This window comes from Cryptomeria japonica, chromosome 10, assembly GCF_030272615.1.
Source record: "Cryptomeria japonica chromosome 10, Sugi_1.0, whole genome shotgun sequence".
In the NCBI taxonomy this organism is placed as follows: Eukaryota; Viridiplantae; Streptophyta; class Pinopsida; order Cupressales; family Cupressaceae; genus Cryptomeria; species Cryptomeria japonica.
The window spans coordinates 710,417,559-710,489,647 of NC_081414.1; positions in this window are offsets into that span (position 1 = coordinate 710,417,559).

Below are 72,089 nucleotides of genomic sequence, written 5' to 3' on the forward strand. Positions count from 1 at the left end.
TGTGTGAAAATGGTTACAATGTTGTCTTTCAAGATGATGGTTGTAAGATCCAGAAAGGATCTAGAATTGTTATTATAGTAGAAAAAAGGACTGGTGGAAACATATATCTACTAGAAGGAGCTACAAAGCATTGTTTGTTATCTCTAATCAATGATAGTTGGCTCTAGCATCAGAGGATGGTCATATCAATTTTTACAACTTAGTACAGATTAGTTCATCAAGTGCAGTGGGAGATTTACCGAGGCTGACCAAACCAAATTTAACAACATTTGCAAAGAATATCAAGTTGGGAAGAAAATGAAAGGAAATATATACAGGAAAGGAGCGTTCATCCACTGGATTCTTGGATTTAAATAGTGTATACTGACCTATGTAGTTTGACTAGAACAAGGAGTATACAAGGTGAGAAGTATTTCAAGTTGTTGATTGATAATTATTCTATAATGTCATGGGTTGCATTTTTGAGAGAGAGTCAGAAGCATTAGAGAAATTCAAAATATTCAAAGATAAAATTGAAAATGAAGTTGACAAAAAGATTAAGTGTTTGAGGTTTGATAGAGGAGGAGAATTTATTTCTGATGAGTTTAACAACTTTTGTGAGAAACATGGTATTAGGAGGTAGTTGTCTGCTCTGAGAACAGCTCAGCAGAATGGTGTACTGGAAAGGCTGAACCAAACAATTCAAGAGGCAACGAAAACAATGATCAAAGGAGTAGAACTCCCAAAAGTCTATTAGAGAGAAGCATATCATACTACAGTCTACAGTCTTAACAAAATTTTATATTGAAAAAGACATGGAAAGATAACTTATGAGCTATGGCATGGTAGAACTCTAACATTAAAATATTTCAAGGTATTTGGAAGCAAGTGCCACATATGGAGAGATGAGGATAATCTTGGAAATTTTGATAGTAGAGATGATGAAGGCATATTCCTAGGATATTCTACAAGGAGCAAGGCATATTGATGTTACAAAAAAATGCTAAACAAGATTGTTGAAAGTGCAAATGTGAAGGTTGACAAAGATACTTCTAAAGAGTCTAATAAATTGGAAGGTTATGAATTTGATGAAGCAGATGATAGAAAAAGGGATAAGAAGATCAGAGAAAGAGAATAAAAAAAGGAAGCTTAGGAAGCTCCGACATCCACATCTAAGACCCCAAGATATGTTCAGAAGAATCATTCAATGGATTGGATTATTGTAGATACAAACAAAGGTATCATCACAAGAAGGAAAGTAGCTCAAGAACAAGTCTTGTTATGTTTACTTTTAGAGATTGAACCAAAAATAGTAGAAGAATCTTGCAATGATTAGAATTGGATGAAGGAAATGAAAGAAGAGGTGGATCTGATTGGGAAGAATCAGACATGGGAATTAGTTAACAGACTAATAGATAAGAATGTGATTGAAACAAAGTGGGTATTTCAAAACAAGCTAGATGAAGATGGAAAGGTTGTGAGAAATAAAGAAAGGCTGGTTTGCAAAGGTTATACTTAGATTGAAGGCATTGATTTTGAGGAGACACATGCTCTAGTTGCTTAGATGGAGGCAATCAGTATGTTTTTTTCCTTTGGAAATTTTAAGGATTTCAAAGTTTATTAGATGGATGTGAAATCAACATTTCTAAATGGACAATTGAAAGAAGAAGTTTCAATTGAACAACTAGAAGGATTTAACTTGAATGATGATCTGAAGATTGTTTATAGATTGAAGAAGGCTCTATATGGATTGAAACAAGCCCCTAGAGTTTGGTATGGAAGGTTAGATAAATACTTGATTGATCAAGGTTTTTAGAAGGGTTTAGCTGACAACAATTTATATTTCAAAACTAATTCAGGTAAGATCTTAATTGTTGTAGTGTATGTTGATGACATATTTTTTTAAGAAAATGAAAGTATGTGCATAAAATTTGCTAATGAGATATAAAAGGAATTTGAGATGTCCATGATTGGTGAGTTAAATTTATTTCTTGGTTTGCAAGTAAATCAAAATGATAACAAAATTTTCATTTCTTAGTCTAAGTACATTAAGGAATTGTTGAAGAAGTTTGGGTTAGAGAACTCCAAACTGGTGTGTACACCTATCACCATCAGATACAAATTGACAAAAGATGATAAGTCCCATAAAGTAGATACAAGTTAGTATAGATCAATGATTGGAGGAGTGTTATATTTGACTGCTACTAGACTAGATATCATGTATGTAGTCTGCTTGGCACCTAGATTTCAGCAAGAATCGAAAGAATTATATGTTGTCCAGGTAGTAAAAATATTTTTTAGATATCTAAAGGGAACATTGGAGTTTGGTTTGTGGTACCCTAGTAATTCAGATTTATCCTTGACAACTTATATTAATGCAGATTGGGCTAAAAGTGTTGATGATAGGAAAAGTGCAAGTGGTGGAGCACACTTTCTTGGCTCCTGGTTATTTTCTTGGTCAAGTAAGAAGTAGGATTCCATCTCTTTATCTACAACTAAAGTAGAATACATTGCAACATCTTCATGTTGCACACAGATTTTATGGATGAAGCAAACTTTGAAGGATATTCGTGTAACTCTCAATGAACCTAACCCTATTATATGTGATAACACTAGTGAAATAAACATTTCTAAGAATTTGGTACAACATTCCAAAACAAAGAACATATCCATTTGATATCACTTCTTGAGAAAAAAAGGTGTTGGGTAATGAAGTAAAGCTTGAGTATGTACCTACCATAGAGAAGATCGCAAATATCTTCACGAAGTCATTATGTAAAGATAATTTTGAGTATCTCTGATATTAGTTAGGGGTATTTCCCCTTCTTAGTGTGAACTAATGTACATTTGGTTGTGCATTGGTCCAATGAATAACAAGTGCATATTTTTAATCTAGACCGATGCTTAGGTGCTTCCTCATAGGGGGAGTAGTAATAAGTTTCTTAGGGGGAGTTATGCCCACCTTTGTCATTAATGTCAAAGGGGGAGAGATTATGATATGAAATATTACGAGAGATTCAAATAGTTTTTGAGTTATTGTAGAGTTGTGCAAGGAGTGTCATGCATTTTTTGTTGATGGACCTTGCAATCAATGATAAAGGGGGAAATTGTTGCAGATATGTTGATGATGATTATGTTTGACCTTGTCATTGATGCCATATAATGGTTGTCATTTATATTATTGGTGTTGGTGATCCAAAATCTTTGATGCTTCAGAAGATGTGTTGATAGATCAGATGTGTCGTTGATGATCTAACTATTTATGGTTATTAGATATGGTGTTGATTGATGGTATTCATGTTTATCTTGGTTTCATTCTTATTTTTGGTGCTTTGGGCAATGATGTTTGGGTCTAGATTAAGTTTGGAATTTGAGGATGTGTAGTGGCTTTGATGTAGTGTACAAGTCATGGTGTGGGTCCAAAATTTGCAATGGTTGCAACGTGTTGATCTGACCATTGATGTGCATTGTGGTCTACTTATCATTCTTTCCCACTACCAAAATGTTTAGTGTTGGCCTATTTTAAATCCCCTATCTTGGTCGACTTGGGATATTATGCTTCTTGGAAGACAATATATATATGAGGATGATCTGATTGTGTTAGCAAGGAAAACTATGACATTATTATTGAAGATATGCAAAACTGTAAAGGAAAGATCTGACTGTTGGTGATATTTGAGAGTGTGTTGGTATTGAGGCACTGGAAGTAGTTTGGTTTTGTAGATTGTGTTTAAGTGGCAGATTCTTTCTTTGGTAGTGAGCCCTCCCATAGTGAGGATTCTGGCATTGAGCCACCCTTTGTAAAAATCACCTTAACTGGTGTTAACTTAACCAATGTTTTATATTGGGCACTAACATTCTTTGTGGTTTTTCCCTTCTTGGGTTTTCCACATCATATTTGGTGTACATTGTGTGATCTCCTGTATGTTTATGTTTTCATGCTATATTTGTCTCAATCAATTCTGTTAGTTGGTTCAGATATGAAAAGAATAAAAGAAATTGATTTAAGTTATCAACTAATTCACCCCCATCTTAGTTGCTTGAATATTCAATACCATGTTCCTATTACAACAACAAACCCTATTGGGCACTCAGTATCCTCTCCATCAATGATGTGGTTGTCAATTTTTTTCCTCAATACAATGACACAAAAAGGAATCAGTGCTTTCTTCATTGTTTTCATCAACAATAACCGCATACACATGACCTGCATTTTATTGAATGATAAATTAGTACAAAAAATGGTGTAAGATGAATATGAGTTAAAATTTTCAAATAACCAATGAAATTTTTAGTGGCTAACATTTGCCAATTGGCAATTTTTTGAAATTTTGAAATCAAAATCTGGCTAATAAGTTCAACTTTAAGGTGATCTAAATCAACACATTTATACAAATTTTTTATTTTATTGTTATTTAAATCGCTAGAGAATTTATTTTGTTAATTTTTTTAACTAAAAGATTTGCCACAATATTCAATACATGATTGGATCAAATTCGTCAACATTCTATATTTTATTGTACAAATCTAAATTAATTTGCAAATAATATATCATAACTACTAGTTAATTTAGGGTTATATCAACAATCTTTAGTTGCCACCATTGATTTAAAATATAATCTAATGACCTTCATTTTATTCCATGAGGTAAATTGTACATACAAGTTGTAATGCTCGTGGGGTTTGAAATTGCATTTGAATTGTTGACCTCAATGAAAATCAATGGTCTAAAAGACAATGTTTGTACATTTTAACTCACAAAATAGAAAGAGGGCTATTAGATTATTTTAAGTTAATGAAAACTAAATAAAGTAGAGTCTACCCCTTTAACTCATTAATGATTTCCACCTTCATTCCTTTCCTTTTCTATTATTTTTTTTTTTAAATGAAAAGATTTGGAATAGTAATTAATGTATAATCTTTTTATTTTCCAAGACTTGCCAATATTTTCTACCAATAAAAATTGATATAAAAAAATTTGCTAATAAAATTAATATTTATATTTAAAAAAAGGAAAGATTCGCCAATAATTTTTTTTTTTTAAAAATTAAATATTCACCAAGATTTTATACAATTTTTTGAGAGGGGGTTTCTTAAAGTTATCACTGCTAATAACTAAGTAACAATTAACAATACCTGGTTGCACCAAGTCAAATACATGGTAGAATCTATAAACACTTCCATCTGGTTCAACTATAGTGGTTTGGGAAGTTGATATCCATCAATGAGAACAAAAGGTCTACAAGATCATCCATCAACCCACCCATATGATTCACACTCATCCCACAAAAAATCCATATATGATGATAAAAAATACACAATCTATCTAGTATAAATAATAGGTGAGCTTGCATCTGAGCTTCTAAATGAGTGCAAGTCACTTGATCTTATAAGTGTACAACAATATACATAGCTTGGAACATTAGATTCACGTATCAACCAAAAATATGTAGAAACAATAGAATTACCTTGATTACCTAGTCCCATTGTTGAGTTACACCATTACAAAATGGTTGTTACATCTATTCAATTAGCACCACCTTCATACAAGTTAGTTCTTCTCTAGAAAGGTCTCTTTTTACACATGCACCCACACCATCATGCTCTTCCTTTCCATGTCCAGAATCACTAAAATTCCAAAAATTTTGTACACTCGTCCTCATATGCATCCTACTCAACCAATAGAACATCCATGCATTGTTGAATTGTGATGTGTAGTTATCCGACCATATGATGTGTTGTTTGTATCTGATATTCCTTTCCCTTAAATTCTCATAGCAGAGTTGAAATCATCCTTGCACAAAATCTATCGAATGACTATGATCATCTCTTATGTAGAACTAATATTCTCTTACTATCTTTCTATCACACTCAGTGCTATCATGTGTATGCATGAATGTTATATGTACAAAAATTTAGTTACCTGTTGAGAGTAGTAGTATTGGGATTGTAATTCATTTTGAGGTTGTAGTGTATAATTCTTTACAAAATATACAATAGTACTAAGAGGAAATATATCCTTTCATATCTTAAATTGCTCATCCAACCACAACGCTCTGTGTCTATGCATTATGTAGTCATAAACTAGTTTCTCATGAAAAATACTCATAAAATATGCTACAATTATATCTTGACTCACCAACTCACATCTCTTTAAATTTTTCCATCTTTAACCCCATATGTGATTGACTTGTATTTTCCATACTTAGACTAGTGTCTTTCCAATTTCATGTGTAATCTCTAAATGTATACATCTTTGTGACTTTTGCAAACCACCACATGTAGCACATGGACCTTTCAAACACATAATCTTATAAAAGGTGTAACCACCATCTCTTTGAAATAATACACTTGAAATAAAATCTCTTTATGACTTTGGAGGTGCTCGTATACCACATTCTTAGAAAACATCATTAGTGCACAAAGGAAAACATATATAGTGATATATATCATAATGGATGGAAAATTCAATATGCATTATACAACATGTAGTGTGCATGATTTAGCTTAAGTAATATAAAAGGGTTTTGTCATTTAAAAAACCTTTGGCTAATTCTTATTTTCAGATATGTTTAATGAATTTGACATAAAATTGTGTTTTAGTCATATCCAAAAAGTGTTTCACATGTGGCTCATGATTTCTTGATCCAATTCTCCTTCTAACAACATCTCTTTGATTAGGTGAAATTCTTATGTTTTCACGCCAAAATTATTCAATTAATTGTCTTAATGCATCAACAACAACCTTGTCTTTACATAGAAGTCAACTTGAAAATGCCCAAAGAGAATTATTGTTAGGATCCTCAAGGTTGTCATGCCTTCCTAAGGCATGGTGTAGCATTGTTCTACTTATCTTTAATGACTTACTTGTTTTTCTTATTAAATGAGACCTTTTAGTTTGGTTGCTCATTATGGTTGACGTAAGAACATGTTGAGTAACATTTTCATCTTTAGAGCATGATGTAGAGCTAATTGCTTGATACACATCAAATAGATTTCTTACTATAATTTTTTCACTATTATTTTTTAGATGATCTTAAGCCAATAATTTTCATTGTCTCTCTAAATTTCACATTTATTATCATTTCAACAATTAATTGGCATCTTGCAGTTTCATTTAAGCTCTCAAAATAATTTTCCACATTTTATTAGCCATTCTTTTACAAGTTTGTTGGGAAATTTTATGGGGCATTGGCTTCAAAATATTTTCATCAATGTCAATTATATACTTTGGTTTTCTACGAATAATTCTAGGAGGTGTTAATATTGTTGCATGCTCTTGGCTTGCATTAATTACATTTGTTTGATTATTGATTAACACTTGTTCATGGTTTGCATTCAATTCATTCGATTGATGTAATTGAGTTGGTGTAGATGGTGTACCTTCTCCCAATTTTCTCATTTCATGTAGTCTTTTCATGCACTCCTGCCTTTCCTTTGCTACCTCTTGTGATTCAATGGTTCCTTGCTTGTTCCTTCCCATCGTGAATATGACTTATTATAAATAACATCATATAAGCAAATATTATACAAATTAAACAAACAAAACATTTCATAAAAGTATGAAAAATCATTGAATTTGACAATCAAAAGCATAAAAGAAACCAAAAAACATATAAAAATCATACTAATAATGCATTTCAATCATATAAAACAAAAGTTATCATACATTGTGTGACAATGTCGAGGGTGAAGACACCGTTATAGTGTGTCCATCACAAAAAATTATGTTTTTTTGGCTGTTATGAAACCACATATAGTGACAAAAACCTGTTCATGTTTTTTATTATTGAAAAACCATATGCGGTATTGACAATATAGACAAGAGAGGGGGAATATTGCAAAGTCTATAGTGGAAATAACCCGATCACCATTGTTATACTATAGATATGAGTCTATAGTGAAAAAAACTAATATGGGGTATTGACATTATTAACGAAGGGAGAGAATTGTAACATCTATAGTCACAAAAACCCATATGAAGTATTGACGCTATAGAAAAAGAGAGAAAAGGATAGTCTATAATGACCAAAAATTGATTGTGGTTTTCACTATAGGAGAAAGATAGAGGGGGAAGGGAGGTTACGAGCGAGAGAGAGAGAGAGAGAGAGAGAGAGAGAGAGAGAGAGAGAGAGAGAGAGAGAGAGAGAGAGAGAGAGAGAGAGAGAGAGAGAGATGGAGAGAGATATAGAAAGGGGGAGAGAGGGAGAGAAAGGGGGAGAGAGGCATATATATATATATATATATAGAGAGAGAGAGAGAGAGAGAGAGAGAGAGAGAGAGAGAGGAATGGGGAGATAGAGTGAGAGTGTGTGCATGAGAGATAGAGAGAGGGAGAGTGAGAGAGAGAAAGAAAATGCATGAGAGAGAAGGAACGGAGAGGAGAGACACATAGACAGATATAGGTATATAAATATATGTATGTTTATATATATGAATATATGTACGTCTACATATATGAATAAATATACGTCTACTTATATCAAAATATATATGAATATATCCATGTTAACATATATGAATATTGAAGAACATAACCCGTACATGTTATTATAAAAATAAAATCGCATACAAGTTATGATAATGAATAAAACCCTATGCGCGTTATTATAGAGAATAAACACCTATACATGTTATTTAAAAAATAGAACCTCGTACACATTTTTTCGTTGTACTTAGCCTTGAATAGAAAGACTGAGGATTGGGAGCCTTATTTCCCTCCTTTTTATGCGTTTTCTTCTTCCAATCTAGTTTCTCAACTTCATCGTTATCAAGTTTACATATTATCCAGTGGGTATTTTTAAAATTGCTACCATAATTTCAACCATCTTCTGAGCTTTCTAACCATGTAATTTTTTATAATTTGAACAACATTAACATATTAATATTGAATTTATTTTACGAATGTCTCTAGAGTTCTCAGATATAGATGAGTATGTGTAGGATCATGGTAGGCCAAATAGGCCATTATGTGGCAATGAAAATTAGAAAAATAGAGTTAGGCAACTTGACATAAAAATTTGATTAAGTTATGAACATTATTTCAAAAATATTAAAGAATGTAATCTGTCGCAAATTGAATCTAGTTTATAAGCTAGTAGTTTTTTTTTGAAAAAAAAAATACATTTGATGAAAATTTGAAATTTCAGTGCAGTAGTACTAAAATTTTAGGAAAAAGATAAGAAGCAGGTGTTTGTCTGACCACCCTAACCACAATCAAATCATTATATTTTTTTTATAAGATTTTAGATATAAGTAAAAGACTAATGTCTCGATGTGACATATATTTTTTGTATTTTTTTAAATAAATAATTAATTATGATTATTTTTACTAAAACTTTTTAAAATTATTAAAATACATACGTCTGACCACGATAACTTGGTCAAAACTTTATGAAATTCAATTTTTTTTTTTAATCCTATAGTTTACAAAGCATAGAATGCGACACATGTTTTGAATTCAAAAAATGTGATATTGTTTCAAATTTATAGATATTTTTCAATCAGCCTATCAATTAGGACTTTAGTCAAAATATCATCACCTTTTGGCCCATCATGATTCTGCACATACCCAAACATGTACCATTTTTTTACTAACTTTTGAACTACTTTTCCAAATTTGAAATAAATTATATATTATTTTTCTACACTTCATTCTTTACATTATTTTTCTATACTTCATTATATATTAATTATTTTATTATTATTTAAAATAAATAAATGAATTATATCTTTTTTTTCTACACTTCATTATAAATTAAATTTTTAATTATTTTGGTGCAAGTTATGTGACGTGCATGAATGGGTACTTGATTTTTCAGGATGCGTCCACTTTGAAAAATCATTAAAAAAAATACTCAACAAAAAATTTCAAAAAATTACACGACTTCTAGTGCTCACTCTTAGCTATCTTTCTACCAAAGGGTTTTTCAAAATACTAAATGCAACTATAACTTTTTTTGATGCACACATCAGACACTATGTTATGTTTTGATGAAAAAAATAGGAACACTTTTGTATGCATGAAATATTTGATCCCCTTAATCTTATCCAATTTTGAAAAACTTTACTAGTTCGGAAACTAGATTTAGAGTACTACAATCTTTGTTGTTTTGGTATCTTTAAATTTTTAGTGGACGAGTCTCAAATTTCTCCTCCAAGTTTAGGTTTAGCTGATTTCAGAAAAAAAAAAAAAAAAAAGGTGTCCACTTTTACCCCCTTTTTTGTTCACCATCTTGGTGCACTTACTCCCCTGTGAAAAATTGACCATATATCGGATGCAACACTCAACTACATAAACTATGCCCATATGTTTGAAGGTATATATCATATGAACTAAATAGGGGAGAACATCTCAACCTTGACATTTCTAAGAATGTACATTATAAATAGAAGTAGACCAACATCTAGTGACATACAAACTTTCCATAGAAAAACACAACACACAACAAGAAACAACAACTATACATAGAGAAGAATAGAGGATCCCAAAATATAAATGAAACCAAAATGAGAATGAAGCAATGATACAAAAGTATCATAAGAGACTTAAATTACTCTTCTAGGTCTTTGATGTTTGAACTTTTGAATGGGTCTACTTTCCTTGGGCATGAAATGAATGAAATGAGCACACGACCATACAAGTTGAATTTAATTTCATTGCAAAGGAATAGATTAATAGCACATGCTAGAATTAGGCAGCAATGAAAGATGATCACTGAGGGGATAAGAAGATGAAAGCTTAAATGATTTTGCACAAGAAGAAAGGTGCATGGCTTAAACAACACACACTAACCTGGTGTGACCACTTAGGTGGCAGCTTGTGGACCCGTTCCTATCGTTAACATCCATTACTATTTGTGTTTGTTCATGTTCAAACCATAGTCATTGTTAATTTTGAATTCAGTCAATTCCCATGCGATGTCAAATGGATGCATGTGATCCCATAGAACATCGCCGCTTCATATTCTGACCCATAATTATTTTATAAGTAGGGACAATGGGAGATTCAAATTAGACATGGCTATCTATCAAACTATAATAGAAATGCTCAAGTTTTTGTATGCAAAATTTGGAAACATAGACCAAGCATGTGAACTCTTTGAGTGATGCCTTAGAGATATGTGGTTTTGTGGAATGATTTGATTGCAGGATATGCACAAAATAGGGTTGTCAAAGAGGACTTAAAAACTTTTAAAACTGCTTAAGGAAAATGATTAGTATAACTAGAGCTATCACATTTCCACAATCCATAGTAACATTCAATAATTGTTTCTAGATTCGATTGTGTAAGCTAATTTTTATCATCAATGTTTCGAATCACACTCTTAGATTCATCATCAGGATGAACAAGAATACCTTGTCTTGTATTCATGTTCATCCTGATGATGTTTGGTATTCTTGTTCATCCTGATGATGAATCATGGAGTGTGATTCGAAACGTTGATGATAGAAACTGGCTTACACAATCGAATCTAGAAACAATTATTGAATGACTGGTATAACACTAAACTCCATGTAAACTTTTTCAGCATCCTTCCATCTTGTGTGAAAACGGGAGCTTTGAAATAGGGTATGGATAAATGATAAACAAAATTTATCAGATGTTGTAGCCACAATTGCCTTGCTTGACATGCATGCAGAAATTGTAAGCATAAACAAGACACACAAATTGTTTGACAAAATGCCTCCAAATTTTTTTTGACTGAATGTCAGGATTGTAGGATATGCATGATGTGGAATCATTGATGGAATGCATCAAATAATTATGTTGTCATGGAATGCCTTGACTAGGAGATATTAACATAATGGATTTGTTGAATAAGATTTAGAGACTTCACAATAAAATGCAATTGGTCGGTTTTAATTCTAGACTTTATAACCTTTCCCAGCATCTTCCTTGCCTGTCCCAAATGGAAGGTTTGGACCAGGGTATGGGAAACCATCAAAGCATCAAATATGGGGGAATTTTCTCATGGTATGGACAATCATCGAAGTACAAATGATGGAAGAACTTTGGCCTTGTATTAATAGTAATTTTCTTGAGCATGTCACTTTCCCTTTTATTCTTGTTTGATTCTTTTTTAGTCATTTTACATTGCTTCCCTTCAAGTTCTCTTATGCTCGACAACTTCTTTCCTTGCTCCCTTGCAATTTGAGCTCATGGTGAAAAAACTATAACTAAGTTGTGTTTGTCAATTTTCTTCTCCTCAACTCCTTGTCATTTTAACAAGTAGGGTTTCTTCTTTATGCATTAAGGTTTTATTAGATTTATTATGTGTATTTTATGATTTTTTATTTTATTTTATTTTTTTCGTTGACATTTTATTTGTGTAATCAAGGATTTATAGGTTTTTCCTTGTTGCTTATTTTTGTTTGTATTTTGATTCATCAATTTTCTTGTTTTTTAAGTTATAAAAACCTATCTTCTCTTTGATCGATTTATTTTTTAGGGTTACAACTTCTTCTTTTTTGGTATGTCATTATATATCATCCTTTAGTGAGCTTTGATGCTTGATATGAGACTTGTGGGATTTGTCATGACATTCCTTTGGGATGAGTTATTTAAATATCTAGAGTCCATCTCCAATGCTTAAATTTCTATACCTTTTTTAGTAAGTATTTTGAGAATCCTCTTATATGGGTACATGTTATATATTCTTCCTAAAGTATAACAAATACACTTTTAAAGCTTCATCATCTTTCATACTATGGGTTTCAAGTGTCATCTTGTTTTTATACCCATCCCAAATTGTCCTTGATGCTCAGCTCCTTGATTTAATTTTATATTTTTTTAAGAGTTGGGTCTCTTGTCATACACTTAGTTTTGTATTATTTTGTTGTCCCTCTAGTGTTTTATCATGAACATCTTGCACTAGGTTATCATTTTTGGAACTTTCTTTTTTGTCATTCTTATATGCATGTTATTTTTGCTTCTTTCAAAGTTTGATCACCAATAACTCCAAGTGTTTCACTCCTCTATCATGACTTCAAGATAACCTTCATTGTCGTATTTGTTATGAAGTACCTTTAGTTACCAAACCCTAATAATTTTCAAAGAATTATTCTATTGGGTTCAAGGATTCGTTTTTCTTTGAGTTTAACACCTTCTACAAGAAATTGAACACTTTATTATGACTTAATATTATGCTTCTCAATATGTTCTTAGGCATGAAAACTATTAGATACTTGGTTCCTATAGTATGGATAGTGATGAGAACTTGAACATGAAGACAATGATGGATTCAAATTGCTAAGACCTACCACTAAAAGTACCTCAGAGTTGATTATTTTTTGGATTGATCATGATTTTTAGGATAAATAGATTGTTGTTCATTCTACATGCGTTTCTTGTATTGAAAGACCCACCAACACCACCAACACCACCCAATTGTATCAAGGTGTCATCTACCAACATTAATCCTCCTTTATATGACCATGTATATGTAATCAACACCTGGATTATGTTAATCAAATATTGTAATTTATTATTCAAAAAAATGATTAAAATTGATATTAATAAGGATTATGTGATTAATGATAATGTTAATTGTTTAATATAATTAAGGATTGTATTATTATTCATGTCACCAAAAACAAAAACAAGTGAATGATTATATAATTACATCTCTAATATAAACATTAGTTATGACTATCGCTTGGCTTGGGAGGACGTGGCCCCAAGAATAAGTCACGTCTCTCCCAACCAATGTGGCTTTCACCCCACAATTTAAGAAAGACAAGTCATGGAAGTAAGGGGAGGCATCAAAGGAATAATAATAGAAAATGTAAGTAAAATTGGGCTGACTGGAGATTGTTACAGCATTCCACAGGCAAGCAGAACATCAAGGGTAACTTCAAGATCTGGTACATGTAACCTATCTTTATTACGATATGGTTCTAAGAATGCATATCCAATCTTCCATAGAATCGGGCAGTAATACAAGCATATCCTGGTAAAAGGAAATAATGAATATAAATAATAGATTTACAATATCACAAATAGACTATTAAATTCAATATTCAAACTGAGATTCCATACTACCAGTCTGAATCACAGATAGAATTGTAATAAGAACAATAGATACTGATTTCTTATACTTTAGTTTACTATACGCATTATGCATATTGTTCCATAAGGATAGAGATCAGTAATCATTTCTGGTGCAATGTTATCCTCCCTTCATGGAAGAGAGGTTGAGGAATTTGGGAAGAGGATTAAGGCTGCCAACTAAGTAGGCCACCTTGCTGGATGCCTAAGTTCTGCCATCAGGGCCAAGAGGGTCAACGTTCCACTTTGGGGAGCTTAGTTTGGTTAATTTGGACATTCCTTTGCATTTTCCTTATCAGTAACTTAGAGGATAAGACCCAAATAGGTCAATAATCTTAGCAACCTGCCACCTTGGTTGGGGCCTAAGATCTACCACCAAGGCCAAAATGGTCAATGTTCTACTTTTGGGCTTAGTAAGGTTGACTGAATTGCTTTTCTGGGTGTCCTATCGCAAACCCTAGAATCAGTCTCATATTAATATAGTTACATGTCCTAACACTCTCATCTTCTGAATCTTATGCAGTAGGGTCTAATTCGAGGCACTTAGAATAAGGGACATTACAATTATAAATTAAATGAAGAATAATTGATTAAATATTATAGCAGTTTTGTTTCAGAATTCAGTGTGTTAGGTTTAAACTAAGTTGTCTCTTAAATTGAATGAATAGTTTGAGTATGACAAGCATATTGAATTAGACTATTATTGTTAATCAGGTTAATTACTAGTAGGAGACATTACACAAGGCACTGATCTTCTTATAGGTGGATACTCTAGCATATCATACTTAATTTTAAAAATACATTATCCATAATATTTGATTTCCTTTTTATTTTTGCAACGAATTTGCATAAGCTTGTATTCCTTAAATGTTGATGTCTTTTAAGAGCCTTTCGTAGAAGAATTTGTATAAGGTTATCCCATGTTGTTTGTTTAATATATCATGTATGAAGTATTCTCTCTAATTAAAACACTTTTGGGGGCTGTGAAATTGATTTATAATTAGTTCATCACATGATCTATCATATAGTTAAACCATTTTTAAGTCTTGGATAAGGAAAATTACACAATAAAATTTTGTAAATTTTTTACATGGATTTCATTTTCATAAGGTGGATTTTCTTTGGAGGATTCTTGTTATTATTTTATTGTGTGTGACTTGTGATGTTATTGAATTCTGATGACCTATGTCCAAGCTAGGGTTCTTAATTTAAACTTGGATAGTGTTTACTAGTACCCATATCAACACTACCACTATTCCTTGTACTATTCCTCGTCATGTTCTGACAATTCTACATTTATAGAATAATTTTTCTTTCCACTACCATTTCATTCCCTCTTACCTCACTCTTTTTAGACATCCTTCATTCTACCAATTCTTCTCATACTATTGCTACCTGCACTTCTGAACTCTCAATACACTAGTCAAATAGTTTGATCAACTTAAGAAGAAATTGTAACTCTAACTCTATTACGTTTAATCCTCCACATTGAACATCTTTTACATGTGTGGTTGTTACACACCCATTGCACATCGACTTTATTGTAGCTATATTTGACTTATAAAAAAGGTGGTCACAATATTCACCTACGATCTTTTAATGATATAGGTCTAGATGTTATATATGAAGATAAAGTCTTACCTGAATTATTTTTATGAAACCTAAGAACTAGGCATATGCCCTTGAATAATTTTAATCCCTAGCTCCTATTTGTATCCACTATTTTGACAAGCTTTCCACCTCTTTCTTGCAACAATTATGTACATCAATATGGTCTTAGAGATGACTAACTAATTTAACTAGATATTCTCAAATACATAATGAGTGTATTATTGACTATGTATTTAGCTTCCAATATTTATAGCTCATAAGTACATAGGGTGCTAACCATTGAAACTAATACTAATAGGTCCTATAGACTCTGATGTGGACAATTGATGGAGATTTGAAAGATGGATGATCTTTATAGTCTTGTATAAAATTTGATACTATTGACTTGCATGCTAACAATATTAAATTTAGTAGCTAGATAATGTGGACCTTGAGTTGATTTTGGATCCTTAGTCCTTACATGTGATTAAATCGTATTTTAAACCTTCAATGAAATTCTAAGTATTTTAACATTGATATGAATGGATTTAATAAGCATCCCACTCCATTTACAAAAAAATAAAATTTGATTAAAGTTGCATCATCCCTTAGAGAGATTAAAAACTTTTTAAATTATTTAATTAGGATTTTATAATGCTAGTTATACATTCAAGGGAATACTTATCATTAGTGTCTTAAGACTCTAATGTAATGTCATTATGTTTGAGTGTGTGTTTTGCAATGTCACATAGTCGAAGAATTGACTTGGGTCAGTGCAAGAAATTGAGTCCACTTTTTGGCCAAAAAGTGGAAGTGTTTTCCCTGATTTTCAGATTTTGTCTCATTTGAGCTTAAATTTTGAAACACTTAGAGATTGAATCTTGGAAAAAGTCAGCAATATAAAAGATAGCCCTCTGAGTGTAATTTCCAAATATGTAATTTATTTTAATACCCACATAATAAAAAACAACTTTTTGAATGGAGTTTTAAAAACTATGTTTTAAAAATGCCTGTTTCAGGACCATACCATGCATGTGTACGACCCACACTTTTTGACACAATTAAAATTATTTTCTCAAACCGTTTTGGGAAATGGTTTGTAACACATTAAAGATTGATGAGCATATTTTTCTGTATTTTTTTTCTAATATTTTTTTTTTAATTGATTTTTTAATGGCCGTAATTATTTTTTTAAAAATTTGACGTGTACGACCCACATAATTTGATGTAAACTTAAAATTTTTTTATTTTTTTATTTTTTTAAAATACAAAAGAGTTTTGTGTAGATTGATGACGTATAATTTTTTTTCCAAAATTCTTTAAAATAAAAAAGTTATTAAATTAAGAAAATTAGTTAATATTTCAAATTTATGGACCCAATTTAGTATAAATTAAATAAAAAATAGTTAAAATAATCAATTTTTAAATAAATTTACATATTTAGAATCTAGATAGTATAATCTGAAATGGGTTTTAATTTCGTATAAAAATTCTTTGATTAGAGGCACGTAAACTATTTCAGAAGTTCATATTTGTGCTTTCATTCATGGAGATTTGAATTTGCAGGTCCATGTCTCAGGTGTGGCCATCCCAGGCCTATCCCGGGCCTAATCCCAAGCCAAGTGGCAGGTTGTAGAATCAACTTCCACAAAACGGGCCCTCGTTTTCAAACAAGGGCAGCTTGTGGAAAAAAAAGGAAAAATGCGATTTAGAAACGGGCCCCCGTTTTTAAAAAATGGGCCCCCGTTTCTAAAAAAATGAGCCCCCGTTTTGTTTAAAAGTGGGCCCTCATTTTAGAACAAAACGGGGGCCCATTTATTTTTGCTTCGGACCCCCATTACCTTTCGGCTCGGTAGCCCGAAGCATAAACGAGCCCCCATTTTTTGAAAACGGGCCCCCGTTTATAAGAGCACGTTTTCCAATGCGTAGACTTCCATGAATTTGTGACTCATTACCTTGCACTTGCCCACTTAGATCCTTCATATTTTTTTTTCTAATTTAGGACTAAGATAAGATATCAATAACTAATGTTTAAATTAAAAGTTTAGGAAACAAAGCATAAGTTATGTCTAGGTTTGAAGATACTTTTGATGAGCTTATTTCTTCATATATGTTTTTTTATATTTTAGGTGCTTAGTTCCTTCCTCATCTATTTACAATAATTCTTCTATTTTTAATTCTCTCCTTCCTTGACACTCTTCCTATAACAAAAGCATCTTCTACACAATTACTGACACATTGAAAGATATCTACACTACCTTCTACCAATCCTCAAATTTTATAGAGGATAGAGATATTTTAGTTGTAAACTTTAGTCAATTTCATGTGATATTTTCATCTCTCCACAAACCAAACCTTAGGATATGAGACCATTTGAAGTTGATCTACAACTATAATGCTAGGTCTCAAGTGACAATATGTTTAATCCACGGGGCCTTCACTTAGTGTACTTGGTTTATAGCATGTGCGTTCATGGCATACTAAAGAATACCCCTATTTTTTTAAAATATTGCCCTAAACTCCTTTTTTGTCACCCCCTCCCATTACACAGATAAAATTAAAAGCCCCCCTACTTTTGCCAAATATTGCATTTTTCGTAGCTTGAATTAAAAAACCTCATATTATCACTAATAGGCAATATATTGTACCCTCATTTTTAGTATATTAAACCCCCCAATATGAATGCATGTGATATAATATTGCCTAGCCAGTGAACCCCCCATCATTTAATCATATAGCAAAGAGACTCACAATAGAAAATATACTTGTGATAAGAAATAAGATTATCATTTAATAAAATAATACATTCAAAACTTTAGCCCAAAATAATATAAAACTATAATAAGTATCAATCTACATCTATATGTTCTAAACATGAAAAACAAGAATATAGATGAAAACAAGAACATAATGAAGAATGACATGATGAAAAATAATTTTGAATGAACTCTCAACATCTTTGTCAATAAAACAATAAAGATTCAATGTAAATATTAAGTTGACACTCAAAAAACACTAACCTATATTGAAATATCTTTATCTGAATGAGAGTTAAATATTGATTTAGATTAAGGTTTATTTTATTTCCATTTAAATGTTTGATTTTACTTCTTTGCATACACGCCTAGCAGGCCAATTGCAGCTACAACATCTGGAAAAAATCCTTTATCGTTTATCCTTTAATTATTGGATGGAGTTTGGCTTTATACCAGCCAATCGCCTTAGTTTTGAAAGGTTTTTTTTTTTTTTTTTTTTTGCCAAATGCATTGTGTGCGTAGTCTCGAATAAAATCATTCCACAAAACCACATATCTCTAAGACATTGCTCAAATAGTTCACTTGCTTGGTCTATGGTTCCATATTTTGGATACAAAAAATCGTACATTTCTATTATAGTTTGATGGATGCCCGTGTCCTATTTTGAAGCTCTCATTGTCGTTGCCTATAAAATAATCATGAGTCAGAACAAGAACGAATGCTGATGATAGGAACTGGGCTCACAAGTTGCCACCTAAGTAGTCAAACCATTTTAGTGTGTTGTTTAAGGCTGGCCAAAGCTAGGGCAAGCTAGAACATTAAACAAGGCATGATTCACTCAAAGAATAAAGAGGATTCAATTTATCCAATAGGTTTGCCTTTGGCCACTAGTAGTTCTTAACTATAAATGGAAGGTATATCTATGGACATCATCAATAGACTGCCTAAGGTATATGATGGATATTATGTTTACATTGTTGATAAGTTTTTGTATTAGATATAGTTTATCAAAACATTGAAACTAGACTGCATATTTCTTAAGCTTTTATGTAACTTACTGTCTTAAAGGAGACCACGTAAGGTAACAAAATAAAAGAAATTTTGTAGACTAAATAGGATCACTACCATAGTGTTATCATAAATTTGTTTATGTATTGTTAACTTAACATCATAGGCCTTTCGAAGGAATATAAAATAAATGTATGTGATTGTTAAAACTATCTACTATATGTGGCCATGCAAAGCCTATACACTAGGAAACCAAACCATACAATTTTAATAAATCAATGACTCGTACACAACATTCATTACACATATATTCTAGGCAAGGAGGACTATGAAAAATTATTATTATAACTGTACTCATCCAAGTCTTTCCACCCAATTGGTGGATTGATTCTAGATAGGTTCTCATTGGATCTCACTCCCTCTATTGATAAATCTTTTCCTTTGTTGATATGAAACTTTGGTCCTTCCTGAAGTCCCAAGTATTTTTGTGATGTCTCAATTGATACTATATGCAATCACTGTATTCATGTACTATCCAAATATATGCAAAAATTAAGCCATTTTTAAAAAAAAAATTATCCTTTCATTGTTCTTTGACACACCCATTGCACATCAAGATGTGATTGCTAGTTATACAACCTCAAGATAATTTAAGAATACTATCTATAATAATAGTTCAGTAAACATCTCCAATAATAAAGAAGTATACCAAATATTTCACCTATATTAAAATAATACTAACTATAATGATAGCTATCTCCAATAATAAAAAAGTTTACACAATATTAAAATATATTTTTATTACCAATAGAGACCCAAAGAATTTATTTTATGGATTCATTCACATTAATGACTTCCTAACATATATATTATCACCCAAAAAATTTATTCCAATGAAGGAAAACTAAGCTAAGGTAATGGGCCTCCATCACGTTCTCAATTTCTATTCTAAATTTAAGAAAGAAAAAAAAAACTAAAAAAAAATTAATTTTATTTTTTTATACCTATCTGATATCTATCTCTTAAGATTCTTTCTTTTTATAGTATTAAAGATCCGGTGGTAGAGAAATAAATTTACTTTAAACAAAATTGAGCACAACAACTAACATGCCAAATTATTTTTTGTTGTTCCACTGCGCATACAATTAACTTATAACATAAATGAAATAATATATTTCATCGATGTCTTAATCAAAATGAAAATTTTGGTGTTCAATATATAATACTCAGTGTTTCTCAAATTTTATTTTCGATAATGCTATGAGCTTTGCTAGGGTTTGAAGTTGCATATTGCTTTTTTCAGACCGCATTTAGTGCTGGACTTTTGCGTTCATTATGGCTCCGGCCAACTTTAGCCCAACAATTGATGCTGGTGCTGGAGTTGCTGCGACAGACCCTCATGGCGCCTCAGAACAAGAACCCTCGTAAATTTGTTCTGAAAGTGTTTCACGAGGTATGTCCTTGTCTAATGTTGTACTTCCTATTCAAGATTTTGATAATGCTTATGAGTGGCTTGAAAAATGCACTTTGATAGGCTATTTTGTGGGTAGGATCCCTCTTGAAAGAATGCTTTGTGGCTAGGTTGCCAAAGCCTCGTCTCCTCATGGAGTCCGGCTTGATGGTGTCCAAAGCCTCACCAAGGGCTTCTTTTTGTTTCACTTTTCAAACCCTTCTCATGTTGAGGCTATCTTCTCCAATGGGCCTTGGACCATTCGGTCTTCCCTTCTGGTTTTCCAGTGCTGGTTTCAAGAATTTTCTGTCTCAGATGACAAAAAGTTGCGAGTCTCGGTCTAGGTTGAGTTCCCTTGTCTTCCTTTGCCTTGTTGGCCTTTCATGCAAACTATTTCTTAGTTTGTTGGCAAAGTTATTTGTCTTGAACCAAACCATTTTTTTAATGCTCGCCCTCAAAAGAGAGTCTGTGTTGAGGTCGACTTTTCATGCAACCTGAAAAAAAAAATTGATATTCAAGTGGGAGGCAATACCTTCACTCAGAAGGTGCTTTATTTGAACCTTCCCAACACTTGCTATCGACATCAGTCGGCGGAACAGAAAATCAGGGATTGTTCCTTGGCTATTCCAAAAATAAAACCCCCTATTAAGGAGACCAGCTCTCAACCTATGGAGGGAGCTAAGAAGGATGAATGGACCACTGGTGTTCACAAAAGCAAAAACTTTGTGGCTTCAGCCCAAAAGTCACCTGTCAGTTCAAGTTTTGAGCCAACAGAAGAGCCTCCTACGCAGACACCGTCTGCTAAGGTAGTCTCTATGTCATCTGCTTCAGTTTCAAACCCTATCCAATAGGGGAAGGATTCTTTTGAGGGTACCATTCGACCCCCTTGGGTTCACAATCCTCAGGGTGCATCTACGATTTCTACTCCACACTCTCTGTGCTGCTCTTGCAGCCCTTCTGGGCATGTTGAGATTGCAAATGGTGGTTTAGAAAAATGACGAGTTATTTCCGGTGGGGTCTCTCTTCCCTATCTCAGTTCAGATTATTTGCACAATAGTTTCTCTTCTCTTGGGGACGAGGATGATATGCAAGATTTTTCATGAATTACATCTCATGGAATGTTCGAGGTCCTCACCAGAAAGTATTCTATTTGAGATGTTCATCAATGTGTTGTAGGCATGGATGTTCTCTACCTTCAGGAAGTTAAAATTGTTGGTTTCATGCTCACTGCTGCATGGCGTGTTATTTAGCCAGATAGCCTTATTTTTGCTACCAGCATCAAACTGGTCGAGGTGGAGTTGCTACTCTCATTTCACCTCGTTGGCTTTCTACAATTATTTCTCATGGTTTTGATCCCATGTAGCGCACTGTATGGGTTTTGCTATCAATTGATAATCATTACCCTGGAATTGCTAATGTTTATGCTCTCAATGATGCAGTTGATAGATCACAACTATGGCACTAGATTGCTGACAATCTTCCACCTAAAACTTGGGTCATGTGTGGGGTCTTCAATATGGTTGAGGTGGCAACTGATAAGGACAAAATTTTTCCTTTTTGATGGACAGTTGGAGAGAGGGAAGCCTAGTACTATATGTGTAATAAGTTGGGTCTTTTCGACCCCAATACTAACCACCGCCGTCTTGGTGGGGCTTGGCACACTTGGTCTAATTTCAGAGCTGACACTGATAGAATATTTAAAAGGCTTGATCGTGCAATGATAACTGTGCAATCTTGTTTTTCTTTTTTTGAAGATCAAGATCTGTCCATCACTCCTCTTGTTGATGTGACATTGTTCGATCACTTCCCCATAAAGTTTAGCATTGAATGGCAGCTAGCTAGGCAACGTCCTTCCAAGATACAGTTTTACCTCAACATGTCTCTCATGCATCATCAAGCCATGATGGACCACATTCAAAGGGTTTATAATTTGGAACCAAGGCCTCATCATTACATTGGTTGGATTGCATGGTGGAATGATGCCATTACCCGCTTTGTGAGATTTTTGCACATTTATGTAGACAACTTGTCATGTACTGTAGGCACTCATATGACGCAACCACCAAAGATCTCTGTGCTACCACAAAAGCTTTGGCCTTGAATCCTTTTGGTTCTAACCTACAACTTTGATTAGCCCAGCTTCGTCATCAGAAACAAGTTTCAGATAACTATTATGCCAAAGGAGCTCAAATCAAATCTTGGTTACATTGGCTCAAGGTGGGTGATAGGGCCCCCAAAGAATTTTTCCTATCTTTGCATTCCCATCATACCTCTGTAGGGATTAAGAAAATTAAAGAAGGGCATGCTGCTCTCACCAAGCTTCTTGATATTCTACAAGATTTTGTCCATCATTATGAGTTGTTCACAGTGTAGGGAAACTCTCTAGCTAGAGCTCAAGCTTTGCAAGATTGCTTAGCTCTTGTTCCCTAAAGGATTTCTGAGTCTCAGTAGACCTTTTGTGATCTCTTACTGAACATTGATAATCTCAAGGAAGCTATTTTTTCTATAGCAGATGATAAAGCCCCTAGGTGTGATAGTTTCTCTTGTGAGTTTTACAAAGCCCTTTGGCCTTGTGTTGGTCCTGACCTACATAAGGTCTACCTTGAAGATTTTCACTCCCAGTCCCTGGGAATGATTCTTAACCAGGGTAACATCAAATTTATCGCTAAGGCTAGGGATCTAGAGGATATTTGCAATTGGAGTCCTATAACCTTGCTCAATGTCTTGTATAATATCATTACCAAAGCCTTGGCTCTCAAGATTCATCATCTCTTGCTTTTAATTGTTCGTCTGGAACATACTAGATTTATCAAGTCTAGGTTTATTGTGTATAATATTATTTCTATTTGGGAAGGGATGGACTGGGCGAGACACTCCAAACAATGGGTAATCTTCCTTAAGATTGACTTTGCTAACGTTTAGGATCACATTGAGTGGCCATTTATTTTGGCTATGCTCAAATCTATTGGTTTCGACCCTAGATTCATTCAGTTTGTCTAGATGTTTTTTGAGGATGCCTCTGCCTATATCACCATTAATGGTCGTCTGTTTGAGGCTTTTGGTATTTTGAAATCCATTCGCTAGGGTTGCCCTCTGGCTCTTGCTTTATATGTTCTTGCGGCGGAGGGTTTTGGGTACTTACTTGCTAATGCTATCTCCCTGCCTAAGTCACCTTCTCAACTTGTCAATGGCGATTTTGCAGATGACTCCTTCCTCACTCTCATTGAGGAAGAAGATAATGTCCAAGCCACTCTTCAATGTCTGAATACCTTTTTCTTGGCTTTTGGCTTGTCCATTCAATGGCACAAGATGCAATGGTATAGGCAATCTTTTCTTCCCTCCTCACCTTGGATTCTTCAATATGACTAGAAATGGCTTCATCATGGCAAAATTTTTCTCTTTTTGGGCATTCCTTTTACCTTTCAAGCTTCACTTGTGGATCTTTGGAATGTTGTTTTAGCCAGGATTGAGAAAAAGTTGGCCTATTGGATTACCAACCCTCTCTCTCCGGCTAGTAAATTTCAAATTTGTTCAAAGGTTTTGGTTGCCACTCATGTCTATTGATCTTCATGTGGGTCTCCTTCTAAAGCATCTTACATGAAGTTGGAAAGACTTATGCAGGATTTTCTTTGGCCTCTAGTTCTGACCATCAAGGTTTTCATAGAATCGCTTGGGAGTATTGTTGTCTTCCCAAGGAGTCTGGAGGGCTCAACCTTATTTTTACCCATAAACAAGGGCTTGCCTTATGTGCTAAATGGATAATAAAAGCTTTATCTAGTGACGAGGCTTGGAAAATCCTTCTTCGGCATTGCATTTCTTCGGGATTTCCTACCAATAAGCTGACTTGGAAGGGGATTGGTTTTTAAACCCTGCTCATTATGAAAGACCCTATTCAGATCCAGGGTACTTTTGTTGTTAAATTCATTTGGCATTCTTGGGAAGCTATTAAGCCTTGGCTTCGATGGTCGGGTGATGGTTTTTGTGATGGGATCTCCATGAATCAAGACAACCTCTAGTGGTCACCTCTTTTTCAAGTGCAAGGGTTACCGCTGGCCAAAATTCGGGGTGTTAGTGCTCTACATTTTCACAAACATGACATTTGAACACCTAGGGATCTATTTTCTAGAGCTTCTATGAGTCTCTAGTCATGGGATGACCTCCAGGTCTAGTTTCATCTGTCTCGACCTGATCGAAAAAACTTATGACCTTCTGGTTTTAGCCTTACCCTCACATTTGTTACATAAGCTTAACATTCAGTATGTCAGATCTTGGTGGAAGGACTAGAAGTGGTATCCTTGGACTCCTTTCATGAGCTACAAACCCAAAATGGATTATCTCTAGTTGGTTCTTCATTTTCCTATGGTCCATATTCTCAACCAGCGATGGCACTTGTAGTCTTCTCAGAAATTCTGGAGACTCAGGTTTCTTGCTATTTGGTTCACCACCACCCCAAAATTGCACACTTTGCTTGGTGTGTTCTTTTTCAAGGGCTTTTTTTGGGTTCTAGACTTAAGCATTTGGGGGTTCCTGGTCCTTGGTGCCCTTTTTGTGGTCACCCATAAACTTTTAAGCACATTTTTTGGTTTTGTAGAAGAGCTCAACAGTACTGGATTTGGATCCATGATTTCTTTTGGCCTTTTCGGCTTGAGCCCTTTTATTGGCATATGGCTCTTCTAGGTGATTCGTTCACAATCCCCTTCAAGTTTTCCCAGATATGGTATGCTTTCAGAATGGAGATCCTATTTACTCTTTGGAAAGATAGAAATATAGTTCTTTTTACTCACAACACTTTGGATATTAATGTCTCACTTTATGCTAAAGCTTGCATTTCTAATAATGTATTAATGCAAATTCAGGTACAAGCTGACAAAGTGGCTCTTAAGGTGGGCCACTTATAGGAGCTCCTTCAACATTGGGGAAATGCCCCTTGTGTGGTTGCCAGAGTGCCACCGGATTTTATTTCTGTCGTCCACACTCTGCCCCGTGGCTACTGTCGTGGTCACAGTTCCATCGTCCAACGCTCTCAGACCTCGCAGTCCCAGGCTCCTCACTGCTCTTCTACTGGGATAGGCAATGTGTGGAGATGCTACTTAGCTTCTCCTCCGCATCATGGCTCTGCCTTGGGGCGGCCTTCTGCTGCTCCTGTGACTTTGGCTCCTACTGTTGGTGATGGCTCTGGGTGGCCTACATCAACCACCTCCAAGTTTCCTCCCCTAGCTCTGGCTATTTCGCCTTCTAGGCGGGAGGAAGGAGAAGAAGACAAAGACCTTGAAGATGGGTGGTTCGTGTCAGACAAAACTCCTAACCCCACTGATGTATGAGGAAAGAAAGATGATCGAGATCCTCCTCCCTCAGTTGCCTTTGCTTTGGTTGTTTGAGGAATTGTTTTGATGAATAGCTTACTTTTTTGACTCTGGCTTCTTGTCGTATGACTCTTGCCGGGTGATCTTGTATCCCCTGGCCTTTTTTTGTGAATACGTACTTTAATATTTTTACTTAATAGAGAAGGCCTATTCATAAAAAAAATGAAAATTTGCTATAGCAAATTATTGTTGTCAGTAATATAATAAAAGTATAAATATTAAAAAAAAAATTAATTAACAATTTCATAACTACAATACATAATAAATATTTATTTTGAAATTATTAATAGAGAATAATTAATTCAATTAAAAATTATATTTTATAAATTTTTATTTTTAACATTTTTTAAATAATGATAAGAATTTAAAATTTAAATATAAAAAAATTTGATGTAAATAATTCTATTCTGGAAATTAGAATAAAAATTTTGCAAATAAAATAAATGAATAAAATTACTTATATAAAATATATCTATCTAAAGAAATGTCAAGAGATATCAATTGAAACTATTTTATTTACCTTAAATTTTTTTTATTATAATATTATAACTAGTATAGATATCTTAAATACATCTATCTAAAACAATGTCGAGAGATATAAATTGGGACTATTTTATTTACCTTAAAATTATTTTATTTCATTTTTAATTATAGTTACTACATACAAAAATATTTAAGTTATGTTGTATCTAAATTATTTATTTTTTCTCTATACAATTTTTTAATTGATAATTGACATCTATTTTTTTATATTAAATCCTAAACTTATTATCATTGCATCTAGGGGGTTGAGCTTAGTTGGTTAAAGCATTGAGTTCTCAATTTTGAGACCCAAGTTCAACTCCCATGAGGGACATCTTTGTGGAATTCTAAGTTGTGACTCTTGGTCTTCCATTGGTTGTATTTGTCACATTGTTTAAAGTTGATTTCTAAGTTGTGACCACGAGCTTTATTGTAATGTTGTTCTATGATACTTAATACAAAAAGCTTATTATCATTGTTCAAATATATATATATATATATATATATATATATATATATATATATATATATATATATATATATATATATATATATATATATATATATATATATATATATATATATATATATATATATATATATATATATATATATATATATATATATATATATAAGAATATTGTAATTATGAAATGGTGGATTATTTATAAAAATATCTTTTTTATTTATTTTATATTTATATATATATATGAAAATTATCATTTTGATGAGGTTGTATTTTGTTTTATATGGCGTTTATTTTAAAATATGAAGTTTATAATTAATATTAATATTTTGACATGTGAATGGTTGTCAAATTCAAGTAAAAAGATAAAAGTTAACATTAACACACTCACACCATTTCACTACCATTATAGAATGCCTCTTGGCATTAATAATTCTAATATAAATTTTTTTAATATTATTATTGTATTATTGTATTATTATTAATAAACTAACTCTTAATCCTAAATTAATTAAATTTAATATTTATTCTAATAACAATATATACTATATTATATTAATAAAAATATAATATATTTACCCTTATTATAATAAACCAATAGATATTACAATATTAAATTAATTGATATAATATTATAATGATTATACTTATATTTTTATATTATTGCATTATTTCATTATAAATATAATTTTCATTTTTTGATATTATCTTTTCATCGACAGGCCTATTACACTAGAGAATGAATTGAAGAACCTTCATCAATAAGAACTGCATGTTATTTAAATTTACGCCTATCTTCTTTTTATATATAAATAATTTTAGTAAATTATTTATTTAAAATACTTTTTTTAATTTTTAAACTATAAATATTATATGAATCTTAAAAAACTATATTATTTTTTAAAAATATATGAATGATATGGATAAAGATATGGATAAATATATCCTTAAAAAAAAAAGAAATTTTATTTAAATTAGTATAATGTCTCAACATAATTAAAGTAAGTTTTAGAGGCTCACACTGTCTCTACATAACTCTTCTCCTTTGCTCACTAATCAAAATGGTGTTTTTTTCTATCGTGATTAATTTAGGGCATATTTTGGTGTTGTGGATTCGAGTGTGAAGGTTCTAGGGCATGATTCATACTTAACCTTACACTCTTCTTGGTCCATGATGGCATTCCTATGGCCCAAGACATTGTGACAATGACTTCCACTTCATTTATTGATGGCTCGAATCCATTGTGCGACGGAGACATCGTGGGGGTTTTTTCTTTATGGAATCTACCTAGCAAATTCTATGCATTTGACCTAGGATTTCTATTAATTTTTTGGGAGGCTCCTACTCAGGTTACCCAAGGCCCAGAAGAGGTTTAAAACATTGTTAGTCGTAATTCATTATTTGAAGATGTGCCTTGTATTTAATCCCCACTGCACTTAGGGACTCCTTTTAGCCTAATTTTCTTTATTTGACATTCTGCTCCAATCACTGAGGTATGCATGAATAATCTTGCCCATGAAAGAGAATAATATCTCCAATACCATGCCATTATATGTAGATTCATAAAGATCTATCCAAACCTACGTGAATTACATTTTGTAGATTGTGTTGGATTTTATGATTTGCCCTGACCCTACAAGTCTGCCCCCACGTAAACTCCACCTACCTATGAAAAGTGTAGCAATAGAAAACAACTTGGAAAAAGATTCTTCTCAAACTTTGGGATCTTCAACCCATGTGTTTTTGACATGAACAACAAGATTGTAGAGAAGTAAATGAAGGTAAATTTGAAATTTAAAAATCAAGAGGGAATTTTGTTTTTCTTGGGTTTTTTAGTTTTGTGTGTACGATACATGATTGGAGATGAAGGAAAGGGCTGGCAATAGCCATCATCCTTTAATGGACAAAAATATGATGCTTGGGTCAAGAAGATGAAATCCATCATTGTTGCAAACAATTTGTGGGAGCTTTGCATCACTGGGTTTGTGGATACAAATGACCAAGATAAATATGCTACTCTCACAAACAATCAAAATAACTAGTTGAGGGAGACAAGGAGGAAATATGCTAAGGCATTGAGTTTGATTGAATAAGCCCTGATAGATATTTCCCAGAATAGAAACAACTAACTATGCCAAGGAAGCATGGGAAATCCTCCAAACCATCTACAAGGGGACTAATAAAGTCAGATTGGTGAAGCTCAAAATGCTCAGAAGATATTATAAGACTCTTTAAATGAAGGATAGTGAGTCCATTTCAGAATTTCATACAAGAGTCTCTAGTTTATTGATCCATCTGAGGACAAATGGAGAAACCATGGAGGAGAAGAGGATTGTTGAGAAAATCCTTTGTAGTTTTCCTTCAAAGTTTGATGAACTAGTGTTTTCCATTAAAGAGGCAAAGGATTTATAAGTATTGATAGTTGATGAGTTGATGGGCTCACTTCAAACCCATGATTAGTGTCTAAGTAGGTCTACTACTTATTCCCAAGAAAAAGTTTTCAAAGCTAGAGCCAATGCAAGAGGTGAGGGGAGAAGATGAAGTGGTGGAAGGAGCTCAAGAGGCAGAGTTTATGGCAATAAAGATAGCTTTGGAAAAGAATATAACCAAGAGGGAGAAAGCATGTCTCAAAATAACTCCAAACAAGGCAATAAGAATAGCAGTTCAAATAAGAGATATGACAAGAGCAATGTGGAATGTTTTAACTGCAATAAATTTGGGATTATGCAAGATATTGCTAGAAAAAGCAAGGTAATCAGTCAAAGCAAAATGCTAATGTGGTTGATGTGAATGTGGATGAAAATAATCAGCCCACAACCATCATGTGCAACACTGGTGAAGAAGGTAGCCCCGAGGTGTGTTATTTGGACAATGGTTGGAGTAACCACATGAATGGTAATGAGAGTTTGTTTTCTTTTATTGGTAAAATCGTCAAATCTGAGATAAAAATGGGGAACAATAAAATACTGACAATTTTGGGCAAAATATTTATTATGATTCGCACCAAGCAAGGTGAGAAGAAGGAGATTGAGAATGTTTATTTTGCTCCAAGCATTAAACATAATCTCATGAGTGTTGGACAACTGATAAAAAATGGATATAAAGTGTTGATGGAGAAGGGTGACTGTGTCATTTTTGACAAAGATTGGAGTAAGAAAGTTGTTACATAAGTACAAATGACAAAGAACCAGATGTTTCCTTTGAAAATAGAGACATGTTTCCCTTCTCAGTCTATCGTTGCAGCTCCCAAGCAAGCATGTATATCAATACAACAATTAATGGATCTCAAGAGAAACACTCAAGACCCTTCCAAGATATGGCATCTTAGTTATGGACACTTGGGTTATGATGGTTTGAGTATATTGTCCATAAAAAGAATGGTAGATGGTTTGCCAAGGACAGAAGAGCCTAGTATCAAGTGTGAGGCTTGCATTTTGGGTAAGCAACATAGGCTGCCCTTTCCAAAGGGAAACTCTAGAAGGGCAAGAGCACCATTGGAGTTGTTGCATACTAATTTGGTTGGCCCTATGAAAACCATATCTATCGGTAGTAGCCAATATCTTATGATCTTTATTGATGATTATAGTTGTAGAACATGGGTTTATTTTTTAAAGCATAAATCTGAATATTTTGATTTTTTTTTGTTGTTTAAAGCCCAAGACGAAAAGGAGAGTTGAAATTGCATAAAATTCCTAATCTCAAATCATGGAGGACAATATAGCTCCAATGATTTTGTGAATATTTTCAAGAAAAATGACACAAAGAAGGAGCTAGCAGCTGCTTATACTCTACAACAAAATGGAGTGGCTGAGAGGAACAATAGGACCATTGTGGAGATGGAAAGGAGAATGCTCAAAACAAAAGGAGTCCCAAATAAATATTGGTGAGAAGTTGTAGCAACAATACCATATTCAGCAAATAGAAGTCAACCAAGGCGGTTTGTGACAAGATTCCACAAGAGGTGTGGTCTAGGAAAGAGTGGATGGTTGTGCACCTTTGAGTGTTTAGGTGTGTGACATATGCTCATGTGCCAAAACATAAGAGAAAAAATTTGGATGACAAGGGTGAGAAATACATTTTCATGGGCTATAGTGGAAAATCTAGGGCATATAGATTGTACAACCCCATCACTTCTTGAAAATCATCATTAGTAGAGATGTTGAGTTCATGGAGAATGAGTCATGGGATGGCTCGGTGAATACCTCTTCATCCACCTCACAAAATGTTCCCATTAATGATGATGATGATGATGAGTATGAAGATCAAAAAGACTTTACAACAATAGATGGTGATAGTTAGGTCTAGACAACTCCTAATGTTGATAGGTAGTCAAACAGACTATCATAGAATTCTTAGAATTCAGTTGCAGCGAGCTCCCGATAGCTCCAGATAGATTTTGATAGAGACAAGAAAAAAAGCAACCAACTAGAGAATTGGCTCCTAAAAGATCTCAATGACATAGATGAGAGTCTGCACAATAGAGAAATAACAATAGTGATAGTTCAAACCCCATCCTTTCCTCCCTAATTCTAAAGAAGACCAAGAATCTAAGGGAAATATACGAAGGTGGAAGGTATTAACAAGTTTTTGATGAAAATGTGAACTTTGCATTATTTTCGCATAGTGATTTGATTTACTCTAAGGATGCAATTAATGAGGAGAATTGGTGTGATGCCATGGATGGGGAAATAGATGCAATAGATAGGAATGATACATTAGAGCTAACTGATTTGCCTCCCAACAAGCAAGTTATTGGGCTTAAATGGATCTATAAGACAAAAGTAATGTCGAAGGAAGAATAGAGTGCCATAAGGCAAGACTGGATGTCAAGGGGTAGAAGCAAAAGTTTGGGAGAGACTATGATGAGACATATGTCATCCTTGCAAGGTTGGAGATGGTGTAGGCAGTCATAGCTAGTGTAGGCCAACACAAATGAAGGGTGTTTCAAATGGATGTGAAGTCCACCTTCCTTAATGAAGTGTTAAAAGAAGAGGTTTATGTGGAGTAGGCACCTAGTTATGAAGTTTCGGGTCATTAAGCGAAGGTGTATAGCCTGAAAAGGGATCTTTATGGGATGAAGCAAGCTCCATGGGTATGGCACAACACGATTGACTCATATTTGATAAGCAATGCCTTTGGAAAAAGCAATGGTGAGCCCACTCTTTACATCAAGGTAGTTGATGGTAAGATTCTTATTGTTGTCTTGTATGTGGATACTTTAGTTTTCACTAGGGATGATGATTTCCACATTGCTGATTTTAAAGAGGTCATGGAAAGAGAGTTTGAGATGACATATTTAGGTCCCTTGAGGTATTTTCTAGGAATAGAAGTAAAAAAATGCACGATTGTATTTTCTAGGCATAGAAGTAAAACAAAGGCATAGAATACATGGTAGAAAGCCTATACAAACACCAACAACCATAGGTCTTAAGTTGAGAAAGGAAGATTGCAACAACAACATTAATAAGACAAGGTATAAGAGTTTGGTTTAAAGTTTGATGTATTTAATAGCAACTAGGCCTGATCTAATGCATGCAATGAGTCTGATTTTTAGATTTATGGAGACTCCAAAGAACACCCATTGTCAAGCAGATAAGAGAATCCAAAGGTATGTGAATGACACCAAGGGATATGGCAGTTTGTATAATGTTGTAAATGATTTTAAGCTGGTTGGTTACACAGATAGTGATTGGGCAGGAAGTGTAGATGGTAGGAAGAGCACACCGGGCTATGTGTTTCATTTGGGTTCAAGTGTAATATCATGGGCTTCTAAGAAGCAACCCATTATTTTCCTATCAATAGCTATGACTGAGTAAATAGGACCAAATGCAGTAGCATGTGAAGCTATTTGCTTACAAGTATCTTGGTAGATTTGAAGGAAGAGCAAGAGAATGAAACAATAATTTTTTGTTACAACATTTCATCAATTACAGTTAGCAAAAACCCTGTGTTTCATGGAATAAGCAAGAACATTGAGATCAGGTATCACTTCATTAGAAGTTTAGTTGATAATGGTGAAATAAGAATGGAGTTTTGCAAGTCTAAGCAATAGCTAGCAGACATTTTCACTAAGCCATTGAGAAGAGATAGCTTCAAGCTCCTAAGGAAAAATTTGGGCATAGTTGATCTAGATCATGATTTATTTTATTTATAGGCTCAGAACAAAGGGGGAGTGTTGGAAGTTATGTTTTTTCTTGATCCTACAAGTCAGCCCCCACATAAACTCTACCTACCTAGAAGAAGTTTGTGCTCTGAGTTTGGGATCTTCATCCCACTTACTTTTGATATGAACAACAAGATTGTAGAGGAGTAAATGAAGGTAGGTAAATAAGAAATTTGAAAATCAAGAGGCAATTTATGTGAAGGACAACAAGAGACAAATATTAAGAATGTGTAGATGTTAGAAAAAAATATAAGCAGAGTAGAAGAATTTTGAAAAATAATAACAACTATAGGTGTGCATGTGAATTGTCAATTGAGCATAAACTGCTCCTGACTATGTGCAACTCCAAGTGAGCATTTGTTTGTAGTGAGCCCTGGGAAGCTCTATTTTTGTGTGGTTGAATGCAACCCTTGATCATTGCTAATAGATTAGAAATTGGTAATATTTTTTGAGTTTTCTTAGTTACTTATTTTTTCATTTCCAGTTTGAATGAAAATAAATATTGCGTGTATCCTAGTTCGATTGTTTGGATTTTACTGATTTGCATTCCCAATTGATTAGGAAATAGAGTTGCAGTCTATGTAGTTTGGTTTCTGAGCTTAAATGCTCACAACCTTTTTTTTTGACATGGTATTAGAGATATACAGCCTAGATCCTTGTGAGTTGGGCAATTACTTTTCTTGGCTATTTGAGTTTTGTGTGTAGGAGATATGGCTGGAGATGAAGGAAAGAGCTGGAAACAACCACCAACCTTTAATGGACAAAATTATGATGTTTAGGCCAAGAAGATGCAAACTATAATGGTTGCAAAAAAATTGTGGGAGATTTGTATCATTGGGTTTGTGGATAGAATTGACCCATCTTAGTATGTTGCCCTCACAAACAACAAAAGAACTAGTTGAGGAAGACAAGGAGGAAAGATGTTAAGGCATTGAGTTTGATTGAAGCAATCCTGATAGAGGTGATATTTCTCAAAATAGAAGCAACTAAATATGCCAAGGAAGTGTGGGTAATCCTCCAAACCAGCTACAAGGAGACTGATATAGTCATATTGGTGAAGCTCCAAATGTTTATAACATATTTTGAGACTGTTTAAATGAAGGACAGTGAGTCCATTTCATAATTTCATACAAGAGTCTTTGGTTTATTGAATCACCTAAGCACAAATAGAGAAACCATAAAGGAGCAGAGGATTATTGAGAAATTTTTTTGAAGTTTTCCTTCAAATTTTGATGCAATAATGATTGCCATTAAAGAGGCAAAATATTTGTCAATATTGAAAGTTGACGATTTGATGGGTTCTCTTCAAACCCATGAACAACATCTAAATAGGTCTGCTAATTCTTCCCAAGAGAAAGCTTTTAAATCTCAATCCGATGCAAGAGGTAGGGGAAGAAGAAGAAGTGGTGGAAGGAGCTCAAAAGGCAAAGGCCGTGACAATGAAGATAGCTCCAGACAAGCATACGACCAAGAGGGAGTGATCAACTCTCAAAATAACTCCAAAAAAGGCCAGAAGAATAGTAGTTTGAATCAAAGATATGACAAGAGCAATGCAGAATGGTTTAACTACCATAAATTTGGGAAGTATGCAAGAGATTGTTGGAAAAAGAAATGTAATTAGTCAAAGAAAAATACTAATGTGTCTGTGGGCAAAAATAGTAAGTCCACAACCTTCATGTGCAACATTGTTGAAGAAGGCAACCCCGAGGTGTTGTAATTGGATAGTGGTTGGAGTAACCACAATGCGAGTTTGTTTTCTTTTATTGCAAAAAATGTCAAATTTGAGATAAAAATGAGGAACAATGGAATAGTTTCAATTGTAGGTAAATGATCAGTTATGATTTGCACCAAGCAAGGTGAGAAGAAGGAGATTGAGAATGTTTATTTTTCTCCAGGCATTAAACATAATCTCATGAGTGTTGGATAGCTGATCCAAAATGGATACAAAGTATTGATGGAGAAGGGTGAATGTGTCATTTTTGACAAAGTTGGTAGTAATAAATTTGTTGCAATAGTACAAATGATAAAGAACAAGATGCTTCCTTTGAAAATATAGACGTGTTTCCCTTCTCGGTCCATCGCTGCACCTCCCAAGCAAGTGTGTACAATAGTACAATAGTTGATGACTCTCAAGAGAAACACTCATGACCCTTACAAGCTATGGCATCTATGGTATGGACACTTAGGTTATGCTGGCTTGATTTTATTGTCCTTGAAAAGAATGGTAGATAGTTTTCCAAAAATAAAAGAGCCTAGTAGAAAGTTTGAGGCTTTCATTTTGGGTAAGCAACATACACTGCCCTTTGAAAAGGGCAAGAGAACCATTGGAGTTGGTGCATACTAATTTGGTTTTCCCTATGCAAACCATATCTATTGGTAGTAGCCAATATTTGATAATCTTTGTTGATGATTATAGCCATAGAACATGGGTTTATTTTTTGAAGAATAATTTGAAACTTTTGACAAGTTTTTGTTTAAAGCCCAAGCTGAAAAGGAGAGTGGACATTGCATAAAGGTCCTAAGGTCAGATCATGGAGGAGAGTATACCTCCAATTCTTTTGCAAATTAATGCAAGCAAAATGGCATCAAGAAAGAGCTAACAACTACTTATGTCTGGAAGAAAACATAGTGGTTGGGAGGAAGAATAGGACCATTATGGAGATGGCAAGGAGCATTCTCAAAGAAAAAAAGACTCCTGAATGAATATTGGGGTGAGGTTGTAGCAATAGTAGTATATTTGGTAAATAGAAGTCCAACCAAGGTGGTTCGTGACAAGATTCCACAAGAGGCATGTTTTAGGTGCAAATGGATGGTTGAGTACCTTAGAGTGTTTAGGTGTGTGGAATATGCTCATGTACCAAAGGAGAATATGCAAAAGTTGGATGACAAGGGTGAGAAATGAATTTCATGGGCTATACTGGTGAATCCAAGGCATATAGATTGTATAACCCCATCACTAAGAAGATCATCATTAGTAGAGATGTTGAGTTCATGGAGAATGAGTCATGGGATGGCTCATTGAATACCTCTTCCTCCACCTCACAAAATGTGCCCATGATGATGATGAGTATGAAGATCAACAAAATACTACAACAATAGATGGTGACAGTCAATTCTAGAAAGCTCTTCATGCTGATAGGAAGTCAAATAGACTATCAAAGAATTCTCATAATTCAGTTATAGTCAGCTCCCAATAGCTCTAGATAGCTCTTAATAGAGATAAGAAGAAACGTAATTAGCCAAGGATTCAGTTCCTAAAAGATCTTAACAACATAGATTATATTCTGCACAGTAGAGAAAAATTAGTAGTGAGAGTTTAGACTCCACTCTTACCTCCCTAATGCCAAAGATGACCAAGAGTCTAAGGGAAATCTACCAAGGTGTAAGATATGAAGAATTTTTTGATGAAAATGTTAACTTTGCATTATTTTCTCATAGTGATCCGATTTACTTTAAGGATGTTATTAAAGAGGAGAAGTGGTGTGAGGCCATGGATGAGAAAATAGATGCAATAGAGAAGAATTATGCATGAGAGCTATCTAATTTGTCTCCCAACAAGCACGTTATTGAGGTTAAATGGGTCTATAAGACCAAAAGTAATGTCAGACTAAGAATACAGTGTCATAAGGAAATCTTGGTTATCAAGGGGTACAAACAACAATTTGGAAGAGACTATGATGAATGTATTCCCATGTTGCAAGGTTGGAGACCATGCAGGCAGTCATAGCTATTGCAACCCAACACAAATGGAAGGTATTTCAAATGGATGTGAAGTTTGCCTTCCATAATGGAGTGTTAAATAAGAGGTTTATTTGGAGTGGCTACCTAGTTAAGATAGTTTTGGTTTATGAAGGCAAGGTATATAGGCTAAAGATGGTGCTTTATGGGCTAAATCAAGCTCCATGGGCGTGGTACAACAAGATTGACTCATATTTGACAAACAATTCCTTTGAAAAAAGAGATGGTGAGCCCACTCTTTACATCAAGGCTGTTGATGGTAAGATTCTTATTGTTGTCTTGTATGTTAATGATTTATTTTTTATTGGGGATGATGATTTCCTCATTGCTGATTTTAAAGAGGCCATGTAAAAAGAGTCTGAGATGATAGATTTAAGTCTCTTGAGGTATTTTCTACGCATATAAGTAAAAAAAATGCATGATGGTATATTTATCTCTCAAGAAAGGTATGCTGGTGAGATCTTGAAGAGATTTAGAATGCATGGTACCAAGTGTACAACACCAATAGCCATAGGTCTTATGTGACCAAGGAATATTGCAACAATTGTGTTGATCCGACCAGGCATAAGAGTTTTGTTGGAAATATGATGTATTTAATAGTAACTAGGACTGATATAATGTATGTAGTGAGTCTAATTTCCAGATTTATGGAGACTCCAAAGAAAACCCATAAGAAAGAAGGTAAGCGAATCCCAAGGTATGTGAATGGCACCAAGGGATATGGAATTTTGTATGATGTTCTAAATGATTTTAGATTGGTTGGCTAGTTGGTTACACAGACAGTGATTGAGCAGGAAGTGTAGATGATAGGAAGAGCACATCGGGCTATGTTTTTTGTTTGGGTTTGGGTGTAGTATCATGGGATCCTATGAAGATACCCATTATTTCTCTATCAATAACTAAGGCTGAGTATATACAACAAATGCAATAGCATGTCAAGCTATTTGGTTGAGAAGAATCTTGGCAGATTTGAAGGAGGATGAAACAATAATCTCTTGTGACAACGTTTCATCAACTGCATTGAGGAAAAACCTTGTATTCTATGGAAGAAGCAAGGATATTAAGATTGGGTATCACTTCATTATAAGTTTAGTTGATAATGGTGAAATAAGAATGGAGTTTTGTAGGTGTAAGAAACAACTAGCAAATATTTTCACCAAGCCACTGAGTAGAGACAATTTCGAGTGCCTAAGGAGAAATTTTGGGGTAGTTGATTTGGATCATGATTGATTTTGATTATTAGCTCAAGACAAAGGGGGAGTGTTGGAATTTATGATTTTACCTAATCCTACAAGTCTGCCTCCACATAAACTCCACTTACTTGTCAGAAGTGTAGCAAAAACAAATAGCCTAGAAGAAGATTGTGCTTAGGCTTTGGGATCTTCATCCCATTTTCTTCTGACATGAACAAGAAGGCTGCAGAGGAGTAAATGAAGGTAGGTAAATTTGAAATTTGATAATCAAGAGGGAATTTATGTGAAGGACACCAAGAGACAAAATAAAAGAATGTGTAGAAGCTATGTAGTAGTCTGTGTAGAGTAGAATACTTTTGAAAAACAATAGTAGCTATAGGTGTGAGTTTGAATTGTCAGTTGAACAAAGATTGCTCCTAACTATTTACAACTCCAAGTGAGCATTTGTTTGTTGTGGTCTCCAGAAAGATCTATTTTTGCATGGTTGAATGCAACCCTTGATCATTGTCAGTAGATTGGAAATCAGTAGTTATTTTTTGAGTTTTCTTAGTTTTGTATTTTTGTCATTTCTAGTTTGAATGAAAAGAAATATTGCATGTCTCCTAATTTTATTGTTTGGATTTTGTTGATTTGCATTCCCAGCTGATTGGAAAATAGAGTTGTAGTCTCTATAGTTGGTTTTTAGATTTAACTCTCATAGCCTTATATTTTTTTTGACAGATTGCCACAAATTGGAAATAGTATATAGAGGATGAAATCAACAGTTACCATTGTTCTAAATGGTTCTTCATCCTGGAATTTCAATCTTTAAATGATAAGGAGCTAGTGCTCAATGTTGGTCCCTTCTTTTACAGAGATTTCTTATGCATGAAGCCTTGGTTTCCTTCTTTTGAACCACAAACAAATACTTTTTCCTCTACATTTTTTTGCGTTTAGCTTCCTTATCACATATTTCCATTGTAGGAAATTGAATTTATGAAATCCATGGGAAATTACCTAGGAAAATGCCACAACATTTCTAAGGAAATTACTAACTATGAGAATTCAACATATTCTTGAATTTGTGTTGAAATAGAAATATCAAATGGGCTCTTGACAAAGATTTAATTAAAGGTTGGAGATAGGTGCTAGCATAAGCTAATTGATAATGAAAAGACTTATTTTAAATGAAGAAAGAGCTTCTCTATGGACCACGGTACCTCTTAGTGTGGTAGGATATTCACTATCATGAGGCTCAATGTTGTGTCCAACTACCAACCCATGTGGTAGGATGCAGTGGAATCTTGCCATTTTCTCATCTCTCTAAATGAGAAGGACACTTATTCCGCCTCTTCCTCACTTAAGGAAAAAAAAGATACTCTAATCCCCCATCTTATTTCTAGGAATTCAAATTCTCCCAAGATTGTGACAAATAAGATGCAAAATGATGCTTCCACGATTCCTCTCCATTTTCTTTGGGAAAATTGGACTCGTCAATAATTATGGATTTTTTTATTGCTCTTGTATCAGGTGATATTTCAAGTTCAATATTATTGGTGAATTTATATTTACAGCCATGAAGGGAATAAGTGAGTCTAGCTAGCGATTCCCTTAGAGGTTTCACTAAAAGAAAAAACAATGTTGGACATATTATTTATCGCAACATTGATCAGGAATGGCTGAAAGTAAAAAGGAAGAAATCACCTCTTAGGCTCAAGAACCCAATGACATTGAGATTGTAGCATTGTAAATTGTACACCCTTAATTGGGTGGTACAATTCCATGCTTAGGTTAATACCCGCCTTAGTGTGTTCTCATCTTGCATTTTAATTTCCCTTTAAGAATTTAATTAAATCTAAAGTCTTCTTTTATCCATATCGACATCATAAAATTGGGCCATTTACCCTGAGTGTACCCCTTTTTATTTTATTCAACTAGTTAATCATTTCATCAAATACCCTAATTATGTCTTATTTTGACCTTCAAGGCTCGATTTTGCATATCTAGACATCTCAAATTCCCATACACACCTAGAATTTTCTTTAAACCACAATATCTTGCTTCCCCAAAAAATTGGTGAAAAGTTGGTCGGACCGTGTGTTCGGACCATGTGGGTACTCACATGGTCCCAAATTTTTCTCCCCGAATATCGGGAGCATGTTTTGGTATTATTTTAATATTCAAATCGAGGAGATTGGAGAAAATATTAGTTCTAAGTTGGCCTATGACTCAAAAAAAAAAAAGGGTCTACTACATAAAGCCTTCCTTTCCTCATTTGAACGATCTAAGAGCTAGCAATTGGAGGAGCCTCTTGTGAAGTGAAAGTGTAGGTTATGTTATTTCTAAAATAGCAAATCAAGAATTCATCAAGAATTTATCAAGCCTTCATCAATCATTTTCAACATCCATTAGGAGCTTTGAAGACATTGAAGGATAATAGGAGATCACCTACTGCTGATGGGCTTGTACCTCTCCCTTAGGGTTTGGTATGGTTTCATGTTATTTTCATGTCATTGCATGAGCTTTATTTTCAGATTTACATTCATGATTTAGATATCTAGTTTATTTTTGATTTGGAGAATTTACATTTACATTTACACTCATTTACGGTTTTCTAGATCTACTTTCTTGTTCATTTAGGATCTTGCATACACACAAGATTGTTGCACACACATTTTCAATACATTTTTAGCTATTCCTGGAGGTGGAAATCACCAAAACAAGAGGTTTGAACAAGGTAAAACCCTATATAGCTACCTAGACACCATTTTTCAAGTTGCAGGTGCAAGTACATAAATATGACAGATGCACAATCTTCGGAATCGATAGAGAACATAGATACAGACCCAACCTCCAAATTTGACCTCAATCTTTAGGGACTAGGGTGTGGTGCCTGGGTCCTCCCAAGGACTAGGGCATGGCTCTCTAGTCCTCTGTGTTTTTCTGCATTTTTTGGTAGTTTTGCAGTTTGATCCCTCTTTTTTGACAGGGACCAGGGTGTGGCACCCTAGTCTTGTACAGTCGGCATCAAATTTCAGTGTCAGGTAGACATCATAATTTTCCTCCCTACCATGTGCTCAGTTTCTCAGTTTTAGTTTTGTCAGATTCTGCATTTTTAGCTTAAACTTGTATCTTTGTTCATCTCATAGCATAGTTGATTACATCATCATATTTTGTACATCTATTCTTCATTTATAGCAAAGTAATATAAACCCTAAGAGATATTCCTTGGCTCTCTCTTCCTCATAAGAAGTAGCCAAAGTTAACTATCTCCCTAGGCTCTTTCATATTCCACTGTGTGTACATGAGAGTGGAATTAGGTCTTAGCTACTTGGTTCCATTTTTATGCTTCACATAGATCAATAAAGGTAGGAGAATAGGTTTGACACTTACATTTTTCTACACCCAATTTCGGGTTGTAGTTGGTTTGGTTGTAATACAATGATTACTTTCAAATTAGGTGAGTAGGTTTGGGTAACACAAATTTATGTTGCTTTTGTGTTGTACCCCTAGTGGCAAGGGTTTACAGTTTTATTTTTGGAATCTTATATTATAGGAGCTACCCTCTTGGAAGTGCTTACTTTAAAAGAAAATGAAGTTTCTAAATTCATATTTAAAATATATTTATGACTATTTTTTATTTTATTTTAAAAGTGAAAACACATTTATTTCTATCTTTAAATTTTTTTGAATTAGATTTTTTTTATATTTTTGATGACTCTTAATTTAATAAAGATTTGGCAAGTTTCTATTTTTTAACAAAATGTCTATCTTCTACATGCATATATATCTTATTCACCATTATAGTAGCAAATAAAAAGATCACTAAAAGGCAAAATTTTAGACACAATTTTATAATAGTTGGCATGAATGGATCTGTACTTAATTTTTTTTATTATACTGTGTATGCATTTATATATTTCTTCAATCAATTTTCATGAATTGTTCTTCATCTATGTCATATTATTGAGATTCTTGTTGTTATGGTTCTCAACACCATTCACCTCCTCCTTCTGTTTGGCTTTTGCACCATCAATCTCCTCTTTACTCCACCTCTTCTATGGAATGTGGGTATGAAGTGATTACTATCACCATCTTTCCATCTTGTGAATAATTAAATGCTGAAAAAATTGTCTCTAGAGCTAGCCTTTCTCTACCTTCAACACTTATAGACACAATTCATGCATGAAAATCTATATGAGTGATTTGTGGTAGCTTTCTAGATCTTTTGGATTTTAAAACTATCATTTTGTGGCCAAGCTTAGGAATTTCCCATGAGAATACTAATTTTGGGTTGAAGGATTCAATAATCTGATAGTCTTTTGAGGCTTTGGTTGAAGTGAGGATAACCTTTATAAATATAAAAAAGAATTTTAGGGTATGTGCACAAGGATGGTGGTCAGAAAAGTGGACACAACCCAAAAAAATATGGAAAAATAAGTAGTGTGTACACCATTTTAAAATTTGAAATTCTTGCGTATGCGCTTAGGTTTGTTCTTCCTGAACCTAGAGAAGATAGAGCATAAGCACTGCTTTTAGGAAAATGAGTGTGTACGCGCTACGCCTAGGAAAATGAGTGCATATGTGCTACACATAGGAAAATGACCGCATACGCGCTAATAATCCAAATATAACCGCATACGTAGTTCCTAGTAAAAAAAGTTCAAAAAAAAAAAAAGGGTCTCATTTACCCGTGAATAACACGCTTTTTACTTTATTTTTTTCCATTTCCTCTCCTAAACCGTGAACGGGGTGCTAGATTTGTCCTCCAAGCTATGGATCAAGGTTAGTTTTTGTTTATTTTTATCTTTCTTTCCTATTTGTTCAATTTGTTTTACATTTTGAATTTAATTTCATTAAATTTGATTAGGTTTTTTCATTTTTTGTTTCAAAAACTAGATTTTTCTAATCCAGAACAAGAACAACCAAATGCACCTCCTGAAAACCCACAAGAACAACCAAATGCACCTCCTAAAAACACACAAGAACAACCCCCAATTCCTCCTTTTGACCGAACACCCGAAACACAGGAGCAATTAATTAATTGGTTAGGACAAAATACATCTAAAATCAATAGACTAATTGTTAAATTGAAAACTTCTGAACTTGAGCATCATCAATCCCTTGCCACTAGCTTAGAAATATTAGCTAGTGGTGCCATAGCTATTTCCACCCAAATTACCAAATGGGGAAGCTTTAGGGATAGGTGTCGTCAATTCTATGTCGATGTGCTATCATATGATGGAGTAAAAAACAAAAATATTACTAAACAACAAATATGTGCCCTTTTCATTGATCCCAAAATTGGTCAGTCATTACCTCTTAACGGAAAGAGGTTTCCCATACATTGGTGTACCAATGTGTAGATGAAGATTCTTTTTTGGTAGAGGTGGTGGATGGTCTTTGATGATCCACCTTGTAATAATTATGAGGTGCCATTATATTTTTTGAGAAAAGTATATTGTGAGTTTGTGCTCAATGTGTGCCCAAACTATTTTGACATGAGAGAGTTCCATGGTAGAGGTGGTGGCTCTGCCCAAGATAGACCTGGAGCCCATAGGTGATTACCCATAGAGAGTCACCGTTCCCTAGCACCCAAACCCAAGGTGCATCAGGTTGTCCTAGTAGAGTTGAAATAGTCGATGGAGCTACAGACTCTTTAGGTGGCCATAGCATTGACTGATGCCATCATCCAACATAGGACATCATTAGCACACCCTATTCTATTGGATGATGAGCCATTAGGTGGCGACAGAGAGTCCATCTAGCATATGTGTGTGAGTTGCTCGGGGATATGCTCAGGGATAGATGATGTAGCCAGTGCAGAGGGATCCTCATCTCATTTGTGCATGATTTGCGGGAGTAGATGTCAGGCTCACACAGTTGAGGATTTCGCGCTAACAGATGAATTGATGGACATGGTGTTTTCCCATGAACCACAGACACGGGTGTGTTGATTTGAATTCATAGAATTTTATTTCAGTCACTTTAAATTTGTAATTACATAAATGAATTTTCATTTATACATAGATTTAAATTGAGACAAATAATATGCATTGCAGGATGCAGTAGCCGTATCCCATACTCCTCCCCCAGTTACTATAGCTGCAACTTCAATGCCTGAGGTATAAATTTTGTAACATGTTAAAATAGAATAGTACACTTTGAATTCAAAAAAATACAAGATATACTAACTATCTTTAATGCTTGGTCCAATTTCATCAATGGCGAACCCTCCTCCTTGCACTGGAGAGGCATCTCAGGATCTAGTACACTTTTGTTTGATATGTAAAATTAATTGTTTTTAACCTTCAATACTTATCATTATATTAATTGTATTTAATCTTTGAACATTTTTGTATAGGTAATAGCGACAGTTTCTACATCGATGGTGAGCCATCCTCGGTCCATTGGAGAAACATCTCAGGCACGGGTACTTCATTGCTCTCTATATTATAGCTTTTAAGTGTTTTTTTATATATTTATGTTAGTACATTGTATTAATTGTACATTTAATCTACAATAGACCCCTTCGTGTTATGGCCATAATGTGGATCCATTTAAGTATGTCTTCAAGAAAACTCCTAAGAGTGACAAGGAGAGGAGAGTGAAGACATTAGCTCCTAGATCAGCCGATGAGGTAATCAACATTTCAATTGCAAAGGAATTAAAGTTAAATGCATAGTTATGTTGTTAATTGTGAACTATTTTCTACAAAAGAATTCTAACTTGGCTTTTGAATTGTGGTTTTGCAGCCATCTACAAAGCCGTGTACTGCATCGAAGAGGCATGATTTTGATGATCCACCACAAGTTTAGGATCATATAGTAACAACAAAAATATATGATATAAAACATTGCAATCATGGAATATGATTTGATAAAATTTCTAAAATGTTGAATTAACCCTACAAAACTCCTTGTATTGAGTACATTATTATGCAATCATTGTATTTGGTGGCTACCCTTTTATAAATTTAAATGAATATTTGCATATGTGATCAACAATTTGAATATAAACAACAAAAATCGACAATTTGAATATAAACAACAATATGTGTTTGGTGCGAGAGCACCCTCATGCTTGCAATGGTCAAATTTTGTCTGTTGTGTGGACAAACCGATGTTGTGAGCGCATGTGGGTGGGCATATTTATGCTAGGCATGCCCTTATTGTGCATCGCAAAGTGTTGTAACGTCGAGAGTCATACTGTACTGGTGCGATCTCTCAAGTGCCCTGAGTCCAAAAAATTGTCAAAATTTTATGAACTATTTCTTCAAATCCAGGATACATATGGTCGATCCATTTGAACCCATGGGGTCACATGAGGCTCCTCTACAATGGCCTATCTCGGTTTTTGATGAGTCAGAGACATTTTCAATTGGTAGCATTTTTTTGCCTGCTGTAAAAACCGTCAGTTGCATGCAATGCAAAGTTGCCAGATTGGCTAGAATTGATTTGGTTCGTCGTGTGCAAAAACCGACATTGTGAGCACATCCAAGTGAGAAGGTTTACACTATGCATTCCCCTTTCATACATCCCAAATCATCGGAACATTGAGAGTCATACCGTACTTGTGTGATCTCTCAAGTGCCTTGAGTCCAAAAAATTGTCAAAATTTGACAGACTTTTTCTTCAAATTTAGGACACATATGGTCGATCCATTTGAACCTGTGGGGTTGTGTGAGACTCATCTACAATGTCCTATCTCACATTTTGACAAATTGAAGCCATTTTTAATTGGTAGCATTTTTTCGCCTGCTGCAAAAACCGTAAGTTGCATGTAATGCAAAGTTGCCAGGTTGGCTAGAATTGATTTGGTTTGTCATGTGCACAAACCGACATCGCGAGTGCATCCAGGTGGGAAGGTTTATGCTATGCATTCCCCTATTATGCATCCCAAAGTGCTGGAATATTTAGAGTCATACCGTATCGGTGCAATCTCTCAAGTGCCATGAGTCCAAAAAATTGTCAAAATTTGACGGACTTTTTCTTCAAATCCAAGATACATATGGTCAATACGTTTGAACTTGTGGGGTCACATGAGGGTCCTCTACAATGACCTATCTCTATTTTTGATGAGTCACAACTATTTTCAATTGGTAGCATTTTTTTGCTTGCTAGAAAAACCATCAGTTGCATGTAATGGAAAGTTGCCAGATTGGCTAGAATTGATTCAGTTTGTCATGTGCACAAACTAATGTCACAAGCATGTCTAGGTGGGCAGGTTTATGCTAGGCATTCCCTTGTCATGCATCCCAAAGTGCCAGAATGTCGAGAGTCATACCGTACCGATGCAATGTACAAGTTGCTTGACAACGTTTTTGACAACAATGACAATTTTTGCTCAAATTGTAACTAGTCTCAATCTATGACCCCTATGATCCAATAATGACTCAAATAATTCTCCATGATTATACAAGAATCAAGAAATCTCATGATTGACCAGGGACACATCACATATACTCTAAACATAGTCACAAAACATTAACAAACAAAATAGTCACAAAACATTGTCACATATTATTCAAAAATTTGCCTCTAAATATGGTCAAATCAGCTCTTGGCTATTTGATTATACAAAAAAATGTCTTACAAATCATCTCATGGGATTTAATACAAAATTTGGCATTACAATATGTGCGATTCCTCATCGCCATTTTAATATACAAATCATCTCATGGGCTTTTATACAAAATTTGGCATTACAATATGTGCAATTCAGCTCTTCGCCATTTTAATATACAAAATTTGGCATGTAGATATGTATAAATCAGCTCATTACCATTTAAATATACAAAGTTATGCCGCTAAACTTGTAAAAATAAGCTCATGGGAATTTATATATACAAAAAATGAATATAGAACAATTCATCGACGATTTATACAAAATTCTCAAAATCATTCAACTTTGAACCATAGAATCAATCAAGTGAGCCTTCAGGATAGGCTCTAACCCATATTGTGTCAAGTATTGCCTCGTGGTCATATTAAAAAACTTTCCATAAAATATTGTTATGAGGTCTACCATGATACATTATCAAATGAATATTTGTTGCAAAATATAAGGTTAGAGAAATGAAGAATATGTCTGTGTGTTTCAAAGACCTCAAACAACCAAACATCAGAATTCTTGATAGGGTATCTCTGAAGCCATGTTCCTGTCACGACAATAGACCCTATTGGGTACTCAATACCCTCTCCATCAATGATTGTAGTTGTCAATTTTCTTTTAGGCTCAACACAATGACATGAATAGTAATCTGTTCCTTCTTCATTATTCTCTTCTGCAGCAACTGCATACACATGACCTGCATTTTATAAAGTGTTAATTAATACCAAAAATAAAGTATGATGTACAACAAAATGAACCAAAAAGAATAATTGCAAAAAAATTAACTCAAAAAATCACCTGAATCCACCAGGTTTGATACATTGTCAAAATCCACTGATGTCTCCATCTGGCTCAATTGTAGTGCTTTGGGAATTTGATAAGAATCAATGGGAACCAACGGTCTACAAGACCATTTGTCAACCCACTCTTTTGATTTACATTCTTCCCACAAACAATACATGCATGAAGAGAAAAAACATACCGTCTATCTTGTATAAATTACCAGTGAGCTTGAGTTTGAACTCATAAATGAGTGCATGTCACTCGATCCTGCAACTGTACAAAAATCTAGATATTTTTTAATGTTAGATTCAATGATCAATCAAAAATATCTATGAACCATTGACGTACCTGGATTACCTGGGCCCATCGTAGAGTTACACCATTGCACAATTGTTTCTTCATCTATCAACTTAGCACCACCTTCGTACTTCAATTCTTCCCTAGCTAGGGCTCTTTTCACACATGCTCCTACACCATTGTGTTCTCCCTTACCATGTCTAGCCTTAGTGAAATTCCAAAAATGTTGTACACCGGTTATCATATGCATCCTTGTCAACCAATAAAACATCCTTGCATTCATGAATTGTGCGGTGTAATTATCTGACCATATTAAGTGTTGGTTGTATCATATGTTCCTTTCCCTTAAACTATCATAGAAAACTTTAAAGCATCCTTGTACAAAATCCAATGGATGAGTATGACCATCACTTATGTAGAAGTGATACTCTCTTACAACCTTTCTATCCTCCTCTATTCTATCATCTGCATGCATGAATGCTATGTGTACAAAAATAGAAACTTGTGTAGAGTGATAATACATGGATTGCACTTAATTTTGAGGAAACATTTGAAGGAATCTTTCATAAAATTTAGTTTGAGTCATATCCAAATAGTGTTTGGCATGTGGCTTATGATTTGTAGACCTAATTCACCTTCTAACAACATCTCTTTGGTTGGGCGAAACTCTTGTGTTGTCATGCCAAAAATTTTCAATTAATGTTTTTCATGCATCAACAACAACTTTGTCTTTGTGTGGTAGTCTACCCGAGAATGCCCAAAGAGAATTATTGTTAGGTTCCTCTAGTTTTTCCCGCCTCTTCAATGCTTTACTTAATGTTGTTCTACTAACGTTTAATGACTTACTTGTTTTGCTTATCAAACGATCTTTTTTTATTTTCATCCTCATTATGGTTGATGTAATGACACGTCGAGTAGCATTAGAATCTTTAGTACATGATTTTGAACCAATAGCTTGATATGCATCAAATAGATTTCTCACAATAGTTCTTTCATTGTTACTTTTAGATGATCTTAGGCCTAGAATTCTTATTGTCTCTTTAGAATTCAATGTTTTAATCATTTGAACAATTCATTGACATCTTGCAATTTGATTTAAGTTTTTAAAATAGTTTTTGCATATTCTTTTAACCATTCTCCTACAAGTTCATAGAGGGAGAGGGAGAGAGAGGGAGAGAGAGATAGAGAGGGAAGGAGGGAGAGGGAGAGAGGGAGAGAGAGAGGGGGGAGGGAAGGTAGAGAGAGGGAGAGAGGTAGAGGGAGGGAGAGAGGGAGAGAAGAGGGGGGAGGGAAGGAGGGAGAGGGAGAGAGAGGGAGGAGGGAGAGAAAGAGGGAGGGAGAGAAGAAGAGAAAGAGGGATGGGGTATAGATGAAGGGAGAAGGGGAGAGAGTGAGAGAGAGAGGGATGGGATATGGAGGAAGGGAGAAGGTGAGAGATAGAGAGGGAGGGAGATAGGGAGAGAAGGAGGGGGGAGGGATGGAGAGGAAGAGATATCGAATAAAGGACACAATATGATCCTTAGAACACAATATGACCCCTAACAACATCTAAGGGGTCATATGACACTATATTATCCCTTAGCACACCATAGGACCTATAACGACACCAAATAGTGTCCTAAGGGGTCATAGAATACCATAGGACCCTTTAGAACAACATATGGTGTTGCTATGGGTCATTGGTGTCCTGAGGGGTCTTAAGGGGTCACAAGACACCATATGACCTCTTAGGAAACAATACAACCTCTAATGACACCTAAGTGGTCATATGGTGGGCTAATAAAATGATATATTGAATTTAAATTTATGAATAGAACATCATACAATGAGACTTCAAGCGAACAAACAGTGAGGCTTCACTAAAAAACAAGTGTAAGAGCTTGAACTAACCCTACGAGTACTTCCTAAGTTTTAAAACATATGATGCTATTAAATTTGTAGGGTTATAAGACTGATCTCGATTGTGAGTATAGGAATTACACACTTGATTTCTTTCATGGGTATGTACCGTTCCAAGCTGTTTGACAAGTGATGATCATCATTTACTACCATTGCCATGCATACAACAAACTTTAATTTCTTTAGGTGGTAGGTGTTGTGTAACAACATAGGAACTCTCGCATACCCACCACTATCATTCTACAGGACATCATCTATGTTACTCTCCCTCTTTCTCTTCCTACCTATTGTTTCCTTCTGAAAAACATATTGCAGGTACTGTGACTCATCATGTTGCTTTGTTGACACTATTTTCCACATCTGCTCTGCTCATTAAAAACACATTCGAGAAGAATATTGCTGCAGGTTTCCTTGTTTGTCACATTAATACACTTGTGGTTCAATTTCAAACCCTATTCCTCCTATTCAATATATGCACACAAATCCATTAGTCATCGAGACTCCAAGCAAACAAACAATGAGGCTTCATTAAAAATCAAGTGTAAGAGGTTGACCTAACCCTAAGAGTACTGCCTAAGTTTTAAAACATATGATGCTATTAAATTTGCAAGGTTATAAGACTGATCTTGATTGTGACTATAGGAATTACACACTTGATTTATTTCATAGGTATGTACCGTTCCAAGTTGTTTGACAAGTGATTATCATCATATACTACCACTGCCATGCATACAACAAACTTTAATTTCTTTAGGTGATAGGCATTGTGTAACAACATGGGAACTCTTGCATACCCACCACTATCATTCTATAGGACATCATCTGTGTTACTCTCCCTCTTTCTCTTCCTACCTATTGGTTCCTTCTAAAAAACATATTGCAGGTACTTTGACTCATCATGTTGCTTTGTTGACACTATTTTCCACATCTTCTCTACTCATTAAAAACACATTCAAGAAGAATATTGTTGCAGGTTTCCTTGTTTGTCATGGTAATACACCCATGGTTCAATTTAAAACCCTTTTCCTCCTATTCAATACACACACACAAATCCATCAGTCATCGAGACTCCAAGCGAACAAACAATGAGGCTTCGTTAAAAAGAAAGTGTAAGAGCTTGACCTAACCCTAAGAGTACTTCCTAAGTTCTAAGACATATGATGCTATTAAATTTGCAAGGTTATAAGACTAATCTCGATTGTGACTATAGGAATTACACACTTGATTTCTTTCATGGGTATGTACTGTTCCAATCTATTTGACAAGTGATAATCATCATATACTACCACTGCCATGCATACATCAAACTTTAATTTCTTTAGGTGATAGGCGTTGTCTAACAACATGGGAACTCTTGCATACCCACCACAATCATTCTACAAGACATCATCTGTGTTACTCTCCCTCTTTCTCTTCCTACCTGTTGTTTCCTTCAGAAAAACATATTGCAGGTACTCTGACTCATCATGTTGCTTTGTTGACACTATTTTTCACATCTTCTCTGCTCATTAAAAACACATTCGAGAAGAATATTGTTGCAGGTTTCCTTGTTTGTCCAATAATACACCCATGGTTCAATTTCAAACCCTATTCCTCCTATTCAATATACACACACAAATCCATTAGTCAATTTTGTTAGGAGAGCATACATGATAAAAATGAAAGAGGAAGTTACAGACAAGAAATAAATTCACTTACTTCTATAGAAGTGTAGACACAGTTGCAGTGGGGTATGGAGGGAGGGAGAGAGAGAAGAAGAGAAAGAGGGATGGGGTATGGAGGAAGGGAGAATGGGAGAGAGCAAGAGAGAGAGGGATGGGGTATGGAGGAAGGGATAAGGGGAGAGAGGGAGGGATGGGGTATGGAGGAAGGGAGAAGGGGAGAGAGGGAGGGAGAGAGAGAGGGATGGGGTATGGAGAGAGAGAGAGAGAGAGAGAGAGAGAGAGAGAGAGAGAGAGAGAGAGAGAGAGAGAGAGAGATTGTATGTGTTTGAGAGGGGGAGACAATACACTTACATGTGTATATATATGTTTAATATATTATATATATATTATATATTATATGTATATAAAAATATTATATATACAATATCATATTATACACATATTATATATTACATATATTATATGTATATACACATATTATATATAGAATATCATATTATACAATAGGGCGTACGCACTGTTTATAGTAAAAATAGCACGTAAATGTTGTTTATAGGAAAACAAGCGCATACGTGCTGCTTACACCATAAATACCCCGTATGCGCTTTTGGCTGTTTAGGCTCGGAAATAGGCCTAGATGAAAAAGATACTATTTGGAAGTTTGATTTCCCTCCATTCCTCTCATTTTTAACGTGTTTTATTTTATTAACTTGGTTTATCAACTTTGTAATCATCAGGTTTACACTTCATCAAGTGGGTATTTCTAAAATTGCCACCATATTTTTGTTACTACTTATCAAATTGCCATTAGTTTCATATACAAAGCATTCCATATTCTAGTTGGTTAGTATTACCGAATCATGCAGTCGGTACACATAGAGAAGTCGGTATGAACAGCCTAGTCGGTTACAGAAGGAAAACAATCACAAAGTCCAGTATACACCGAGCTGTCTACCAAGTGTTATTTCATGTCTACCGAGCAGTAAAGATAATACACCGAGTGAAACGTGTTACCAGATTCATTGAACCTGGACACACATATGAAAACATGTTACAAGATCAAGGCACACAGAACCGTTATCAAATTGGAAATTGCACATACAGATTTTGTATAATTTTGAGGTCATCTAACCAATGAAATATTTTGCATGGTTATTTATTCGAGAAATCATGTTTGTAAGATCGAAGCAATGAATCGGATCACTGACATAATAAGTCTATTTATACAGCATGAATTTAGGGTTAGAAAAACATATGTGAATGTGAGAAATGTGTGTGCATATGTGTATGAAGCAAGACTTATGTGAGACATGAGAAATCACAGAGACACACAGGTCACCAAGAAGATTATCAGAGAATAGTCGAGGAATAGAGTAAACAGAAGGGTTTACTGAGTTACTGAGGTATGCTATAGGCAAGGTAATCTTATTTTGAGCACATAAAATCTACTACAGCATTTTAGATGTAAAGTTGCAGATATTTGTAATGATTCTATTGTAATATTTTGAAGTTGTAAGAGAAACCTTTAACAGGGTAAAAGATTCTAACCAAGTCTATAAATTGTAAATCCTTTAACTAGGTGCTACACTTATATAGTGTTGTAAAATCCTTTAGCAAGGTAGATCTAACTGATCTTAATACTCCTAATAGGGTAAGCTATCAAAAATAGCTAAATGTAGCTCTAATCGAGCACTCTTTATTATTGCAGTATTGAAGTTGTGGGTGCCATCCCCACCACAATTTTTCTCTCTAACCAAGAGTTTCTGCGTGACCAAAATATATGTGTTATGGAGTGAATCATGTATGAATGTTATCTGTTGATTATAGTTTTGTTTTATGTTACTGCACTATTCTATTTATGTATAACAGTAAGGTTATTACAAAAGAAAAGTTTTGGAGTACTGATTCACCCCTCCCCTCTCAGTACATTAGCTTTCCATATTGGGGCTAACAATTGGTATCGGAGCTTGAATCTTGGAAAAGTGTTTAACTACCTAAAGAGAAACATCTTATCAATGGAAGGCTATAAATAATCTCGGAGGATTGTGTATCTACAAGAAGAGCTGGATAATGCAAATCAAGTGATTGCAGACATGCAAAGGCAAATGCAAAAATCTCTGAAAGTAAGGAGAAGATTATCTGATGACTTGCAGGATTCTCAAGAGTTAGTGGAACAAATCAAGACATCATTTGACAACAGTATATCTGAAGAGAATGAAGAAATGATTGGAATGTTGAAAGAAAAGAACAAAGCATTGGCTGATGAACTAAAAGCAATGAAAAGAGAACATGAACATTTCAGTACACAGATGACTAAAAATCTAGATGCATTAAGGATAGCTGAGGATAAAGCAAGAGATCTACAAAGAGAAAAACAACAACTTCAAGTCTTAGTATTTGATAAGAATGATGAAATCATAAGGCTAACTAGTATTCAACACAATTTGACAGATCAACTAGGTTATATACATCATGAAGCATATATGCAAGATGATGAGAATCAAGCATTGAAACTTGAAGTATCAAGGTTGAGCAATGAACTTGAAACAGAGAAGATATCAAAGGAAACACTGAAGAAGAGTCATGAAGCATCAAAGATGTTGGATGAGCAACTAAACACAAGATGACCCTACAAAGAAGGAGGACTCGGTTACAAAGGAAAAGACTCTACTGAGAAGGGAATCTGCACTACCAAGAGAGGAGAACCATCAAAACAAGCTGGAAAAAGGAATAACATCAAAAGAAAGAAGCCTATTTGCTACTACTGTGGAAATCAAGGTCATACTACCAACATGTGTCAAATCAGAAAAGGTAAGCAACCGAATATCTCTAAGTCCAATGAATATTGTTATAATTGCAATAAATATGGTCACACATCTAATCAATGTAGGAGAAAGTCTGTTAACAATTATTAGAAGGAAAAATTCAAAGGGTTTTGCAAAAACTGCAATAGATATGGACATAGTACCGAGAAGTGTTGATTTAAGCAAAAGAACCACATATGGTCTACACATCGAGCAAATAATAGAGGTTACCGAACTCACACAGATCCTTATTGACAATATTCTGCAGTACCATGGGATTACAATACAAGGATATGGTGTGACTGTTGTGGAAGATATGGACATATAAGTGCCAACTGCTTTATAAGGTTTGGAATGAATAACCGAAGATCATGGAGAAATCCTGGTATGGCATGTTTTCATTGTCACAAAGCTGGACACTTGGCTGGAGATTGCAGAGATCAACCTAGAGAAGACACTAAGGAAATAAAAGAGAAATTAAAGATGATTTGGAGAAAGAAGGAAATTGTGTCAAATAAAGAAAGCACCTTACCTACTGAGTTAGGTGCTCCCACTCCAAATTAATCGGTAAAGGTATGAAGGGACTACATTCTCACAAGGTTAAATCTTAAACAGTTCCTATTTTAGTATGTACTGAATTCAAAATCTGCATAGTAAGATGTAGTAGTAAGTTTGAAATTCTATCAAAGTCTTTTGGAGCACTTTACAGGAAAACTGTTAAGTAGGTGAATTCAGGAAGCCTATCAAGTCGATATATGAAGGAAATCTGGTTACTCGGTTAAAGCACAAAAAAAAGGGAAAGAAAGTTAAGTGAACCGAGTGCATTTAATGTCTTTGACTTAACTTGCACGGAGCCCGATAAGGTATTTTTGAGTACTTAAAAGGTTTTTCACGGTCATTTTCATTCACTAAGTTTTTGAGAAGCAGAGCAGAGTGAATCAAGGCAATCAAACCATCTTCAAAGCAAAATCTAAGGTATTTACATCGAATCTCATCACATTGCTAAGTTGGTTTATTGAACTCATTAAGTTGTTATCTGCTGAGTGTGAAGCGTCTGCCGTTTGTTTAGTTCAAAAACCCTAAGGTTCCTGTGTCAATTTTTATCTAAAATCAAAATGGCATCTAAGATCCAAGACCCCATTGTTGTCACAAATGTAGAAAATCCCTCACTAAAATACTCTATGACTCCCAAAATTGCATCTGAACTGGATGAAAAAACTGCTTTTTCACTCATCCCGGATCAAGTCTTGTTAGTCAAGGATGTGAGATTCTTCACAAAATGTCATGTTGAAGAACTCAGTCATGTTGAGATCAAGGATGCATACGATGAATTGTGCACAGATGGCAAAATGGATAGCAAGTATGAGCATATCAAAATCAAGGGATTGACTGAAGCCCTAACCTATCCCCATGTGTTCAAACCCCAGTGGGTCAAGTTTGTACTAAGCCGAGTGCATGATGATTTCATGTGGCTACAAGAGCAACTGTTTAAGATCACTAAAGAAATAATTCATCTGATCACTGGTTACCCTATCTATGATCATGCCTGAGCATAGAAAATGATATCACAGAAGGAATTGATCAGTTTGACTAGAGTTGAATCGGATTACAGAGGTCTGAAGTTGAACAATGTTACTGATCCTGAACTCAAATTTTCCATTAGAGTAATTGGTTACTATTTCTTCCAATCAGCAAGGGAAAACAATGTACCCTGTGCAACAGTGGACTTAGCATACAAAATTGTTAAGAAAGGCATGAAAGTTGACTTGTGTGAAGTATTGTTGAAGAGCTTGTTTGAAAATCTGAACACAATCAGGAAGCCGAAGAAGAACAACACGACAAACACTCTAAAATTTGGATCACTACGTGTGTGTATGTTTTTCTACTTTGAGAAGTTTTTCCAAAAGTCGGTAAAGTTGTTTGGGAACTACACCGACCAATCACCCATCAGATCAATGACTTCATCAAGACGTTAGGTGATAACTTTAATGATATAATGGATGATTACTTCAGCAAGTTCCAAGAAAAAATGCATAATAGGTACTAGATTCCACCACAGCTGGTAGAAAAAAACAAAGATGAAATATGTTTTGAGGTAGACACCGATTACTATTATGTGAATGCTGTGGAACCGAGGACTCAATCTTTGTCACCTATGGGTTACGAGATTGATTTTGATATCACACAACAACAAATTGATGCCCATCTATCATTGCCAAGGCATACTACTAAGCTGAGGTATGGAACCTATGAAGAAAGGAAAGAAAAAGTAAAAATGAGCATTGTAGTACCTAAGGCTACATGAAAAGCTACAAAGATGATTAAGGTATTAATTGAGAAATTTGGAGAAGAGTCTTCCTCCACACCTATCAAAGGAGTTCTAGCCATCACCGAAGAGGAGATAGAAGCCCAAGAAGCAGCCATAACACTTAGCACCAAATTGCCTAAGGGACAAGTGTTGAGGAGAAAGAAACAAGACACCTCAATGGCCCTACCGACCCCTCCAACAAAGAGACCTAACACAAGGGCATCTGCTGCATCACCAAGTAAGAAACAAAAGACTGTTGCCATTCCTAAGGTAACTAGAACTTACAAGAAATCTACTCGAAGACTCATTTTGCCAAAAGAGTCGAGTGATACCGAATTTGAAGATGCAAATAAATTTCAGATTGTGAAAAGCAAGAAGGTAGATATACATAGTGTAGAAATTTTTTGTAATAATCTAAAGGAATATGGTGGATTTGGTGGATTTAGATTTGTTAAATATGAATCCAGATCAATTGATCAAAAGAGGCAAATTGAAGAAGTTGTCATTTGCACACTTCTCAAATTCCAAGTGGTACCATTAGAAGTATGTAATTCTATTCCTAAGGAATTATATGCACATATTGAAACCAGATGGCAATATGCCCTAGACTCAGAGAAACAAATCAGAGAAAGAAGTTTGGTGCATCTCTTTCCTGATATGTCGATTGATGAGATAAAAGAACATATAACAAACAACCAAACTCAATTTACAGTAAAACAAAAGGCCTTGAAATTGATGAATGGCCTGTATATAGAAGTGGAGAAGGAAACAAAAGAGCAATGAAAGACCATCTTTTGAAGAAAGAATGCTAGTGAACAATCTATAGTGGAAATAGTCGAAGTCACCGACCAAGAGCTTGATGTCACCGAGCAAGACCCTGCAGACACCATTCAAATAGATGAAGATATCATGGATGCAAAGGTACCTGAAGAAGAAATGATAGAAGGCAATGCTTATGCAAAACTTGTCTCCAGTAAATCTATTTTGGAACAAGTTCAGCCTTACCCACCAATCAATCAACCTGCTACAACCGACGCTCCTCAGGCTGCAGGTGAAGGCACCGAAGGTCAAAAGTCTATAGCAGAAGGTACTTCACAAGAACAAACCTCTCAAGAACCTTCTAGCACAAAAACTGTTACAGTTGAGACACCGAAGGACACTACCGAGGCCAAAGAAACCAACAAATGTGTTGTCTCTATCGAGCAACCTACCGAGGGTCCTCAAGCCTCTCAAGCTATTGTAGTGGTTCACCCAGTGAAAGGTAAAGAAAAGAAGTTAAAAAAGCATAGTTTCAAAATTGATTTATCAAAACCGATAGTGTTGCCCAATGTAGACATCTCCAAATTGAAAGGGCAAGCACTCAATGAGTTCGGTGTTGTGCAAAGAAAAGGCCGAACAGGAGAAGCAACTGGCCATACAGAGGAAGAGTAAAGTACTTCAAAAGGTAAAGACCTTACTCTTAGATATGCTACCTTCATCTACAGTATCAACCGATGCAGCCATCCATATTCAATTAGATGAACTCCTAAATCAGATTGAGACATCTGGAGTAGATGCATCCGAATACTTGAGCAAACTAAAAGACAAGGAGCTAACTACTAACATGATAGAGGAAGTACATAGATCAATTGTTGTTGGCAAGGTAAAACTTGTCAAATCTATTGCTGAGTTGTCCCCTCAACTCAAGCACATTCTTTCATTATTTCAGAAACTCTGCACATTTTCTTTATTTCTTAAGGACATTAAGAATAAAACAGAAGCAATTGAGAAAGAGATCACCGATCTCTCAAATAAGTTGACCCCCGAGCCCAATTCAGTTCAAAACTTTTATACTAAGCTACAACAACTCATGGCTCAACAATTGGAACTGAGGAATGAAGAACACAAGATCAGGATGGACATAATGACACTTCAAACATTATTCCTTCCTCATCTTTCATCCATTCAAGAATAGCTAAACTGAGCCACTTCTCTCTCTACTACACAAGAAGGAAGCACTTTAGATGGCTTAATTTCATTATTGGCTGATATTAATGGACAGTGTAAAGGATCCACTCTCTATCGCTCTCACCGAAGCCAAGACAAAGTACAAATCCATTTTTGATCAGTTGCCACCTCCCAATGGTAACTAAATTTTGATGTTTGTCAAAAAGGGGGAGTATATCAGAGTATATCATCAAGAGTGTATAGTATTCAAAGTATCAAACAACCGGAGTGTAGTATACAAGGGGAGTATACCAAGCAGAGAATGAGTAGAATATGCAGACTATCCAAGAGCAATGAACTGAGCAATGAACAGAGAAAAGAATAGTGATTATAGAGTTTTGTATAGCATATTGATAAGGGGAGTATATTTGATTATACTATTTCAATGACTAATGTATATAATGCATGTTTAGTCAAATTTTGTAAAGTATACAGATTTTTGAGTAATGAATTTGAAAGTAGTTTTGTCAAACATCTCAACTAATGTCAAAAGGGGAGATTGTTACTACTTATCAAATTGCCATTAGTTTCATATACAAAGTCATTCTATATTCTAGTCGGTTAGTATTACCGAATCATGTAGTTAGTACACATAGAGAAGTCAGTATGAATAGCCTAGTCGGTTACAGAAGGAAAATAGTCAGAAAGTCCAGTATACACTGAGCTGTCTACCGAGTGTTATTTCATGTCTACCGAGCAATAAAGATAATACACCGAATTGATATACACCGAGTGAAACGTGTTACCAGATTCATTGAACCTAGACACACATATGAAAACATGTTACAAGATCGAGGCACAGAAAACCATTATCACATTGGTGATTGCACATACAAATTTTGTATAATTTTGAGGTCATCTAACCAATGAAATATTTTGCATGGTTATTTATTCGAGAAATCATGTTTGTAAGATCGAAGCAATGAATCAGATCACTGACATAAGAAGTCTATTTATACAACATGAATTTAGGGTTAGAAAAACATATTTGAATGTGAGAAATGTGTGTGCATATGTGTATGAAGCAAGACTTATGTGATACATGAGAAATCAAAGAGTTTATGACTGTTACAGAGACACACAGGTCACCGAGAAGATTATCAGAGAACAGTCGAGGAACAGAGTAATTAGAAGGGTTTACCAAGTTACTTTATGAGTTACCGAGGTATGTTATAGGCAAGGTAATCTTATTTGGAGCACATAGAATCTGCTACAACATTTCAGATGAAAAGTCGCAGATATTTGTAATGATTCTATTGTAATATTTTGAAGTTGTAAGAGAAACCTTTAATAGGGTAAAAGACTCTAACCAAGTCTATAAATTGTAAATCCTTTAACCAGGTGCTACACTTATATAGTGTTGTAAAATCCTTTAGCAAGGTAGATCTAAAGGATCTTAATACTCCTAACAGGGTAAGCTATCAGAAATAGCTAAATGTAGCTCTAATCGAGCACTCTTTATTATTGCAGTAGTGAAGTTGTGGGTGCCATCCCCACCATAGTTTTTCTCTCTAACCAAGAGTTTCTGCGTGACCAAAATATATGTGTTATGGAGTGAGTCATGTATGAATGTTATCTGTTGATTATAGTTTTGTTTTATGTTACTGCACTATTCTGTTTATGTATAACTGTATTGTTATTACAAAAGAAAAGTTTTGGAGTACTGATTCACCCCTCCCCTCTCAGTACATTAGCTTTCCATATTGGGCCTAACAATTTTCACCATCTTCTGAGCTTTCTAACCATATAATTTTTTTTCAATTTGAACAACAATAACATATTATTATTGAATTTCTTTTACCAGTGTCTCCATAATTCTCAAAGACATAGGTGCACCATTTTTTGAATGATACTTATCCAAATTTAAAAATATATATATATATTATTGTAGTGCACTTTATTCTTTACAATCTAAAAAAAAAATGTATTTTTGATTTGTTTAGTGGAACTTATGCTTCGTGCATGAACGTGTACCTAATTTTCAGGATGTGCTCGATTGGGAAAATCATAAAAAAAAATACTCAACCAAAAATTACAAAAAAATACGCATCTTCTAGTTCTCACTCGTAACTATATTTTTTCCAAAGGATTTGTCAAAATACTAAATCTAACTATGACTTTTTTGATGCGCACGTCAAACATTATGTTATGTTTTTCAGAAAAAATTAGGGTCAGTTTTTCATGCGCGAAGGATTTGACCCGCTTAATCTTATCCAATTTTGAAAAAGTTTAGTAGTTTTGAAACTCGATTTAGAGTACTACAATATTTGTTCTTTGATTATCTTCATATCTTGAATGGATGACTTTCAAATTTTGCCTCCAAGTTTAGGTTCACCTAATTTCTGAAAAAAAAGTGTCCACTTATACCCCCCTTTTTGACCACCATCTTTCTGCACTTACCCTTTATTATTATTGATATTGCATTGATTATTTATTATTTGACATTTTTTTAAATTAGTAAATTTCAATAAGAATGTTAGCAAGATGGATTTTCCACCTCATTTACATTTCTTGATTATGGTGTTCTTTCTCAATGTTTAGGGATGCAAAGGCTCTTCAAGAAAAACCTAGAATGGTTGCACATGTTTTGGTTTAAGGAGACAATGACTATATTAAGAGTCATAGTAGGAAGTAGCTCATTTTGAAAACCATTAATTAGGCCTTAAATTGAGGGCATTTAAATTCTTATAATTAAATAGATTGTAATTTGATAATTTATCTACAATAGGCCTAAATAAAATATGTTTTAATAAAAAATGTTATATAAAAAACAAGTTGAAATGAGCAGTAAATCACTCCAAGTTGCTCTGTTACAATGGAAAAAAATTCAATCTATGAATTTTTAAAGGAAAATGGCTTCTACTTATGTTTGATCTATTTTCAAACCAATAATGTTTTTAAATTCACAAACAATTTTTTCAAATGCTATGAGCTATTAAAATTATATATTTTTGAACTCATTTATTTCATAAATAAATCAATAACTGTAATTTTTTTTTTTGGCCTTTTTAGTTATTGACATATAGTTGTAGAAGTTATGCTCATGATAGTGTCATCAATCGATGGCATGAGTTCAATTAATATGGATGCAAAAATTGATAAATTTTATTATTAAGTTGTTAAAAATCTAAATTAGTTATTGGACTTATGTTGTAGTGGATGGAATGTGATCTAAAAATAAATGGGTTGCCTTTTGACCACTTTTACATCTTTCACCAAGCAACGTGTTCACACTTTCAAGTGATTCTAGAAGTTCTTGCATTGTCGTCAATTCATGTAATTTTTAATCAGCTCTACACCTCATGATTATTTAAAAATTTGTAATATTATGTTAGTTCAAGTTCCAAATGGATGTTGGATCATACAAAGCACTCATATATAATTCCCTCTATTGCGTATATTGCTCTAAATATATTTAATTAGAATATATTTGATGTTTACCATTTCTAGGGTTAAATAATTGTGAAGAAATTCAATGTAATAATACCTAGATGCCTATTATTTGAGCCTTAAAATTCTATAATATTTTTCAATGTTAATAGAGGAATTACAAAAAATAATCTCAACTAACTTTCCTAAAAAATTGTAGGAACCAATTAGGAAGCTTCTACAAAATTAAATCATACACCCTCAACCTAGGTAGAGAGGGTGGGAGCTTGAGAAATAGAAAAATTTAAGGCTAATTATAGCGAGGGAGGGAGGGAAAGACTTAAAGAGGGGCTCAAGAAAAAGACATGATAGAGAGAAGAGAGGGAGGGAGAAATAGAAAATCAATATCTAGAGAGAAGATGGAGGGAGGTAAAGTGGTGAGAGACCTACACTATGAGAGGTGGGTGAGATATATAGAGGGGGTTAGAGAGATGTAGGTAATGAGATATGAATAGAGAGGTAGAGAGGGAGAGAGGGAGAGAGGGAGAGAGAACAAGTGAGGGAGATAGAATATGACATAGGGAGGGAGCGATGGAGAGAGACTTGGGGTAATTAAGAGGGAGGGGAGAGGGGGAGAGAAGGAAGTATCAACAAAGGGAGTGAGAGAGAGAGAGAGAGAGAGAAAGAAGTGAGAAGAGGGAGAAGATGAGATATTTTGCAAACGGAGAGGGGTAATGGGGAGAGATAGATGGAGAGGGAGGGATAAAAATAGAGAGGGCATAGATAGAGAGGAGAGAAACCTAGAGGGGGAGTGAGAGGTAAGATACCTAGAGGGGGAGTGAGAGGTGAGAGATGTAGAGGGGAAGTGAGAGTTGAGAGAGATGTAGACATGGAGAGAGAGGTGAGAGAGATGTAGGCATGGAGAGAGAAGTGAGAGAGATCGATAGAGGGGGATAGAGAAAGGTGGGTGATGAGACATGGATGGATAGATAGAGAAGGAGAGAGGGAGGAAGGAAAAACCATAGAGATGTGAGAGAGGGTGGGACGTCAAGGAAGGAATGGGAAAGCAGAGGATCAATATCTAGAGAGAGGGAGAGAGGGAGGTAAAGAGGTGAGAAACCTAGATGGGGATAGAGATGTGAGACAAGGAAAGGGAGATAGAGAGAGAAGGGTAATGAGATAGGGATAAAGGTAGAGGGGTAGAGAGGGAGGGAGGGACAGTCCTAGATAGGGGGGGGAGAGGGGGCGATAGGATTCCAAGATCGAGGGAGGGAGAAAGGGGAGTTATAGATGGCCACAAAGAATTTTTCCTCTTATAATAGTCAAGATTGTGGGAACATTTGGCTAGATCGACATGCTAATATAATTGAACTTTATATTTTAAGTTTTAGTAAGTATCATTTGGAAGAAACTAAGGCATCTAGAAGTAACAAATTCATAATTCATGTGGCTCAATTTTTTTATTTTTCCTTCTTTAATGTTTCTATGGATTCAATTTGGATGCTCACTTTGTGCACCAAATTGCCTATAGTTAGCTATTAAGGATCCATAATAAGCAGCTGTAAAACCAAAATCACCACCACTTATCACCTTTTCATTATTAATTTTATTTATTTTCAATAAGTAATTTTTATTTAGATTTTATATATTTTGACTTTGTAAAGTTCTTTACTATATTTTATTTTTTAATTTGTAGTTGAATTTGGAATTATATTTATTATTTATGTTTATTTTGTGAGATTAAAATAATAAATAAATGCTATTAGAAATGGTTCAATTTATAATTTTTTTTCTTCTAGTAATAAATTATTTATTGTAGAAGATTATATTTTGAACCTTTATTTTAATTTTTATACAATATTTTCTAATTATTTTGGATATTTTATAATTTTTAACAATATTAAATATTTATGTTCTTAAGTTTTTTAAGAAGATTATTATTATTATTTATTATTGAATTATATAAAATAAATATTTCTTTTAGTTAAAAAATAAAATTGTAAAGATGTAGAGATGCACAAACAAGTCATTAGAAGGGTGTGCGTTGTATGGGCATTGGGACAACTTAACCTCATAATGTATTACCATTCAAGAACATATAATCAAATATTATCTACAAAACAAAAAGTTGTGTGTGAAACTAAAAGGAAGCAAGTGCGGGTGTAAAGTACACAATGATAGTGTAATTTAAGATTCTCAAAGGTGATAGACAATTTCAAACAAGAGATGTGAGAAAGATGATATAGTAGGTCAATTGCAAGGGAGTCCGACCAACAAACATTTTGTAATTTATTATATATTCTTGATGAAAAATTACAAGGCATATGCAATTTCCAAGTGGCTTTCTCCCTTGGTGCTCTCTTTTTTACAAATTCCAACTTACCAATTAGTACAATTGCGAATGATCTGTTAGATGTATGTTAGATGTAGTTGAAAATATTGGCAAATAAATGAACATTGAGGGAAAAGAATGTGTGTTTGTGTGTGCGCACATGCGTGCATTGATATATATGTGTGGGGGGCACATGTAGACATGCACACATTCAAAAAGTAGACTAAATTTTAGACGTGATTGCTAGTTATACAACCTTGACATAATTACAAAAATACTAACTATAATGATAACTCAATAAACATCTGTAATAATTGAAATGTATACAAAATATTAAGATATATTTGAACCTATACTAAAAACATACTAACTATGATGATAGCTCGATAACCATCTCCAATACAGAAAGTATACAGACTGATTTTCTATTCTAATTTTTTTTTTTGTCTATGATATAATGGGTACGGTTGGAAACACCATGAACATTTAATACTCAGCTTTTGTTTTGTTAATGTGAAAATACCAATCAACAGCAAATCGTCCACACCAACGTATTTCCTCCAAAGTTTCCTCCAAATATTGGAGGAAACTTCAGTATCAACCATGGCCTGCATTTGTGTGATAGCTTCATATGACGATATTGTGAAGGAAGAGAAATGTATTAGTACTAGTAAAATAGTAGTGATTGGAGCCACTTGTTATATCCATCCTACTTATGCTCTTATAAGACCCACGACTACCTTTGAGGTTGCCAAAGAAAAGTGCCTCCATGAATTGAAAGATTCTGGTGTTAACATTAGCTATGAATTCAAATGATTTTTGTAGTCTTGGCCAGATTGATATGTAAGAGAGTAGTAAATTGTGTATAGTAGTTTAGAATATTGTTTTTGTTTATATAGAGGCTTTAGATTGTTTTGATTGATCATATGGGTTTAGAATATATAATTAAGCTTGGTTGGTTTGTCCACGGTAATCAATTTTATAGGTGTTTGCTTCATTTTTATAGAGTGACCAGTTTACAATCATGTTTGACTGCCTTTGTTGTTAAGTTGGGTATTTAGAAATTATGTTAAGAAGAGTTGGGTTTAATTTTGTTGGGATGAAGAGTTGTCTTATAAATGTAAACATCTGTTTGGTAATCGATCTGAATTGTTAGGAAGGCAATAGAGGCAGCCAACATTCCATACACTTATATATGCTACAATTCAATTTCTGGGTGGCCTTACTTTTATCATACCGATCCCTTAGAGTTTCTTCCTCCCAAGACAAAAATATGTTGAGATGGAAACATCAAGGTTAAGATGGCAAATGATAGAATATTAGAGAATGATGGAGTGTATATTTGTTTAGATTGATAGATTGTAGAGTGTGATTCAAAGTATTAATGTAAAAATTGTTGAATCTATTATGAAAATATAACACGACCAGTTTTTAATAGTGTTAATTTGTGAATTATTAAACAATTTAGCATACTTTGTATCTCAAAACAAGATCTCTTGGACTTAGTCAAGGGTGTATTACCATGCCATATCTATATATAGTCTATATATTATTTCATTTATGATATGAGTTAATTAACACCTCTAGTCCCCTCCCCAACCCCACCCTGGTTGCAGAACTTTCTAAAAGGCCTGATTGCAAGGATGCCCCTAGTATAATGACTACCCCAAAGTCCAAATGGATGCCTACCCAAGTTAATCCCAACCATTCTACCAAAAAGAAGAACCCCTTGGCAAAGAAATTGTTGTTGAAGTGCTAGATGCTAAGGAAAATTTTTGCTTTTGAGGACACTACTTCCTCTTGGTCCACGGGCTCAAAGTGCACTCCGAACAACTCCAATGTGAACTTTGCTACTCCTTCTATTCCCTCTTTGGGTTCCCTTCCTCCCTCCCTTGTTACTTCTCCTCAGAAGTGGGAATTAGTAGAAAAAAATAAGAAGGTTAATGAACTTTGTGGTGCTTATAATAGGTAGAATACCATCATTCATTGGCTCCTCACCTAGTTTAATACTACAAAGAAGAAAATCAATAGATTGGAGGTGCTGGTTGAGGTTGACACTAGAGCTTCTTGTTGGGCTATAAAATATAAAGATGAAAGGGTCTGGTTGGTGGCTAATGATTTGATAGGAAGGCTCAAGAATTGGAATAACCTACAAGAGGAAATTAAGGCTCTTAGTGATAAGGTAGACCAAAGGGAGGAAAGGAAGGAGACGACTAGGATTATTGCAAAATTATAGGGCAACTAGGAGATCCTTAAAAGAAAACTAATGAGATTGCGGCTCTCAACAATGAAATGTTGAGAAAAAAATTGGCTTCTCTGTAAGCTATCTAGGAAAAGATTGATAGAAGACATGTGAAGAGGAAGCGCTACTTGGAAATGACATTTGCCAATGTTTTGGAGCCTATTGGTTCCATGGTCAAGGGTACATCAGAGTCCCCAGCTATCTCTTCAACTAAAGGTTCAAACAAAATATTTTCTTTTTCTGAGAAGGTGAGTGTGTTTCACCCAGATTAGCAAGCTGAAAAAACCCCACCAGGTACACCATTGATTCATGTTTTAGTAGGTTTTCTGGTGTCTTTCGATTACTAGTTTGGTTTTTTGTTGTTAGTTGTTTTTGGTCATTGGCTAGTTCTGGTTCCTTTTTATTAGCTAGTGTATTTGTTGAGTTCTGTCACTCATGAGATCTTTAGTCTTAATGTTATGGCTATTATCTAAAGGTTTGGGTCTCTCTTGCTTTATCCAATCAGAACATTCTATGATTATCAATTTTAATGACCCAACATCAATTACATTTTGAGAATCATCAATATATGTGATGACCCTATTCTAATTATTTCTCACTAAAGTTAATCTCAGACCATTCCCTATTTCTAGTAGGATAAGATATTAAAATAGGAAAAAAAAAAGTTGATGTCTTATCTTTTCAATTTATCATACTTGTGTGCTTCACTCTCAAACCTCTCTTGATTCTCACATTTTGACCTACCTCCTTGCATGACCCAAATTACCATTAATGATTTAATATGGTCCATATTTCATTAATGTAGTGGTTTCAAATTATTAATTTTTCATGGTCCTAATGCTTGATTCTAAGGAGTAAATTATTGGTGATAAAAGGACAAAAATCATTATTTGGTTTAAATATTTAGTGTATGAAGCCCCTTTGCTTTTGTACAATAATCTCACTCAAACATTGTGATTGAGTCTCTAGAGTTTCTACTTTCAGCTTCTTCAAGTTTGTGTAATTTATATTTTTTGTTATTGATGTAAGCATATTTGTCTTGGTTAATTACTATTTTATGTTGTAATTTTTCCTTTGGCTATTATTGTAGGATATTTAGGTATAATTTAGTTTTTATTAAATAAAATTAAGAAAAAGGTCTTAAAATTCATCTGGTTGGGTTATCAAAATTACATGTAAAACAAAAAGAAATTTTAAATTTATATAAGACTTTTCTAAAATAATTAAATATAAATTTTATCTTCTAGAATTGTTTTTGGGAGTCATTACAATGTTACCAATGCTAAAGATCTTGCTATCTTGCAAGGTATTCTAATGATTCTATCTTGAAAGGTATTCTAATTATTGATATTTCTTAATGACTAAATAATTAGAAATATTGGAAGGGATCAAAGATAATCGTAAATAGAAGGATCAAGAATAAATTTATTATATATAAAAGAGATAGTTATGTTATATATAAATAGGAAAAGCAATATGGATGATAGCTTTATAGATTGGGTGGAAAGGAAGTTTGACATGATTCTCGACTTACTAGTATAAACACTTCATAAGGTGGATAATAACATGAATCATTGCATTATATAGAATTATGAAACAAATTCTTTAGGAATCAATATAAAAAGGAAAAAAAATGATTATAGATAGACTATAACCAATTTCTTTTAGAGGGAGGATGGTGGAAATCATAGGGTAGGCTAAAATTTTAATAGAGTGAAATAAAACTATCTATTATGTTGAATATAAAAGAATTCTTTAAAAATAATGAAGTAACGTCTCTCTTAAATTTCATGAATATGGATAAATATAAATGTACAACCAAACAAGAGCCAATACCTCAAAAAAGGACATTATCATGTACTAGAGAAGTTGACAAATTTCACTTTTTATGGAATTTATATGTAAATTTATTATGCATGGATGTAAAAGATAAACGTGGACCTATTTCTCAAGCATTTGGTCGAAGATAAATCTATTATTTTTACCACTTTATAACTTGAATAAATTTCACATAGATAATGGTATTATGGATTTTCTATATGTCCATAATTTCATCAACCATTATGATGAGTAATAAAGAAAATTGATCAACATATTTAATTGAAAGCATCTTGAGATTCACTTCAAAAAGTTGGAACACCTTAAGTGCGAAAGAAATATGTAGTCAATTTCTAGAAGTTGTCAGTGATGGTTCTTGATATATTAGAGAGTAGTCACACTATGATTTTTATGGAAGCACAATTCAAACATCTCAAAGGTTTGGTACAATATTTTAGTTCCTCATATTTTTAGGAGTCTGTAAAAATACTTTAGATTTAGAGGTTATGATACAAAAATTGAAGTTATTTTCAAATAGACCATTTTAGATAAAATAAAAGGAAGTATTGCATAAGAAAGGACATCATGCACCACTCCAAAAGATAATATCCTCCAATTATTTTAAATAATATAGATGTGAAAATAATGAATGAGCATTGGTGGACGAAGCTCTATTTTTCTTGAAAAGAACAATGGACCCCAAATCATAGGTTCCTTGACAAAGGACAAATGAGCTAGAATGATGTAGTGTCAAATAGGAAATCAAATTTAGAAGAACCTAAATTATGTATGGATCTAGAAGATTGTGTGCTAAAGTTGGAATACAAGGAAGAAAGGAGTGGAGGAACATTTGTATCTCTTTCAAAAGAACCCTAATAACATTCCTTTACCTAGGCATATGAAGTATTGTTGGTGTAAATAATTATTCACCTTGGATATTATTACACCTTACTTAAGCTTACTTAGGTACATGCATTTAATAATAGTTTGGGTATGAGACACTTGGGTGTTTGTGCCACATTGGATAGTGTGTAGGAGAATTTCCACCTTTTATGGTATTGATCTTGTTACTAGTCTATCATATCCACTTATTGTGGAGTGATAATTCCACCTTTGGTGGGTGATCCACCTCATGTGGAATATTTTATTGTTTCTCCTACCTACCACACCTATTTCCTACCTACCCTTGTTTCTTATTGAGCCACATGTCATGTTTGTGTGCTCACATATCCATATAGCATTGCCTATATAAGCAAGCTCATCTACATTGTATGTAATTAATTGATTGATGATCAAATTGATAATATTTTACATCTTGATAGAATACAATTTATTCCTATCATCTATTTTGTTCTCTCTTATTTGTGCTTTCCATTGCCTCTAGATCTTGGCAAAATATCACAAGTACTATATAGTCAAAGAATCTTAGTGACTATTAATAGTAGGGCTATCAATAAATTCACTAATGGAGGCCTTGATCTTAAGACATGACTTAAAATAAAAGAAATTGAAATAATAAGTAGTAATGTTGCTAATGGATTTAGCATTCCTCACACCATTATATTTTTTATATTAGTCTTCATCTTAAGGACCACAAGGCAGGTGGTGATTATTATGCTATTAATTTATTATAAAATAACATGGTGTTGTATGTTCAATAGTCACATTCTTTAGAAACTATGGAGCTTAAGTTTATATTAGGTGGAAAATAAGTGACCCTTAAGGGGATTTCTAACATAGAAGCATGGGTGATCATTGAAAGAATTACTATGATGTATTCAAAATAATATTTTGGTAAGATAAACCCTCTTCATGTGGATATGTAATAAATAATAAGAAATAATAGTTTGGTGTTTGATAATCAGATCTCTATGTTGGCATATGTGCAGAATATGTTGACATGATGATATTGTGTTGTCATTGATGTCAATATGGTGAAAGAATGAACCGGTAATATACTCAAAAGAGAACTGGTAATATGCTGAAAGAGAACTGATAATATGCTGAAGAGTGAACAGGATTATTGAAGTTAAGCAACTAGAAAAGTGAACTGGTATAATGATGAGAACCGGTATATGTGCTAAAGGTGAAGCAGTTTAATATGGTATGACTACCGGTTGGTAGTCTCAGCTTCAGGGTTTCCGGTTGAAGTGTTTCGAGCCTATGCAATTCAACCGATGGCATTGTGTGATGAGTTAGCATTGTAATGGAGATCGGATCATGTTGCCACATCAGCCTCGTGCATGTGAAGGATCTTGCATGAAGAAGATTGATCCTGTCTATCTCAGGAGTGTGCAGAGTCTCTGCAAATGGTGGAGAATGCGTGATGGGTTATCACCTCCAAGAAGTAGTGAAGAATGAACGATGGAGAATGTCTTGAGATCTGTTCAAGACTGTTGTATAAAAATGCAAAATGTTCAATGGTCAGGATTGAACCGACTGAATCGCTCAACCTAAATGTTTACAGTTTAGGGTTTACGTTACTGACCTATCTCTTTCCTATAAGGTCTATGTTGTGTTTCATGTTGAAGTTGTTGGCAAACGTTGTGTGTGTATCTAAGTGCAAAGATACGTGATTCTTACTAGACTAGATAAGAGGGTTGATACCTACAAAGTTTGTATGTAGAAGAAAGGAACTAAAGTGGGTCTGCATTGGCATTGAGTGCCATTACTAGATCATTGTAATGCTTGTTGATCTCTAATCACTTTAACAGTTGGAAAATCCCTTAACAGGGTAGCTTTAACTAGCTTGTTGTAAATCCTTTAACAGGGTGACTCAAAGCCATTGAGTTCATAAAATCCTCTGACAAGGTAACCCTTAATAGGGTTTAACCCTTAACTGGGTATTCTAGCCATCGCTTAACCAAGTGATCCCTAATAGGATTGGTTCATAATAGAACCTGTTGTAACAGTCTTTAATTAGACTAGTCTTCTAATAGAGCGGACTTCTAAAGAGTTCAAAAACAGATTATGGGTATTCATCCCCACCATGGTTTTTCCCAGTTGGGTTTCCACGTGAAAAATATGTGTGTCATATGTGATGTCTTTTTCATGTGATGCTTTGTTGTTTTCTGTCAAGAGGTGAATCATGTTGATCTAGCAAGTTATTCTATTTTTGTTGATAGATTACCTATCTATGCACAAGGATAATGTGGAAATGAGGGTGTAGGTTGTGTGGTAAGGTAAGTGTTTCTGGTTTATATCTTTCACAGTCTCATTGTGCTTAACCAGTAGTATTTTGGTTTATGACCGGTGTTAGTGATTAGCAGTCAAGTTCACTATTTGGAGTCAAACCGGTTCAGGAAAAGTTTTTGTACCTGTACTGATTCACCCCCCCTCTTAGTACCGGTTTGGTACTCACTGTTCATCATTGTGTTATCAATTAGTGTCAGAGCATCCTCCAAGTCCTCTGTGTTGTAAGCTTAACCGCTTGAGGGAAAGATTCTATTGTAATGATGAAGAGGGAAGATCCAAAATTGAACAGAGATAACTTCAAAATATGGAAGGACAGAATGAAGATATACACCAGAAGCATGGGTGCTCAACATTGGACTTATGTTGAGAATGTTTATGATATCCTTATCGGTACTCTCACTTATGACCAAAAGAGAGATTCAGGAGAATGGGCAAGTCATGGAAGCCCTAATCAATAGTTTATTTGACATTGAGTTTATTGATGTCCAGGATAAAGAAAATCCCAAAGAAGTATGGGATAC